Here is a 60,948-nt window from a genome sequence, read left to right on the forward strand (position 1 = left end):
TATTCTTTTATCTAAACATGTTAAAGCTGAATCCTATCCTGTCCTTATTTTTAAATTACATTTCTGAGGTTTCCCAAAATCTTCATAAGCAAATAATTTCAGGTGGTTGAAGCAGCCTTGCATTCTCGAATACAGCGATTGGAGCATAGACTAATGGATTTAGAACCACGTGTGAGTATGGAGACACTGTGAGTACATTGATTTATTTGCATTTTGAACAATTTGATGATAGATTGACTATGGAATGGAAGAATTGGGATTTATGGTAAAATTGGTCACTAGAACAGACCCTAGTCTTCTGGTACCACTCCAGCATTATGCTTTTGTGGACCACAAGTTTACTTAAACATTGGAGACATTTATCATGTATATATTGGTTTTGGCATAATATTGAAAGAAGTAGAGAGTTGTCCTTGTTTCAATTAGATTAATTATCTTTGAAAACCATGGTCTTGCGCATCATGCTTTCCACTGTGCGATATGAATTCTGATCCTTGTGTCTTACTTTACTGGCTCACAAACATATGCTGCCACTTCCTGTAGGTCCAATCTTTACTGGAGGTTTTGCCAAACCGATTAACTGCTGATATGTTGGAGCAACTTCGTATTAGCAAGCATACATTGGTATACAGTTAGTTTATGCCTTTGCTCAAGATATATTAAGATGTTTTCTGAGAAGTGATTTTCTGAAATAATTTAGTTGATGTGACTCTTTTCATGAAAGGTTGAACTGGGTTCAAGGGCTGGGGCTCTCAAGCAAATGCTTCTTGATATTCTTGAGGATACTCCAGAAATAAGACGTATATGCATCATGGGAAGAAATTGCACCCTTAACAAAGAAAATAGTGAAATGGAATGTTCTGTTCCTCTGGAGAAACAGATCGCTGAAGGTGAGGAACATATTGATTTGTCTATGGTGCTTCCATGTTCAGGATGACATACTTTTGGCAAGACGAAATGGGCTATTTGATCTTATCATCTGCTATTTCTTGCTTGTTTCTCGTTTGCAGAGGAGGAGGAAGAAATTGAGATGCTTTTGGAAAACTATCTGCAACGGTCAGTTCTCATGCTCATTTTTCTCCATGTCAAGCGCTGAAATCTAATTTTTCCATTCACTCATATCAAACACAAGCAGAGCCAGAGATGCTCCCTTCAGACCACTTTGAGTCCTGATATTACGGAAACATTGTCATGGATGTTTTCATAAGGCTAAAACCAAATTGCAAGATGTCTTGTAGATAATATGAGGATTTGTATTCCTATCAATCTGTAATTTATTGGGGATTTGTAATAGCTTGCAATTTTCACTGATATTTGAATTTCACCCGAAGGAGAGGTTGTGAACTAGAATTTCCTAGTATGTCAGCATTTAGGCACAATTAATTTTGCGAACCTCACCTCTTAACCATTGCATTAGTGACTTTTGCGCAAGTGGAAAGATAGTTAGCAGGCCATTGGCTGTGGGTAGATATTGATTTGGGAAGATGCATGAGATTATACTATAGGGTATGCTTGTCTCTATTGATTTCTTCTAGGAGTGTATTTTGTGCATGGAAATTTATCCTGTTAACTGTTCCTGCTTGAAACTGGTTTGGTGTGTCCTGAACTTTCACAGCATTTGAATGAAGAAGTTGAAAATACCTGGTCAATTAAGTCAAAAGAGGTGCACCAGGGAAAAGTGATCCCAGTTGTTGCTTTGTTTCAAGGTTCATTATCAGTACAAGAAAAGCCTTCTTTTATGATCTGAACATTATAAGCCGGCTATAATGTAGTCCTGAAAATTGATCCTGTAGTGGTTTCATTCTTTGAATATTTGTTCAAGATAATAGCAGCTGATGAAGTACTGCAGTCTCTCTCCATGGTGGTGTTTTCTACTATGTTGATTGGTGTCAAGAAGATTCTTTATAAATATCTTGCCATATGTGTTAATTCATCATGTATTTCTGGAGTTCCTTACTTTCTTCCACTTTATGTTTGTCAATTTTCTCTGCCTCCCTAGAAAAGGCTATTAAAAGATGCCCACTGACCTGCATTTGCTGCAGCAAAAATTATCGATGCATATTTTCTTTTTCTTTTTTTTTTTTTACAAATGCATTTATTAGGAGTTGTCTTGTTCCTTTTTTTTTCCTTTTTTGGATTTTGGGATATGTTAATCTTAATTACTTCTTTCTACTGTAGATGTGAATCTTGTGATGGTCAAGCCGAGAGGCTTCTTGACTCTGCAAAAGAAATGGAAGACTCAATTGCTGTTAACCTAAGGTTAGTGTATTTCTCCAGTGTTCCTTAGTTTCATTTGTTTCGGGATAAATATTCAAAGAATTAGATCTTTCACTTTGTAGAGACTCCAATAAAAATAAAAGGATGAATGAGACCTGAAAGAGAAGATGTCAGGATGCAAATTAAGGATGAAGGCTTGAAAGTGATTAAAACTAATAACTGCGGTTTTGCAAGCAATATATTCTGCAAATTACTAAACATGACCAGCAAAGAAGCACTGTTCATGCTGGTGAAACAACATGGGAATCCAGCAGCTTGTGTATTGTAAACTGCTTACCTGCAAATAATAGTAATTAGTGGCTTGCATATTGCTGCATGCTGTGAAGTTTGAGCTGAGTTTACTTAGTTGAAGTCATCTTCAACTATTGCAAGTTTTGCAACTGAAGTAGCTTGTACGCATAAATTTTGTGTGCTGCTGGTGTTACTAGGATGCTCTAACAATAAATACAGTGAAATCTAATTGTCGTATGAAAGAACTTAACACTGAAATTACAAGTTGTATAGAGCAGACGTTGGCTACTGGGAGCAGTCGCTAGTGCCTTAAATCTGTAAATATTGATGCACAACTAATTTGGTAGAGTTTTCATACTTAAACTTTGAAGTAAATCAAAATGATAAAAATAGTAACAAGAGATTACTTGAAAATGATGTCAGATCTCATTCTTGGTGATGCGGTCTTAACCAAGTACAAGCAAAAGCATAGATGCAGTGCATAATTGCAATAATATTTTCAGAGACACAAAAATGCAGACAATAAGGATAAAACAATGGGCATAGGGAACCATTAGTCTTGTACGTGTGTTACCATCCCCAGAATAGTAAAATGCATAGGTAATTATGGTTTATCTGTCAATGTTATGGATGCAAGGCACAAAAGGCAATAAAGATAGTAGCATAATCTTTTATCTTTAAGTGATAGTACTCTTCATTGAAGCTAGGAATTTCGCCAGTTGTCAATGGTTTTATTGGTATAATGTCTCTTTTCTTATTTAGCTCCCGGAGGCTTGAGGTGAGCAGAGTCGAGCTTCTTCTTCAGGTTGGCGCATTCTGTGTTGCAGTTGGTGCTCTAGTTGCTGGTATTTAGTCCTTAACTATGTTTGCTTTTATTTGGACAATCTGTATGTTCTTTACTTGCACTGTTTTCTTCTCAATCATCGAGTGTTAGAGATCAATTTAAAGTTCTTCCCATTTACATCACATTAGATTAGGTATTATCAGTTGATCATTTTTGTCCAAATGAAGTGATGTGTTTCCCCAAATTGTGAGCGAAATCTAGGAGATCCTATGCATATGTATGTCTCACATGCATCTACTTTTTCTGAAAATGAAATATTTGAAAGATATCTCAAAGTGGTAATCTGCATATGAATCACAAAATGTAGAGCATAGGTATATTGTCCATATAAAAGTACGTATGAGAAAGACACCTTCTTTCTTGATCTGAAATATGAAGTGCAATTAGTGTAAAGTTGTTGCATCTGGTCTTGAGTGATACAACTTAAGATGTGCTTGAAATTTTTTTAGCTTGACTCTCACACATGTGAACACCCAGCTAGAGACATGTTAAACAGGGGCTCTAAAGAGGGAGGGATACAGTATATACATTGTTTCTTGTTTTTTTAAAATAATTATTTTTATCAGAGTCAAGACATGATAATTGCTATTAAGGCATTACAAATCCTTGTCTTTCATTATCATGCATTCGCTTTTCAAGAGCCTGTTCTGGAATAGCACATTTGGTTTTTTCACTTTTCAGTCTTGTAGGACATAAGCATATCTTTCTAGTTTTGATTTTGTTAATTATTAGATTCCTACTTGACATCTAAGCTTCTGATTAGCACTTTCAGGTAGCTTATGTTGATATAAAATTGGTTGAAACTGTGAAAGCCAAAAGCAAGGAGAAATTAGGTTCTAGTTCTGATGTCAGATATATTAGCTAATTATGTTTCTAATAGTGGCTAAAACCTTCACAGGCTTAAACTAGGTTTCTTTTTCTTTTTTTTTTTTGGCAGTGGGTTTTCTGTGGGTTGGTTTTTTGTTTTTTTGTTGTTGTTGGGGGGGGGGGGGGGTTGCAAATGGGAAGATCCATGATCCATGCTGCCTGACTCACCTAAAAATTTTATTAAAACAAACTTGGACCATTTTCATTTTATATTAGCTCTTACTGTTGTCTAGTGCACGATTTAGTTCGTTCGTTTACTAAACCGGCTTTTGGCAGTATCCATTTGAGCACTTTTAGAAGAGAGTAATCACATGTGCAAGGATTGTTGGGTAAGCATACATGGTAGAAAGTTGGATTCAGGAGATTCAAGTGTTGTACCATGTTGTGGAAACTCTTATCATAGGTGCATTGGTGCTGTGTGTGCACTTTGCATGAAGGAAGATTTCAGAGAAGCCAAAGTGTTTATTGCCATGACTCTGTCAAATTGAGTTTTATAAGCTATAAGAGCTTGATTTCCCTGCTAGAAATATTTGGATGCCACGGATACATATGGGTTAAGATTATGATTTTAACATCCTACTTTGCATTGATAATATTCTGACTGGAGGGTGGGTTTTTTTTGGTTTCTTTTTTTCTTTTTCTTTTGTTGGGGGGAGGGGATGGGGAGGCTGATAATCTCAGTTTTATGCAAGGAACTTGCATCCATCCAGACTAAAAGATAAGAGTACTGTTTATGCTGTTACCCTTTCTTCACAAAGGATTTCCGAATCATTTAGTAGTCTATATACACCTCCAACGCATTACAGATAAGCTTTCTGCAGACTGAGTAAGAATTAATAGAAAATTATTGGAGTGAATTTACTGCATATTGAGAACAGAAGTGTTCTTATGACTAAAATTGCAAATATGAATTTTTGAGTTTCCAATTTATTGGTGTGTCATTAGTGAATTTTAAAAACTCAATCTGAGGTCACCCTTGTGCCTTAGTTCTTTCATTTTCTTCAGAATGAAGACTATTTCCAGCATGAGCTGCTCATTTGCTCATGTTTTTTACAGGTATATTTGGCATGAACTTGAAATCGTATCTTGAAGAGCATGTGGTATAGCTTCTTTGTCCACTATGTACTAGCTTCCGTCTTTGTATCTGTATTGATATACTGTCATTCACAACTTATTCTGTATGTTCATCTTCTTTCGAATCGTGCAGTTTGCATTTTGGCTAACAACAGCTGGGATCATATTTGGCGCTGTTTTGGGCTTTTTCCTCACGTATTGGTATCTAAGGGCAAGGAAAATCCTGTAGACATTAAAGTAAGTTTAACTCTCTTCCCTTGCTGGTGATGAAGTTTCTATAACTGTATTGTTTCTCAGATCATGTTTTCAGTAAGTTGATAAAACAAAAATGAATTCATCAGGAAAGCAAAAGGCCCCAAAGGCAGAGAAAAATCTCTCTTTACTGGTTTTCAAAGTTACTATAGTAGTCGTTTTTAGGATAATGGTTTCTGTAAAGTAAAAACTAGTCATGGCAGGCCTTTGGCTTCGTATTGCCGATGCTTTGCGAAAGCCTAAACTGTCTCAAGTGAAATTTATTGCTTCCTGTTATCTAGGGTGCTTCAAGACAATTTATCACCTGCTACCTAATGAAAATGAGATCCACAGGTTTTTCTTATGTCAAGCAATCGAGTATGAAAGTCAACTCTGAAAGATAAAATGCTTTGTGCTACTACGATAAGTTATAAGACCACTGTGGAGATTGGTTTGTACTTGTGATGCATACAAAGTTGCAAACCAAGTGCGAAGTATGAGAGTGGACGAGAAGGCTGCATTGCAGTATAGCATTGTTCGACACTTCCAACTGTTTCCAGACAAATTGTCAAACTAATGGAGGTGGATTTCCATAAAGACTTGAAGTTAGGGTTATGGATGAAAAGAATTCAGCTTCAGCAATCATACTTGCAATAGTCATAGATTCTAGTAATATTTTGACAAAAACATTTGTACAGATAATTCGTTCATGGATCTGTCTTCCCTTCTAACGTAGCTGAATTATATTCTTTGTCGGGTTGGCTCCAATTAAGTTGCATTTGGAAAACTAATTATTAGGAAGGTTTGTTCGACATTATGGCTTAAACATGCTTTTTCTAATCACCTTTTTCTTATTTTTCTAACCACTACTTTTTATCTCATTTATATCATATCATAAAAAATGCTACATTGAATAGCATAAAATGGTTTTCAAAATAATCTTCAATTGCAATGACCAGATTTGTGTTTGTTTTCACGTAGAAAAACATTATTAATGTTTTTTACACTGACATTTTAACAACACATGTAATATTTAGTTTGAATGCGCTATCAATATGTTAAAGACTGATTCATATTTTTATCTTGTTCAATTTTTTTTGGAACTTTATTCAAGAGAATGCATAATGTAGTTCTATATAAAGTATTAGCACACAACAACAAATTGAAAACAAAAATCAGTAGAGCCCAACTTTATTGTTATCTAAGATTCGTTAGGCTACTTAACAAATGTCAATGTGAGCTCGTCAAAAATCACATTCAAAGCGGGATCTTCGTCCTCAAGCTCAAAGTATTCATTAAATTCTCCGGTGGTTTACAACCTTTCAGATTAATTGCGCACAGCCACAGAGAAAACCATGGTTCCCAATAGAGCAACAGATAGTGCCACAAGCAAAATTACCCTTATACTTTTGATACACAGAAACAATCACTAGCAATATAACCATCCCCAATAGAACAACGCGTTTATGTGCTGGCTCTATCAAAAAGAACTTGTACTAACTGATGGGCTGGATACTCGAATGCACAAAGAAATAAATTGCTATCCTCTAACAGCTTAAACTTTTTGATGATTAATGAGCAAACATTTTAATTTACTAAACTTTGTGAACCACAAAAGGGTCAACGGCAACATAAAACAAAGCAATACCAGAATAAATTAACTATCACTGTTTTGGTAGGTTTACATTTGATGGAGAATCTTTAACTTGCTTTGATTTACCATCAATGTTCATATTCCCAACTCTAACTTCCATCGCCTCCCTCTCATCCTTATCTCTCTTCTTTTCAGCACTGCCATTTTCAATTGCCTGCATTGGAGGATTACAAGAAGATGGCACAAGCCGCCTGGGGCCTGTACTGATCCATGAATGACTAAGACATTGTGCTGCAGTAGGTCTTTTCTCAGGCACAAAATCAAGTATCGGTATCAAGAAATCTGCCAGATCAGTTGCATCTTGCTCACTAAACTCGTATTTTTCCATTAGCACCTTGTTAAGGGGCCAGAATCTTAATCGACGAATATGCCTTAGATCTCCAAATCTGTTAAAGAATTCCCGTGAATAGCGGCCACCCAAAGCAATCTGCAAGATGCATCTAATGAGCTCAAAAATTGTAGCCTTAGGCAACTATACTAAATTTAAGTTCAAAAAGACATTTACAAAAGATTGTTCATTTAACATAATAACAGGCGGGGGTAATGTATTCTTTTCACATGCTTCAGCGCAGCATAAAAAATCCCCTCACCTTACGTGGCATCATCCCAAGAAGCTCCATCATCAAGGCCAAGTGATCCTGCAAAAATTAGATATACGTAAGGTTCTATGATAGACTAGACCACAATCACCAATATTGCATCTAATTGAATCCTTTGCCAGGATTAAAGGACTGGTTTCACTTAACAGATAGATAGCTGGAATTAAATAGGTACTTAAAAGAGGTAAAAATAGATCTTGAAATGCCAACAAAAACTTGAATGAGTCACAACTTGGCAAGGATATCAGTTTTAAAGGTCACAATCAAAGTACCTAAAAGATAATCAGATGCAGATGATAAAATTAAAGAACCAAAGGCAGAGAAAAACCATACATTTGGCAAGACGATCCCTGTTAATGTAGGGGTATTTACAGTTTTGGAATTGATGGATTATAATGCTCATTTTAGTAATACATACCTCATCCCTGTCATAGCTGTCGCCACTGTGAGGATCAAAGAGAACATCTCCAGTGGCCAGCTCAAAGCATATGCAAGCAAATGACCATAGATCAGCGGATGTTGAGTACTTAGATCCAAGAATGACCTCCGGACACCTGTACTGCCTCGTCTGAATATCACTTGTAAACTGTTTATATGTCCAACATGCATTTCCAAAATCTACTAATTTACACTTAAGATCAACCTCACCGAGCAGTTTCTGCCTAATAGAACGGCTACCTCTTTTACTCCCCTGATGTCCATCCTTTGTTCCTTCACCTAGTGGTGACTTATCTTTGGCAGCCGAAGAGTTGGATTGCTCTTCAGCAAAGTCCACATTGGTTTTCTCATCATGGCAAGATTCTTCAGCACTTGTTGCCTCATTATCTTGCTCAATGTCCTCTGCAGCTTCCTTCCCTGCACACCTTTGTGCAGCTCGTTTAGCTTTTCTACGAATTTTCTTTTTCTGATTCTTTGTTAGGTCACCGTTCAAAGTCTTGGCATCTTTAGAGGACCCAGCCTCAGTTAAAGCCCTACTCTTACTCAAAGGAAGAATGAGCGGTGCACCTGATTGCCTTGGATCTTTAGATGGATCAATCATTGACAATAGTAGTATATTTTCTGGCTTCAAATCTGTGTGTATTATAGAAAGCTGGCGATGCAGGTAGTCCAAACCGACCAAAACATGAAAGCAAATTTCTTTGACCATGTGAAGCGGGATCCCTCGGTAGTCGGAGTACTTAATAAGGGTCAGAAGATTGTCACCCAGATACTCAAAAACCATACATACATGCTGCCCATTAGGCCCTGAATGCTTAAAGTGATCCAATAACTTCACCACACACTTGTTATCCTCTGGGTCTCCCTCAGCAATCTGCTTCAATATTGTAATCTCATCCATTGCAGCTTCAGTGTAATGTTGTGCACTCTTCTGAACCTTTAAAGCAACATACCTCTAACCCCCAAAAGCAGCAACAGAAATATTATCACATTGTCAGTTACCGGCACAATACAACAAGTTCATGATATAGGCATCAATGGCCCAGAAAATCATGCATTTTCTAGTTACTCTGTCACTGTGCCTCCTAAATCTAACCACCACCACCCCCTCCCTGGCACCCTAACCCAGGCCAAAAAAAGAGAAAAGGAAAGAAAAAAGACCAAATGCAAGTAATTGCTAGAAACAGAAGAATAAAACGACCCGTAAGCTCAAGTTACAATTCAAACCAATGCGAATCAAAAGCTATCCCATTATATACTTCTCTTGCATCAAGAAAGCATTGCCACAACAAATTCAACTAAATCAGTCCAGATTTTAGGTCAGTTATACAGAAAAGAACCAGTAATTTCATAGATATGCTTAATTCCTAAACAACATAATCTCCTCACGTACGCATCCAAACACACACGCATCATTCTTTACACATGAATTAAATTAGCATCAGCAAAATGTGTAGACAAACATATGCATTTTTCTATAGAGATTGGGAAACAAAATTACAGATTTTTGAGAATCCCAAGCAAGCCAAACTGTGGAAAAATGGCCCCAACCAAGCTTGCTCTGCACCACATATCGACCGTGCTTGAAGGAATCGCCGATTCGGACAGCGTGGTAGCCTCCGCGCCTGTAATCCTCGGTCCCTTCATCCTCCGACGTGTAATCGTAATCGCTCGTCTCACTCCGATCGTCTCCATTCCTTTCCTCCCGGACGTTAGCCACCTCCGCCATCACCAAATCACCGGCTATCGAAGCCCCGGAAAATGATTTAACCCGCCGCAATCCAAATCTACGGTCGAATCTGAAACCCCAGCTCGCTCGCTCGCTCTTGGAATCTCTAGATACTTCTTACTATGTGTGCGTGTGTATGTGGGAAAGGGGGAGACAACAGGGAAAATTTAGGGTTTCTACTGTTCTTTTTTTTTTTATATTTAGCGATATTATTTATTTTTAGTTCAAGTGGGAGAGAGGAGGGAGGTGTGTGAGTGCGTGTTTTTTTTTTTCACTACAGCATTAAATTGTTTTTTATTTTAGTTTTAGTAAATTAGTTTTGCTTATTTTCCTTTTTTTATTTTTCTTATTGAATTTGTTTTGGATTGAAATGATTTCAAATAAAATAATTTACTTCATAAATTTCAATTATCTTTTTATCTTTTCAATCACTTTTTTATTTCACATGCATCACATTATAAAATATACTACAGTAATTATCTCAAATAAACTCCTATCCAAACAAACCCTTTTTTTCTGGGTTCAGGGGATTATTATTTATTACTTATTTGCAGCAGAGTGTTTCCTTTTTTTTAAGGGAAAAAAAAAGGAAGATAAGAAATAAAATGGTTATAGCAATAAAGATGCGGGGGAGGGGTCTGCCTTGCCGGGAAATTAAAGCAATGAAGTAATGATTGATAGTGACGGTTTAGTTCTCAGTGCCATTGTGTATGGAAGTGGTATATGCCGCTCCACTCTGTAATGGATCACTGATTTGTACAACTCCACAAGTATACGTGATTTGGGGGGAAATTTTGAACACGTGAAAAAGTCTGCTATTTTCTGAATTGAAGTGCATATAATTCGGGAGTTTGTTTTTTAATTTAACTCTGAACTTTTTATAGTATTCCTGACTTAATTCAGGAGTTATTGAATTTTCCATGTATGCCATGTATGATTAAGAGTAACCAAGTGGTTATGAATTGTAAAAGAAGATTTATGTTATGTGCATGTAAATCTGCTGAAGATTAAGCATGTTTAGATGCAAAATTATTTGAAAAAGTTATAATAATTAATATAACACATTTTCTAATGTGATATGTTTGAAATCAAAAGATAGTACAATAGATAAGAAGATCAGAAAATGTGTTTATTGATGTAAATAAATTTTTTTCCCAAATAGTCACACATCCAAACACACTAATTGGTCTTTTAAACTAGGGAAAATTGCAGAAACCTCCCCTGAAATTTCTAACACTAGCAGTCACTTTCCCTATAGTTTAAGAAATAGCACTAACCTCTCTTGAACTTACTGATTCTGTTGCATATTCAATCCAAGCTAGAAAAAGTGCAATTAAAATATTGTTTTAAGGAATGAAATGAGAAATTTGTGTCGGATTTGTCCTTTGTGTTGCATGCTAAGTAGTATTGGCAGATGAATGATAAAGCACTACAAACCAATTAACAATTAATAAACTTCAAGAGGTATAGTTTATGGGCAAATGGGCATTACCTATTCAAAGTATCAACTCTTTATAGGTATTTTACTATCAAACATTTAATTTATGATAAATACATAAATGTTTGCAAGTAAAATTCAAAAGTGTTACAGTAATATTCTTACAAAAAGGAAACTGGTAGGTTATCTATTTAACATAAATTAAATATTTTTTAAAAAAGAAATTGCCCATAACATACTAACTCTTTATTGGTTTCCTCAATTACATGAATAAAGTACTAGCTATTTATGGACATTTTACTCTGAATCATTTAATTTATGTTAAATACATAAACGTTTGTAAGTAAAATTCAAAAAGTGTGACACTAATATTTTTGCGAAAGGGAAACTGGTAGGTTTTGTATTTAACATAAATTAAATATGTGAAAGTAAAATAAAATAAAAAGAAATTGCCCATAACATACCAGCTCTTTATTGGTTTCCTCCATTACATGAATAAAGTACTAGCTATTTATGGATATTTTATTTTGAATCATTTAATTTATGTTAAATACATAAATGTTTATAAGTAAAATTCAAAAAGTGTGACACTAATATTTTTACGAAAGGAAAACCGGTAGGTTTTGTATTTAACATAAATTAAATATGTGAAAGTAACACTCATTGGTAGTTTAATTAGTTACTTAATTTGTTGACAAGAAACAAGGTTTCTTTTGCAAAATTCGTTCATTGGGTTTCTCCAAATAATTACGGTATAAAGGTAAATTTTCACAATCTTTTGTTAGCAATAGGGCCCAATTTCCTCTTAGGGGAGGTCAGTGTTATTTCTTAAACTATAGAGGAGGTGAGTGCTAGTGTCAGAAACCTTAGGGGAGGTTTCTACAATTATCCCTTTAAACTATTTGTCTATTTTCTTTTATGAGTAAATCCTTTTCTCTTTTATTTCCATAATAAGGATAATTTCAGAAATCTTTCTAGCATTTTTCATAATATCATTTAGCGCCCTTGGAGTTTTAAAATCTCACCTACCTCCCTTGGATTAACATTTTTTTGTGACATTTTAACCTTTTTAGAGGAAATGCAAGAAAGATAAAATTTTTTGATCCAATACTACCCTTATGCCATCCTACTTATGAAACTTACAACAACAATAAAAAATAAAATGAGGTTAAAAATAAAAAAATGAAAATATGAGCAGTTATAAATATAATAACAAGTAATTTTGTAGATATACAACAACTATTACCTAATATAATGAATGATGTTTAACAAAAAAAAAGAGGATATTCCTAGATATATATTTGGCCATTAGATCATGTTTTATTAATTTTTAAAATTTTGGCTTAGTTATAAACTTTTCTATAAGTAGGATTTATATTACGAACCACACGTATGATGAGGTTATTTGAATTTTCAAAACAGCTTAAATTATATGATGCATTAAAACATGTTTCCTAAAAGAATTTATTAACTTCCTTATAATTTTTCCACAAAATTTTATAAGATGTTAATTGCTTACCAAAATCTTTCTAAGTAATTGACTTTGAGTAGATTTAACTTATCCACATCTTTTGTTATCCTACCACCACCTTGATACAAAAAAATATAGATCAATATTGGATAGTGATTTGTTTTTTTAATCTACCTTTTTTATTTAAATTTCTCTTTTTGTTTTGACTGTTTAGTTGAATAGTTATTAAGAGTGAAAGGATAATGTTGTTAATTTGTGATATTTAATCGAGACATTTGGTCTTGTCAAACTAATAAGGAAGGTAAGTGAGAACTTATAAACCTCAAGAGAGTCGAGTTGAGTGATATTATGAGAAACGTCAATGCAGGTTTTCCAAATTATCCCTACTTATTACCCATGCAAGAACTTTGGTTTCCGGCCGCATCAATCATTTCTTAGTATTGTTTTCAAGAGAGTTGGTAAGGACAAGTATGGAATCAAGAGCCTCAGCAAAATATTAAATACGCCTTTCCATTTTGCTACTCAATTTATTCTTTTTGATTCATGGTCCTCCTTACTAATTAAGATTATACAGCGATCAGAATTGAATGGCCTAAGACCCTTTACTTTAAGCATCCATTATATCTCATTCATGTGTTTAATCAGCACCAATCCTTGTAACATCAATCAAAACTTGGCTCGAGAGACTTGCATTGGCGAAGAAATAAGAAATTATTATACAGTTAAACACCTACTACCTACTAATTTAACTCTATTCGTGTCGTCTTCAACAAACGTGGACGGGATAGCGTCCACATGAGAGTTGCTAATTAGTTATTATACATGTATCATGAAGGAATTATCATAACAATTTTAACTAGTTCAGCAGCATCTACTTGAAAGTTGATTTTGTGGTCCAACTTAGGCATAACGAGGACTTGCTAAATCGATCAAATTCAGGGGAAATCACTAAAATTTCCTGCTGAATATACAGCATAAGTATACATGGATCATCTGTTAACATGAAATTTTACTGGGATTTATGATCTCAAGTTACATTTCTATCCATAGAAGAAATGGTTCAATATGTCCTTTGAACCTTGCTTCGTCAGTAGCAATATACAATTTGATTAAATCAACCAATAAAAAAAAGTTAAAAAACTCAATGGACTTGGTATCACCGGAAGCATCAGCCGATCAGGTCAGGGGAGGCATTTCTAAATTCTAAGGGTAACAGGTTCACTCCATGCTCCATAGGCAATTCCCCGACTTTTGCCAATGTGCCATGAACGTCATGAAGAATTCCCTTTTGATTTATCGTATTCTATGGCTGTCATATCCAGCCAGAACACAATGAATTGATTACAAAGTATGCGAAATACATATGATTATTCTAAATTTTGTAATTTTGACTTGGAAGAAATTATGTTTTGGGTTTGGCCCAATTCTTCTTAGGCAAATGATAAAAGTAGTCCCTAAATTATTCATCAAAAATTGAAATAGTCTTTGAACTTTAATTATAGCCAATTTAATTCCTCAACTATATATGCTCGTAACCAATTTAGTCCTTTTTTAGTTTGACCACCAATCATACAAGGCTTTGCACTAAAGACTAGGTGAGCAGAGGGGCAAAAAAGGAAACTCACATTTCAGGATTTTCAAATAACATATTATTTTCGCTAAAATAGGAACGAAAATAGATTTTGGAGACCTACACCCCAAATTTCAAGTCCAATTGATTGTTAGATGTTAATGGGACTTGAAATTTGTGATTTAGGGTTTGCTTCAAAAATCTATTTTTGCCCCCAAATTTCAAGTCCTTCACATTTGAGTCAACACAATAATTGATTTGTTATATTTATCCTTTCAATTTGGAGCACGTAACGGTCCCCGGCACATTCTGATTAAAATTGTTTAGACAAGTTGTCGGAGTACAAAAAATGATCACTTTTTATGTGGTAGGTACTAAAACCGCTCATTTCCATTTTGAGAAGCTAGCTTTTATCATACTCGATATGTGAGGGACAATTTGTGCAATTTTTTTTCAGAATAAAAGTTAATTTACACTTAGAATGAGAACAAAAATAGAATGGGTGTTGTTTCTTTCTTCGTGGTAAAAAGTTTCTTTTTCTAATTCTTTGAAAAAGGTCGAGGACAACCTGCACATTTCCCAATCAATTTCCGATTTTCAAAGCATTGCAATCAGGTATATCTTTTGCAGGTCGAGACAAGAGCAATTGTAGTTCAGTCTAGGGTGGTTGGGATGCAATTAGCTTTATCTTCAACCAATGTTTTTAAACTCGGACGGCCAGTGAACCGGAGAGGTGGCCGGTTCGCGGTTCGACCGGTCCGACCGGTCCAACCGCCGGTTCAAAGGTTCACTGTTTTTTTTTTTTTTTAGTGTTAAGTACTAAGCAGGTTTCATTCTACACTTGAACTTTACCAACATAACTTAATTTAAGTTATGATAATAATAAATTTTCTAAAAGTTATACACAAAACATGGAATGATAAATATAATTAAAATATCATAATTCACCACAAATTTTCATAAATTCATTATAAACATAAAGAGATACAATCCAAATGTGCACCAATTATCACAAATAAAAACACAAAAAATAAATAAATTAAATATTGAAATTCTTTTACAACCCTTAAAAAAATCCATAAAAGAGTTCAAGTTAAGACAAACTATTTGAATAGCAAACTTTTATCAGTGGCATGATAAGCAACCACACCACCTTCACAATTTCATCAACTTAAGCTGAAAAAGTTAAAATTTTATTATAAAAATATAAATCTAATTGCTCAAACTAAAAATAACTAAAAAATTTTGAAAAACAAATATACAGTTAAACACATAAAAAATTAATTGCTACTAAACATTACTAATTAACATGTTATATTAAATTCAATGATCCTATACCATTAATTATTTTAAATTCAATTATCAATAGCTTCGATTATGTGCCAACTACCATATTTTGACCCCCAATGTTATTATTTGTAATTCCTACCAATTCCTACACGGATGTGCACTACTTTTGCAAAAATTTCATCCTTAATTAATCGAATAAAAATAAAAACAAAAATGAGGGAAACATATGAAAATTGAGGGGAAAAAGAAGAAAATGCAAAAAATCAACTAAAGATAATAAAATAGAAAAAAACCTTGAAAAGAAAAAAATTAAACTTACTAAAATGTTGGAAAACAAGAAAAGTTGAAATTTTCAACTTTTTACAATCTGCTAAAGATAATAACCTGATAATAATGGTGAAGACTTGAGAAAATCTTGTTGTGGATATTTGGGTTAAAAATGGTTAAGAAGAAAAATTGAAAAAAAAAATAAGAGAAAGAACTTGATGTTTTAATATATTTTTTAGTCAAGTAGAATTCTCAACAAACTTAAGTACAGTCTAGCGGTAAGATTGTCATATTTAAACTTGGAGACCCAGGTTCGAATCTTAGCTACACCATTCTTGATATTTTGTTGAAGAATTTAAAAAACCGCCGGTTTACGGTTCTTAACGGTTCGCACGGTTCGTCCGGTTCGTCCGGGTTTCAACGGTTCTCCATGAACTTCCGGCTTTAACATTAGACCGGACCGGTGACATTGCCAGTTCGCGGTCCAACCGGTCGAACCGGCCGGTCCGGTCCGGTTCTGAAAACATTGTCTTCAACAAGAATGACTATTTTATGGAACGTAGAAAACGATTTATAGGCACGCGTGATAATGCGGGAGACACAAAGATGGATTTGGGCATGATGGACAATGATTAATTCTGTCAAGCACAAAAGCTTTAAAGAGGGTCTAGATTGATTTAAGCATATCTATCCAGTGGAAACAATTCACGGACTATGAAGAAGAGATTTACGAGCTTTTAAGAACTGGATTTATTTGCTAGCTAGCAATAATACATAGGTTGCCATAAGTATATATTCTAACTTCTGAGGTATGAGAGTTAATCATTAGGAAATAGTAGTATTTAAACAGGGTAGGGTAGAAGATGTGTAAAAGAGGGAGCTTCAACTTCAAGTCCTTCATACATGTAAATTAAAGCTGATCTGAGGAAAAATACTCAAAGCCTGTTAGGTGAAGTCTCTAAAGTTTCTCCAAACTCAGTCCAAGTAGACATTTCCATTTTCGCTTCTAAGAGTGCTCAAGTTTCTGATACGGTGCCAACAACCAATGCATTTTGTATTCATGTGCTTAACAGTCTACTTTTTGTTCTAAGGGAGCTTTCTACAGATTCCGTCTGCTTTTGTTTTATTCTGCTGTTTATTTACCAATTCCTTTCCTTTCTTGATTTTTGGCCTTTGGGGTTGTGGCTACGAGCCATCATCAAGCAGATCTTTCGCTCTCTTTTAAAAAGCCGTTTGCATTGATATTTTTGAGAGATTTTATAAAAAGTGTACTGTAAAAGCTTAATGTACATAAGGTAAATATATGATCAAACAAAATGATCGGAGATGATGGTTCACACTTCACACTTCCACGGACAAATCCCTTATTAGGTTAATCCTACTAATAAATACACCTAAGAAACAAATGGCTTCAACTTATGTTGGCATATGAGTGTTGACATATATATATATTTTTTCGAAACGATAACTGTTGTATAACCTATTCTATCCTATATTAAGGGCAGGGGGAGGACCTAAAGAGGTCCAAGGATAACACGGAGGAAATTGAACCATCACCGGAGCAAATGGGTGCATTACGTATTTGTCTGAAATTTTAAGCAAAGTTATTTAATGTGGCAATTGGTGGAAGGCAAGGTTTGAACTCTTAACTTCCCATCCCACTAAACTTTGATGCTTTGGTGGTGGCCACGAGCCTTTGTGGTTGAGTGTTGACATATATGAAAACCTCCAAATGATGTTTACTGACATCACTGATTACTGACATGGATGCTTATTGACCATGATACTACGAAGAACAATTTTCTGTGAGTAGAAAACCAACAAGCAAGCGGGAACAAGGCAATACCCTTTACTTAGCAAGTCTTATTCTTGGACTCGCTTTCGAGATCTATTAGATTATAAACCTGGTGTGACAAGAAGAAATGAACTTGTCAAAACTATTGACACATAACTTAGCAAGTTAATTTTACTTGTCATAATCAAGCCCAAGTCATCTCGTACGTTGTACATACCTTGAGAACAAGCAGAATAGTAGTAGTTAAATTTTCAGCAAAGTAGCTTTGAAAATTTTGTGATTTCTTAATTTTCTGTTGGTCTTGTTTCTTATGTTCACTTGAGAAGAGTGTTCATTTGGCTTAAAGGTGGAGAAAAAGGGAAAAGATAGAGAAAAACAGGTTAAATACTAAAAAGCCCCTTGTAGTTTGCCAACTCCTTATAGTTCGGAAACTTACATTTTAGCATCTCATGGCTTTAACTAAATTGAACTTGAACAGAAATTGTCTAAAATAACGGGGGTAAGACCAAAAAACTCCCTATGGTGTGCCAAATGTTCAATTTAACTCCTTTTGATTTGGAAACATACACTATAGGTTCTTGTAATTTCGACTAAATTGAAAATTGGATGGAAAGCATCCAATCTAATGATTGTACTTGAATTGTCAATATTCCTCTTGCAATACATGAAATATTTTTCGTTCAATTTTTAATTTAGTTGAAATTGCAGGAATCTATAGTTTAGATTTTCAAATTAGAGAGAGTTAAATTGAACATTCGGCAAACCATAGTGAGTTCATTTATGCAAAGGCAACATTGACATTTCATGTACTACTGTTAGATTGGATACTTTTCGTCCAATCTTTAATTTAGTTGAAATCATAGAGAGCTATAGTGTAAATTTTCAAATCAAATGGAGTTAAATGAAATATTTAGCAAACCACAGGAAGTTTTTAGTATTTTACCCAAACTAACAATTGTATGTGAAATCTCAAAATTGTCCTTTATAAATAATATGATTAAATACCCAAAAGCCCCTTGTAGTTTTCTGAATCAGGAGGAGTTAAGTTGAACATTCAACAAATTATAAAGGGCTTTTTGGTATTTAATCATATTATTTATAAAGGAAATTCTAACATTTCACATACAATAGTTAGTTTAGACGTTTCTGTTTAAGTTTCAATTTAGTTAAAACTATAAGGTACTAAAATGTAGATTTTTGAATTATATGGAAATAAGTTGAACATTCGACAAACTATGAACATTCGACAAACTATAAGGGGCTTTTTAATATTAAACCCAAAGAAAATGAAATAACTAGAGTTGTAGCTTGTATTAGTTGGGGAGGAGGAGGAGGAATGGTTGCAAGAAGCAATTGTTCCTAAAAGTTCATGGCCAAGATTTGGCCAAAAAAATATATAATGTTCAAATTGTATCTTGTACATCGTTTTTTCACACTATGTTTGGAACTCACAAAATTTTGTTCTATAGTTACATGTTATTGAAAGTAAGGTACACCGTGTACAATGCAAGTTACATCTTGTACAAAATCGGCCCGAACGGTTTCCTGACAACCGTTCAGGCCGGTGTCCAGTTCTAACTTCCACAAGTTCAACTTCCACAAGCAAGCATGAGTAAATGAGTAATGGAATTCTATAGGTCTACCACTGCTCATGAGTCACAAGCGCTTCTAAAGTTGCTCACAAGATGCCTTTCGGCCGCAATTGTTGAGGCGATGGGATCCAGTTCATGTAGAGCCCATCTCCATTTTCGCTTCTAAAGGTGCTCAAGTTTCTGATATGATGCTAACAGCCAATATCATCAGTTTTACAGTTTATTCCGTTTATTTTTTACTCCCTTTTAGGGAGCCTGCTTTTGTATAAATTTTCTAGATTTTTGGCCCTTATGTTTGTGGCAATCGGCTACCATCAAACACCATCATTCGCCCTGTTCTATATTTGAGATAAGACATCTAGGCCTAATCATACACCTAACTGTCCAAGTCATCAAGCTCCAACTATGATTGGAAATGGTTCACACATCCACCAATGAATCTACTATTAGGTTCACCTAGACAAAAAATGAAATCATATTGATTAATGACTAATAAGAATTAAAATTAATTTTATAAATAAAGTATATATATTAATGGGTCTAGATGCATGTCACATGTGTGAAATCAATCTATAAGAATAATACTCAGCATATTACTTGGACTTAAATTTAGTCACTTAATAATACTCACATGTCTTACAAGTTGAGTTTTATCCAACTAAAACTAGATAATACGATTCTTATAACTTTCGGTGTAAATTAGCGTAATTTGGGTGCGAACTTGAATTTATCAACTCATACAAGTAAGCTGATTATGCCAAAAAATTGTACAATTTTGTAGCAAATGTAGTCAAAATTTCGCGAATCATAAATTGGATATGACTCAACTTGTGAGACCACTGATCCGCATTATTTTAATCACAATGAAGATTTCATAGCTTCTAAAGTCTTTTGAATTTTTTTTAAAAATAATCTCCTCAGGTCCATGTCCAAAGAAGATATTGGGGGTGAAAGGTCCACTCTATTATTTACTTGAATCATACCATTTTTCTTGCCGTTTTATATCATGATGACACAAATTCATATACATAACAATGTTCCAGACCCGGGTGGATAAGATTCACACAATCGACCATCCAAGTTTCAATTGACCTGTAGTATCGGCCTGAGTTAGCTTTTTACTATGAAATGCAAGTACAAAAATTACACGAATCACGAAATTAGAGGAGCTGCGGTCTTCCTAAGTGATGTAACATTGAGAACAAAAACATATTCATTTTTTTTTTTTTGGTAAATAAAGATGCATTAAAAATAAATCAAGTCAACAGAGTGCAAATTAAGGTACAGTCATCCGTGGGGTGGAAACCCCCTTTAAGTCTTGCAAAAGTAAGGGAAGTACAAAATTAGGACATAATTCAAAAAAAGTGAAGTCTTGAGTGTTGCTTCTTCCCCAGTTGGCAAGGATGTCTGCACATTTGTTTGCTTCTCTATAATTATGGTGAAAACATACTTTCTGGAATGTAGTCAATAGCTCCCTGCAATCAAGAATAATAGGTGCAAGTTCATGAGAAATAAGATTATTTGACTTACACAAGGAGAATATAAAGGCAGAGTCCATCTCCACTTCGAGAGAGTGGATGTTGAGTTTTTTTGCAAGTTGTAAGCCTTCTCTAAGAGCCCAACATTCAGCAGAAGGAACTGAACAGAAGCCTAAATTTCTTGCAAAGCCCGCAATCCATATCCCATTTGAGTCACGAATTATGCCGCCAGCTCCTGCCTGGTTTGTTGGTCCAGAGACTGAACCATCAGTGTTGAGCTTGGCGAAACCTATAGCAGGGGGGATCCATCTGATGAATTTTTCTTGTCTAGGGGATTTGGAGATGTGAGAACCAGGCCCTAGTAGGTAAAATTCATGAGCATGGTGTAGACAAAACTTGATAGGATCATCAATTTTGTTTTTTTGAAAGATCATGGCATTGCGAGCTTGCCAGAGGCTCCAACAACCAAAGCTAAACAAAAACATATTCATTGTTCTCCTGAAGGCGGGTCAATTACGTTGATAATTCATGACCCAACAAATGCCAAAGACATCATAAATTGTCAAATTTTCATATTTGCAACTGCCAAAAATCGAACAAATAAATAGCAGAAGCCTATTTTGTCACCACGCGATTATCTATAAAAACTCACGAGGGAGGAATTGTCTAGGGGAATTTTACGTGTCAATGTTTAATTCCATATTGAAGAATTTCTGTCAACTACTAGGCCGACCGAACAAACCAAACACGAAATTTACAGCCAAAATTTAGTTCTTAAAGTCCAAAATTTTTGCTCGGATTGGTTAGGTTGGAAAGAAGAAAAATTTTCAAGGTAGTATGTGCACCTACCTCCTCATTGGCCATTCTGATTTATCCTCAATCAGCGACATCTAGTGCAGAGAATAATGCAGAGTATATAGTTTGATGTTACAGGATGACTACTCAAACAGCAATAAAGCGAATCTCAGTTATGCTTTCAGGTGTGAACGTGGGGCATTGGTAACTTGGTTTGAAGAAACAAATTATGGTTGGTGTTGACTCTCATGTTTGACTGGATAAATTAAAGTTTTTGCTGATCTTAGTGGATTATCAAGTCCATCAGCCGGGTGTCTAATTTCCTTTCTTTGTTGCATACTGACGATATAATTATATGATCTCATAAGGTAAGTAAGTAAGACATGAAAATTTAATAATCTTTAATTTATTTGCTTTTACTTACAAAAAAAAAAAAAAGTGTTTTTGACGTCGCAGCTCACTGATATTTCATCTTTTATAACACGCATGTGTTATACTATGAATAGTATAAAATGCTACGTGATCAACCTCGATCGATTTCCAAATCAGGTAAGTTTTCCAATTTCCAAGCTTTCAATCTAATTAAAGTCGATGTTTCTGGTATATATGGTAACATTACAGTATTAATACTTTATGTGTTACTTAATTCGAATTTAATTAAGGCCACTGATCGAGTGATAAAAAGTTGAAAATGTGTATGTAGGCGCCACCAACTCATATTGGCTTCATGCATGCGACTTGCTCCACCAGATAGAGAACAAATGCCGGAGTTCAACTTATCAAATTATTCCAGTATGATGTTACAAATAGGAAAGAAGCTCCGTCGAGAAATAAAAAAATATTGTAGAACAAGCAATAACATATTATAGCGAAGAGGTGATGAGCATGAACTAAATGCATTTCTTGTCCCAGTATGCCCACTCGTATTCAAGGTTTATTCTCCCATTCCTCTTCTTTCCTATGACGTCTTTAACCAAAAAAAAAAAAAAAAAAACAAGCAGGGAACGACATTATCCCTTCTTTCCTATTCCAATTCATAGCAAATCAGCTTGAAGGCTGCCAAATGGTCTTCAAATAGTGCAATAACAGCATCAATGCTTCCATCACCAATAAAAGACGGTAGAAGCAAAATGGTGCCCTCTAGAGGGTAATAAGATGGCATGAAAACATAAGGGGACCCTCCTCCAAGATCCAGGTCATAAAACGGAAACCTTAGCCAGCTGCTAACGTCCAAATTAGGGCATTCTATTACAGATTGGCCCATGTCAACAACTGGCACGAGGTTCTCTTCTTTCACCTTGTGGCTTGCAAAGTCGATGAATGATCTAAAGTAGTTGTCGTTCACATTTGCAACTGTGTCATGAATGAGTTTGGCTCCGTATGGCACTGGCTCACGCAACAAGTCCTTGACTTTTGCAGTGGGAAGTGCCCATAGAACCAAATTGCCAAAATATTCATTTGGAATTCTTGGATCCATCCTCATGCGACCATTGACTGAAATTCTCACGCTTGTTGTTTGGTATGCACTCAGTCCACGAGCTTTCGTCACAGCTTTCCACAAATGTGCCACCAAGCTCTCAAATGTGCTATAGGACTTGTCATTACCATTCCTAGAGGAAGCCTTTGCTTTGAGCTTGGCTAGAAAGCCTAATGAGAAGTGGAATTGATCCACTGCAACACCGTCGACGTCTTCATCTAGGAGAGGGTGGAATTGTTCGAGTTTTGGGTTCTTAAACTCGACCCCTCGATGCTCAAATTCTATACAAGGGGGATCCCGTGGCTTGAAAATTCCCCGATCATGCAGAGGAAGGGGATGGATTTCGAGCCCTCGACAAGCTTGCCCCCAAGCAACTAAAAAGTTGCTTGTGGCTTGCCCATCAGCCACAGTGTGGTGAGCTGTGAAGCCAACCACGATTGAGCCGCAAGTGAATCTTGTGATTTGAACTTGCACCAACTCTTGAATATTTCCTTGTATACTCGGGTGAAGGCTTAAACAGAATGCCGATGGTTTGAGAGGCATTACTTGATCAAGCTCGATATCCATCGATGCCTCGACAAATCTCACCCCGGCATCATTGAGAAGAATGATTGGTTCACCATCATTATCTTTGCTCAATCTTCCGGCCCATTCTCGATAGACAGATAATGCCTTTCGAAGCCCCGTCTCTAAGGTAGCATTTGGAGGATTTGGTGGATGATAGGCATATATTATGGCCATGTGGGCATCAAATGTTACCTTATCAAAAACACTTAGGGGAATATGATTTGTTGTTGTGGGGATGCCTTCATGCAAGGGCTTAATGATTCTTGAGCTCTCTAGTCTGACCCTCATTTTTCTTTTTGAGTGGGTTTGGTGACTAATGCTGGGAGGAAAATTGAAGGGAAATGGCGACTTTGTTTTGTGTTTCACGCTAGAAGTGCAGGGTTTATATAGAACCTAGAGTAACACCAATTCAAAGTTGGCTAAGACATTTTTGCAATGTACAGAAAACCATAGTGCGGCAATGCCATTTAATAACACATTAATTAAAAACCTGCGTCTAAAAAGTCGTGGCATGTCTGAAATTAGTTACAGCTGTGCTTGGTGGTTGATTTCAATTTGATTAATGTTTTGACTTCTGTGTGTGGAATTTGTCTTGAACTCCACTGATGCAGCGTTTATGATGAAGATCACATTCTCCACGTTAATGTAGACATTGTATCCGTAAATTAGATATTGATGTAAATAGTATATCCACCAATTAGATGACTGACTTGGACATCGCTTCTATATTAACCCTCCAGAAAATGACATGGTTTGGTAATTAAGGGAGTTACAATTTCGTCAACTTTTTTTTTTTTTTTGGGCCTTTGTCCAACTAGCAATTGAGGTATCTATTTTGGATACTTCTTCGTTTGGATCGAGGAAATATGATGAAGTATTTGAAATCTACTCAGATCGTTTTAGTTGTTTGGATTGCTTAATAGACATTTAAGTTTATAATGCACTAACTATTAAAATATACTTTAAATACTAAAATAATTTACAAATATAAATACCTCCTAAAAAATGTAAACAACTAGAGAATTTGAAAGGATTTCATATTTCCCTCAATCCAAATGCAGCCAAATAGTCCGAACATGGGATTTTAACAAAATAGAGCTTTTGTACGGGGATTCCTAATGCTCCACAAAATCAACAGAAACATTCAGTTTGGTTAGAGCACAAGTTGATGGCCTAAACCTGTAAAGCTTAGAGAGGACAACATTGAACCGCCTTCAAAAAGGAAATTCCGTGTAACCATCCCTAAATCATTTGGCCATTTGAAGCTGGTGATAGATGGCTTATTAGGCCATTTGACCAGTGCTTGCAGTCGATATCAAAATCCTTTTTTTTTTTTTTCCTTTTGTTGCAGGTTAACCTGGACAGGCTAGGTCCTGGGAAGCAGGAACCGGTTGGTTATTAAATAGTTTCCGTCGCTAGAAGAAACAAGATCAGAGTATCCATCTATAGTATATAATCAATATGAAGAATGCTTAATAATCTCTTTGGAACAACAATGTCAACTAAATGCAGCCCTATCAGCTGCGAACCTTGTCAACTTGACCTGAAGAACTACTTCTAAATGTGTCGGCACTGGAAATGATCTTGCTCTTGCTGATTATTCCAACAGTTCAAAAGAATGTGATCTTCCCTCTTGGTTGGTTCACGGGTTGATATGCTTCAAATATAAGCAACATGGAATTACTTCTCTGGCACAAATCATAGTACTGCTCATCATCTGAATGTAACCAATTCTTGATATCGTCTTAGTCCTTGATCTCGTCTTTCCCACAAGGCTTCTGCATAAATAATTCTAGTTGGCATATCAAATAGGTATGGAGTTTGTTGCAACCACAACTATGATCATAGTCATAACCCTGATTTCATGATTGAGGGATTAAAGGATAAAGCCTGGTCATCTGGTATTTTGACAGTGGTCAAATAGTAGTATTTCAGTAAATAGACTAAAGATTACTGAAAATTACCATAAACTTTCTGTTGCAAAACTAGAAGCCTCGTTACCCTTATGGCCATTCTGACAAGCCATTGATGTTTATGGCAATCCGTCACGGCCGTTGGAAGACATGTGAAGGTAAGAAAGAGTTTTCCCTACAATTCTGATCTGATCAAATTAATTCTAAAATACGAAGCATCACTCCATTGATTAAATTTCTTTCTCATCTCTGGATTTTTCTAACTGCTGTCCAGGGAGTACTCAACAACACATTTAGATTATCATTTGAAACCCCGTGTCCAAACTCCAAACTTGTCTTCTTTTGCCCTGAACATTTTTCGATCTCTTAATCTTCAATCAATTGAGCATACGGGCAATATCAGTCCGTCAATTTTATTTTTTTGGTGCATCAAAAATTATCGGGTACTTTTGGAAAGGGGGCTGTGACCTCTCTTTTTCAATTGAACTTTTTTAAAGATGATTTCTACACTTCATCCATGGTAAACTATGTATTGGGTACTTCATGGCGAACATATATCCTACAATTTCAAACTTTTAAAAGGTACATAAGGAATAGCAGCATTTCATGGCCACACGTAATTTTAGGTGTAAATGACGCCCATAATCTGTTTGGACGGCAATTTCATAGTTGTGTCAATCATTGAGTATTTTACGTAAGCTCTCAAGTCAAATGGGCATGTACTATCTTGACGGCAACTGAATGAATTTGGTGGTTGTTTTGGAAATGTTTGTCTATATTCTAAAGATTATAAAGTGCATCGACGCAAAAAAAAATAAAAATACAAAGGATTATAAAGTCAAATCTAAAAGTTCAAGAACCAAAATCAACTCGCTCAAAGGTTCAGCTTCTGACAGTAGTTAGCCCTAATTATATATTTGTTAGATAGAATTTAGCCATAGATAGCTCATTTGACCAATATTGGCAGAAGATAAAAATTGATTATCCATTTGTGGGTTTTGCCTGGATAGTTTAATTGGTGAATATAGAGGCTATCAATCTATCAGAAAGAAGATAATATACCAATGAGTTTGAGGAATGCTTAACTTTTTTTTTTGGTTATTTACATTCCAAAATTATATTAGATGTCTCATATCTTATCATTGTCGTGTCTTTGAATATCTTCTTAATTCTTTACTCGTGCAGTTGGGAAATTTTCAACTGTTAAAATTAATGTGATCTTCCTTTTGTATTCTTCCCTTTTAGTAAGTTAAAGATTTATCCTTTCATTCTTCCAAAAAAACAAAAAAAAAAGATTTATCCTTCCAAAAGCCAAATTTAAGTTTCGTATGGGTCATGCGTCGACCAAGGAAGTTTAATTGTGTTATACATTAAATCGTGACAATCAACAAACTCGGGAAAATCAATTATTGGATGTTTGTAAAATGTGGCAGACAATTTTCATTCCATTCATACGCATAAACATATTGCTTCACAATCCTAGAACCAAAAACTAATTCATCAAGTAGTCAAGGTTACCAATTACTCTGAGAGAGAGAGAGAGAGAAGGACAACAAAAAGGGATTCTTCTTTCTGACCTAATCATTTACGTATGCAATGATGCTTGCAAATTGGGATTGATTTCTTTGATAAGAGAGATCATAATTTCATTAAAATCTGTACTAATGTCAAATGTTGTATCATCAAACATACACAGAAATCAAAACATTGATTTGAAAAATGGATACTACATATCATCTAAAGAACAAATAAAAATTACATTGTAAAGTTTCAAAAAAATATTTTAAAAAATGAGATAAAATAATTGTAATCCCATTAACAACTATACATGTTTCCAATTGCTAGATCTAGTGATTAATTGTTTCAAGTTCAGATATTATAATGAAATCTGTCGGGTAGACCCAAGAAATTATAAATCTGATAATCAAAATCTGAAAAAAAAAACTCGAAATAGAAAAATATCTAAAACTCTTACAAGAAATATCTTAAGAGAGAAGAAAACTCTCACTAGAAATATTTAAGAGGAAAAAATACTCTTACTAGACAAAATTAACTTTCATTAGAAAACCTTAGGGAAGGCTTAATTCACACAAATGAAAAAAAATTAGAGAGAGGGCTCCGAATCACAACAACCACAAAATAATAGTTGATTTTACCAACTCGGGATTGATTAAATAGACGTTAATTACATTCACGCCATTGATTGGGTGCTTAATTTGAAGACATGCAAAGGGCTAATTCAGGCTGAAATTAAAAGTCTTCTTAATGGACTACGAAGTCAAGGCATAGATGAGGACGTGCAAGGCGGCAACTGGGCACAGACAAAGTACTGATCCTACCTAATTCTTGCAAGTTTTCACTATCCTTGGAATAAAAAAAGGATCATATAACTGCATTTAGTCTCGCACAACCCCCTATTAGTCGACTTTCTTTTACCGTCCTTAATTTTTACCCCAAACTATGGGCTCATCTTTGGCTCCTACCGTCCAATCAGACAAGGACCTCAGACCTCCATTCTCTCCACGCACCCTTTTTTATACTACTTCACTTCGAATTCTGTTCACTTACTCTTGCCACACATGAACTTCTATAACTAGTGACCGACTCTTGTTTCTTTTCACGAAAATCAAGAATTGCGGCGAGAGTGATCTTCAATTCATGGCAACTTGTGGAATATGCCCATCAAACTTTCACATATTTGTTCAACATAAACACTTGACAAGTCTCTGTTGTAGCCTCCCCTAAAATCTCTCTCAGGCCACTATTTATTTGGAGCAATTAATTACTAGTGGATAAAGATTAAAGTACTAAGCAAAAAAAATATTCAAAGTCTTTCACTCAATTTCGCTACGAGATATGTTGTATTCCATTTTCATCAATTTGTTACTACTTTAAAGTTTAAAGGTGATTAACTCCAAAGTAAAAAAATAATCAGATGAAAGAGTGAAACTGTCCCTTCTGTTTTCGGCATCCAATCTGCAAGTTTCTTGGCCATTCTTTCTCATCCTCACCCCTTAAATAATTTGCCTTATCAGGAATAGTACTTATTTTGCCTAATCATTATTCTTTTTTTTCCTATTGGTCCAAAGATGACCTAAAGCCTATATGAGGTCATTCAAATCAATGCTGATAGCAGGAATGAGGTCATTCAATAAATTAGTCAAGACTCGAGACATTACAAGAACGGGGTTTTTTCCTCACTTATCCATCATTTTCTAGTGGTTAGTTACCTTCTGCGGCCACCCAACTCCTCTTGCAAGATTGAAGAACCAAATAAGCCAATTTATGGATCACTGTGCAAATATATATCTCGCAAAATGTTTATCTGGCAAATGCTGGTGCTTGGTGTTGATAAATGATATTAACCGATCGACAAAGGGCTTATTCTCGGTTAATTATTTTTACTGATTATAAATTCTAATTTTGGATAATTGATTTAGATTTTTTAATGATCGAAAACGTTAAAATCTATAATCTTTCAAATAGGAACTTTTACTCATTGCGATTATTCTCTATAATCAATTTTTATAATAAAATTTTGTAAAATCAAAAGCAACTGAAAACAAGGCCAAAAAGGCAATACGTCGTTACTCAAGAGGTATGCTATCACCTAAGCAAACTGTCACGTGGCTTTAGCCTTTATAAATGGTAGGTAAGAGTTGTATTTTCGTATTTGCCTCGTGACATGGTTGTGACATTATAATGGGGAATGATTGAAAACGAGATTTAGAATCAAATAGGTGTAATTCAACTGTATCAGTTTCCAAATAACTCCAAACTCAATACAAGAAGCTGAAAGAATCGTTATCTACAATTTGTGGTGAGGAATAAGAATTAAAATTACAAAAATCTACTACGTCCACCATGGTCAAAACTTCAGTCTTACCAACCAAAATTTGTTAGGTGAAACATGATTTTCTTGAGATAATGGAACTCATACACAAGCATCAACGTGATTATGAGGAAAATTCAAGCGAAAAGGAGGAAACTAAGAAATAGCAGTCCCCAAACAAACGCTGTCCATTTACCACAGGTAGTATTTTCCTGATGCTTTTGGGAAAAAAGTCTGATTAGTAGTCTAAGTGCTAGAAAAAATGCTTTTTGTCCTCGTCCATTTCTGGGACGCAAATCACGGGCCAAATCTGTACTGATAAACCCAAGCAATGTTGTTAAGACCGTGAAAAACCCAAGCAATGTTGTTAAGACCCTCCAAAACGAGTTAAGAGGATTTGATCGGTATTGAAATTTGAATTAGAAAACGAAAAACATTGAATCAATCCAATCCATGTAACGATCAAAAGCTGGATTTTGATAAACTTATACAATGTACAAGTCCTTAAGATTAGTCTCTCATGGAGGAAAAAATAAAAAAGGTTGTCTTTCGTGAGTTGGCTTGCTTTTTCTTTTTGATTAACGAGATATAATTATATGATTGAAGATTAACTTTTGTTACGCTATTCTGCGACAACCAGGACGTGTATTTTAGTGTAGTGGCATTGACATTTCAAGATACAAGACAATCTTGGCTAAAAAAATTGGGTTGACAATTCGACACGCACAAGACCAAGATTATGTAGTAATATACTAGTGTACATTCTCCCCGTGAATGAGATGCAATAGCGTTGTATAAAATGAATGTCTTGAAAGAACGAAAGTTGGTTCACATAGTTGCTTTCCTCCAGCTAGAAAGTCCTAAAACTTAAGGAAAATGTCCAAGCTAGAAAGAAAGGAAAGCCATGCCAATTTTCGCAGATAAACAAATAAACACACGACTGTACATTTATGTATATGCAGTGGAATTGATATCGATTTATCAAAGTTTGTGTATGCAAGACGTAATTCTTTAGCAGGATCAAACGCTGTTTGTGAATAAAAATTGTTCTTAACGCGTTAAAGGTAGTTAACAGTGTGAAATTCAGATTCTTGTTCGATTTCTTGGCTTTCACTCTCAGAAAGGTGAAGGCTATATTCATGAACCAATTGTTCCCAAGAATTCGTTGACTACGTGGGGTCTTGAACATCTAAGTACATTCTCTCTATTTTTAACACACCGAGTATGATTTAGGTCAATATGATCGAATTCTCAAAGTGGCGTCGAGTTTACTTGTAATTGGATATTGTTTCTTCCATGTTTGCTTGGATACATGGTCAATTAACAATGGAATTGATTTGCCTAGCATTACAAAGTAATAGAATTACAGTTTTAGCCTGGAAAAGTTTGATAATAAATGTTTGTGCTAAGTAGAGCCTCTTTCTTGCTTTTAGCAAAAATTCATGTGATATATATGGGGGCACAATGTCACGACTCGGATCCAAGAGCTAATCCAATTAATTTTTGGACCAATTCATTGATCCAAAATGGTTAACTTATATTACTACGTAACCCAAGCATTGAAGTCCTTTTTTCTTTTTTTGAAAGAAAAGCATTCAAGTCCTTAAACCATTCTTTTCCTCTTCATTCCATCGATGTGGAATACTACATCCTCCTCACCTTTAGAACTTTGCGTTCTAGCAAAGGACGTCAGAATTCCAACTGTCTACTTGGTAAAGTGTCCACTTAATCATACTCGAATTCTAGAGGTGGCTCCCGCTCGACGTGGCACTTAACTCCTTGCACTTCTTTGCGTAGTTAGAACCATAATCCGCTGACCCAAACTCACCTCACGCAGAGATCACACGAGATTTACTCTGATACCAACCATCATGACTCGAGTCCAAAGGCTGGCCCAAATACGCTCGACGTGGCACTTAACTCCTTGCACTTCTTTGCGTAGTTAGAACCATAATCCGCTGACCCAAACTCACCTCACGCAGAGATCACACGAGATTTACTCTGATACCAACCATCATGACTCGAGTCCAAAGGCTGGCCCAAATAATATTTGGACCGAAATCCACTGACTCAAAATGGTTACGCAAATTACTATGTAGTCTAAATATCCAAGTTCTTAAATCATTCTTTTCTCTACATTCCCTGATGTTGGATACTACAAAAAAATGCCAATCTTTTTCATTTTTACAAGGAAAAATCGTTCAAAACATTCTTCACATTTTGTAAAATGACTTTTTTCGTCCATCACTTTTAAAAGTGCAATTGTACGTCCCTTACAAATTCACATTCATCAAATTTGATCCCTATTTAGGTTTTCGACTAATTTTTTATCGAAATCTACCACATACCTTGCACGTAATCATTTTTTAAGAGCAAAATTGTCAAATCAAATTTACATAATCCGATGTTTCGTCTCTCACATTTCATAAAATAAATTGTTTCATCCCTCACATTTTACAAAATGAATCTTTTCATCCCTCATTGATCATGTGTACGAATAATTTTTTTTAAAAAACTCATGTATATATCTATTTAATTTCACTTGAACAATACAAATAGCATGTAATATATTTCTATTTGATTTCGTTTGAACATACTGCTCAGGTGAAATTAAATAGATATATACAGAAATTTTAAAAACTTGTTAATTTTTTGCTCGTGTTTATTTATTTTTACTTGAAAATTGAAAATAAATAAGACATTTAATTCTAAATATTATCAAGTGTTTATATCGAATTAAATTTGAACAAAAAATAAATAAATAAAAAGTATAACAAAAAGAAGTAAGTGATTGACACTTTCAAATTTTAAAACAATCACAAAACAAGTAATTCAATTATTAGTCTTAAAAGTAGTGAGTAGAAATTTCAGATTTAAATTACAATTTATTAGCATGACTATAGAATTCGAATTAGGACCAATTAATTAGATGGCCTTATTACACAATTCAATAAATGAATTATTACTAAAAGAAAAAAGACCACAAATATTGAATAGGTTCACATAGTGAAATCAAATATATATGTGTGTGTGTGTGGGATTTAAAACAAAATTGTTAGTTTTAAACTCATGTATATATATTGAATAGTATATGTACGATTACAATTAGTCTGTTTAGATGAAATTAAATAGAGATATATTACATGCTATTCATACTGTTCAGGTGAAATCAAATAGAAATATATATGAATTTAAAAAAAAAATTTATTCGTACACATGATTAATAAAAGATGAAAAAGTCATTTTGTGAAATATGAGAAATGAAAAAAATTTATTTTGTGAAATGTGAGAGACGAAACAATTCATTTTGTAAAATGTAAGGGACTATAGATTGGATTATATAAAATTTGATTTGATAATTTTACCCCTAAAAATGATCACATGCAAGACATGTAGTGAATTCCGACCAAAAACTAGTCGAAAATCTAGGTAGGAATCAAATTTGACGAAAGTGAATTTATAAGGTACGTAAAATTACACTTTTAAAAGTAATTGATGGAAACAATCATTTTACAAAATGTGAGAAATATTTTAAACGATTTTTCCTTTTTACAATAAGCATTTCGTATCGATAGGAGTGTTCTCTATCGGTAAAATATCTATTTTAAACTATCTCTATATCAACGTAGTAGTGGAAAGACTACCACGCTGCATCTAAACTTCAAACAGTTAAGTCTTGACTCGTACGGTTTGTACTTCACAATTTTCTTGGAGTGGAAAAATAAATAAATAACAATCTTTTGAAACGTGCATTGCTGCTCTCTGAACGTTAAACCTATATTCTCTTTTAAATTGAAGGTTTTGGTGACCCTCATATGATATGTTCCTACGCATATTTTCTATTTCCGCTGTACATGTTTGGCCAGCGAAGAGAAAATTATAGAACGTATTTTTCTGTGCAAAATGTCAACTATTGGAAGCACACGAAAAGTGGAGAAAGCCTGAGCGTTGGTTGTATCAAATGGGAGAGGGAAGGGGGACCTCAAGCCCCACCTCAAACAAAAAAAAAAAAAAAAAAAAAGTGGAAGTCATTTTTTTTTCTTGGCTACAATTTGTGTTCCCTCCAATTGAAAAAATGAGGGTGTTCGGACTAGGGGTGCAAACAAGTCGAGCCGAGTTTTAGCCTAATCGAGCCGAGCCTGTAGTTAATTTTGTGAAGCTCGAACTCGAACTCGAGCTCGACGAGCTCAAAGTGTCAAGCTCGAGCTCGAGCTCGACTCAAATTCGAGTCGAGCTTGAGCTTAAAAGATAAAAAAATAAAAATAAATAAATAAATTTATTTTTAAAAAATAAAAAATAAATATTTATTTTTAAAAATGAATAAAATAATAATTTTTTAATAAATAATAAAATATTATGGATATATGTATAATTTTACTATTAAAATAAAAAATATATAATAAAAAAAATATATAATTGAGCTCGCAAGCCAACGAGTTTTATGTTTTTTAGCTCGAGTTCGACTTAATAAACTCGAGCTCGGCTCGAGCTCGATATTGACCGAGTTCGAGTCGAGTTAGCGGCTCAATTCGTGAACACCCCTAGTTCGGACTTTGAGTTTTTACGGAAAAAATTTTGGAATATTCTCCTAACATATTTCTTAAACATCCTTTTTATCTCACATATTGATCATTACAATCTAATATTTAACAAAAAATTTAAAGAATTGCAATGCAAAAGGTGGATCTTAGTTAGATCAACACTCTTGTGATGACACATTACTTAACTCAGCATTTTAAGTGTTTTACCACGATCTACCCTCTAAGGATAAGAGACCTTAAAAGTTAAAACCTCAAGAATTAAAGCTCCAGGGTTCAAGAGACTTTAAAACCTCGAGAATTAAAGGTCCTTTCAGGTTCAAATCCATCTCCCCCTTCGCTTATGAAATCCTACGATAAGTATTTTATGACTTTGAGGTGGGTTCCACCGACATCAGGCATAGTACAAAAGTTCTCTGACCCAGAGATTCTATCCATTCCGGGCAAGCGGGCACTTTCTGAAATGAGAAAGAATGAAAAATGTTGCAACTTAAAAACCCCACCAGTTAATTGGTTCAGCTACAAGTCCACAACCCAGCACGAGATTGGGTCCAATTAACTTTTGTATTAGCGAGATAAATGGGCCGAAAACCTGAGATCCTCAGCTGATCCAAAAGGTCCTTCTTTTCCCCCCAAATTGTTGTCAACATTTGAAGGGTCTACTGTTTATAAGAAAATGGAAAAAAAAAAAAATGAACTCCCAAACACTTTTCTTATCTTATATATGTGATAAAATCTCATTAAATTGTATGAAATCAGGATAAAACTAATGAAAATATACTCAACCATGTGACATAAATTCCAGTACAATTGTGTCCTAGATGGAAAATATGAATATGTGAAATTTTGAGTGACCAGAAACTCAGCAAAAGAACATCAACAAATTAATCATAAGCCATAATATTACTATTCCTTCCTCTCTTTCTTTTTTTTTTTAATTAAACACAATAGTCAGCCTAACCTACTCCTACTCTTGCGAGGAGGGGGGAGAGGTCCAACGGATCTAAACCACCATTAGACTAGACGGGTGCACTACGCACCCATACCTGTATGAATTTAGAAGAATCACGTATAATAGCACATTGATAAGAGATAAGGTTTGAATTTTTGACTTCCTATCCTACAAAAATTTAAAATTTTTGATGGTAACCAACGCCTAAAAAGCCATTTGGTTTTATTCCTTCCTCGTATTCTAAACCTACTCCCAAAGAAAAGAGGGGAACACATACTTAAGGACGAAGAACTAAGGGTACATCTTTAAGCGGCGCTTTAATTGTCCGTACGGACACAGAATAAAGGCCCTCAGCTTACTGTTAAAGTTACAGATTCTTTCTTCCTTTGTTCCTTTCACACATAAAAGTTAATGGGTACGTCCGACTCTAAAAAAAAAAAAAAAATTCCTTTTGCCCTTTTTAAGGATGTTTTACCACTTTCTTCGGAAAAGCTTGCCGAAATCGCAGTGGCAATTGAGACTTTGAAGTGGGCTACCCTCAAAAAAATGTAAGACTTTTCGGTGGGCCTGAAAAGGAGTCAAACGGCGTTGTCACAACCCCGGCGGGCCAGCTCTCTTATTAATTTATTTATTTACTTTTTTTTTGGGTAAATCCAGCCAGCTCTTCACTTAATTGGAGTCTTAATATTTTTTTTTTTTTACACTGTTAATGTTACATTCTAACGAGTTGATACTCACCAGCCCGTCTACTCTTCTCTGTTTTCGAATACACTCGAAGGCCATCCTTTTGTTAGCTGCCCAACTAATCCAAAAAATGCATGCCACGTTATTGCTAGTTTGAAAAGGAAAGAATTTTAGACTTTTAGCAACTTACAAAATTGGTATGATGTTAGCAAAGCGCAAATGGGCTATCGGTTTTATCATAGCTTGTAAAATGTATTATTCTCTAGTTTAATTGGGTATGTAGATTGCTTCCAACAATTTGTGTGTTCTGAAAAATTGAAACGAAAAAAATGCAAACTGTGTGTTTTGAAAAATTGAAAAAAAAAATTATCAATAATATGATAATATCTCTAGATTTTGAAATATAAAAAGACAATTTAGCCCAATTCTGACCAAATTCTTTTGTCGTCTTCAGTATAATTGATGATTCAAGTAACAATTTTTTGCTCTTACAGATGGAGAGGAAATTCCTAATTAGTTAATTGGGATTGGTCCTTTAGTTGTCCGATATAACTTGTAATTTTTTCTAATCTAATGCACTACTTTGTATCAATAAATTTTTTTTGATAAAATATCATAATTTCATTAAAATATGTATTGATAGCATAAATTACATCATCAAACATACACAGATATAAAAGAATATATCTAAAAAATTATACTACAAATCTGAAGAATAATAAAATTACATCACAAAACTCCAAATTTAAAAATAATGTAAAATAATTGTAACTCCACGGGACATCTGTACATGATTCCAATTGCTATATCTGCTAATTAAGTGTTTAAAATCCGGATATTATGGTGAGATTTGCCAAATAGGTCTAAGAAATTTCAGATTTGATAATCAAAATCTAACAAAAACTCAGTTCTAATAAAAGAAAATTGAAAAATTTTATCAAAAACTCTCGCTATGAATCCTTATGAGAGAATAAAACTCTCACTAAAAAATTTAGAAGAGAAGAAAACTCTCATTAGATAATTCTAAGGAGAAAAGAAACTCTTATTAGAAAATTTTAGAAGAGATTTTATTCACCAAAATGAAAATAAACTATAAAGAGGGTTCTTCCCATAGGAAAAGATAAAAAATTCTGATCTTTTTCCGTAGGAGAGTTGGGGGAACTTTTGGTTAGAGCGTTTTTTCTTCTAAAGAGAAGAAAAAGAGAAGAAAAAGGGAAGGAGAAACAATTTCCCTTCATAATCTGCTCGAATTTCCCTTCGCTTTACCGATTGCCATCAGATTTTGACTATAAGAATAATAAAAGCCAGACTTGAAGACTATGGTCACGATCCCCAACCCTCAAGAATTTCTTAGAGGGGAATTCCAGTTATTCCTTCCTCAAAATAACCCAACCACCCCCCTTCCCCTGAAAAGTTTAAAAAATAATAATAATTATGACTCATTTTAGATTAATTGTTTTTGAAATATTTTGCTATAATAGTGTATATGAAAAAAGTTTTTTACTGTAAATGTTTTTTGTGATGTTTTTAGAGGAGCTTTTAGAATATATTTAGAATATTTTTAAAGTTAAAATTTTTTGTAGTCATTTCTAAAAATTACCACCGCCACCACCACCCCTTCCCTCTCTTCCCTCTCTTTCTTCCTCCTCCTCCCCTTCTCCTCCATCTCTTTACTTCTCACATCTTCCTCCTCCCTTTCTTTCCTCCGTATCTTCCATTCCCTCTTTCCCCGCCACGCCTCACCCCTCTTCTTTCTCCCTCGATCTAGCTGAGAAGGGGAGGAGAAAAAAATGAGGGGAAGGAAAGAGGAGAAAGGATTGGATGGTGGTGAGTGATAGTGATAAATGGAAGAAGGAAATGGTGTGGATTTTTATTTTAATTTTTTTATATGTTTGGAGTTATTTTTGATATTGTATGAATATGATGTTTTTGGAGTTATTTTTTTTGTGTATTATTGTAACATTGCATATGAAAAACTTATTTTTCAAAAATCCTGTAGCTTCCACGATAAGCTTTGGTATTTGTCATCCCTTTTCTTTTTTGAGGATAATACAGTTTAGATATATATTCAGTTATAGTCACCATCACGGATTAAAACATACTTTTAAAACTAAATCAAATTTATAGGAATTTTTATGCATAGTCTATTAACACAACTCTTGTGTTAGCAATAAGATTCTCGATCAAGGTTTTGAAAAAAATAATTTGCCTCACAAATTCCAATCACCTTTTTATCCTCCCAATCACATTTTTATCTCACATACATCACATCACAAACAGTGTTATAGTAATTATTTCAAATAAATCATCAAAATAAACTATTATCCAAACAAACTCAAATTGTTCTTTGGTATTTGTCATCTTTTTTTTTTTTCTGAGAAAAAAGTTAGATATGTTCAATTTTACTCATTATCACGAATTAAAACATACTTTTAAAACTATATAAAACTTTCAAAAATTCTTACGAATTGCCCATTAATACAATTCTTGCTTTAGCATCGAAATTCAATCAGATGATTTTTAATAAAAAAATAGTTGATTCTTATCAATTGAATTAATTTGCATTGGCTAAAGGTCAGGTACAGGCCTCCGGCTGTTCCGTTGGCCCACTCTTCCGTTCTGAAACTTTGAGGTTTCTTTCCCCCTTTTCCACTCTTCCATTCATCCCGGTTCTCTAACATATCAGAAGATGGGACCATATTCCTTCGGCTGCACTAAATGCTACGACTTTTGGGCCCACAACCGAATCAATCTCATCTGGGAAGTGGGATCCCAAAAATTCAAAGAAAGGTACACCATATATTGAACAGGGTACAACACCGTGACGCTTTTTCATTTTTTATCAAGCATTGACTTTTCTTCGGCCTAAGGCAACTCCAGTACTGGGCCTACTGCGATAAAGATTATGAAGCGCGTCGTTTTTTATCTCAACGGTGTCGTGTGGGGTAGCCGCCTGGCACGAATCCCACACCCAAACCCCCGCTGCCACGAATCCGCCGTAAAATCACTGTTGGATTAAATTCTGCAGCACGCTTTCTTTCCCTATGAGGTTATCATTCCTTATGTTGGAAGACGTACTACGCTAACCAAGATTCTATCCGGGTGAAATGATTTCAATGTTCAAATCTCCATACCTCATTTGACAAATATACCCTTTATTTGGCGGCATGCACAGGCATTCAACAAACAAACCAAAATTTCTTTTGCTTCTTTTTTTGGAAAGTAATATATAATTAAATCGTGGGGAAATGTAACGACTGAAGAATAATTACTTAATTTGCTCTTTTTTCCTTTACTTACCCGTTTGAATTGCATTTTCCGTCATTTTTTATGAAAAAATTACTGTAGCAATTTGATGTATATGAGGGAAAAAGGTAATAGAGAAATGTGATCACGGAAAACGACGTAATTTTTTCGACGGAAAACGGCAATCCAAACAAGGTTAAGTGTTGAACATTTTCTTGATTTAATTCAGATCTTTTATTGTTTACGAGTTTTAATTAGTACTATATCCAATTAGTGATTTGATCACCTTAATATATAGTACCATTTGCGTTCAATTAATAGCATTTACCATGAAATTCATAAAACAAAAGCATCCAAAAAATACACCAACAAAAGAATTAATGGTTCATTTGCCTTTTCACTCTATACTAGTACTGAAATACATAACATTTCCTTGTTTCACATAGGATTATTAATCAAGTAGCATAGGAATACAGTGCCAAAAATGCAGCTTAGATTGCTCTTCTTGCTTTTTTATTTTGCCCCTTTTTTCTTTTTCTTTTTACCTTTATTAGCTGTGTTTTTCTTCACATTTCCTAGACATTGTCCCAATTGGCTTTGTATTGCTGTGATAAAAATAAAGAAAGTGAAATGAGAAAATTGAAAGCTAGAGAATTACAGGTGTGAACTCATCATGAAAGTTCTTATATTTACATTACAAATAAATCGTATACAGTTTTGTATAAATAATTATAAAACGAAATGCTACAATGCTGTTTTTGAAAAACAACCCAAAAAACAGCTAATCCAAACGTAGCCTATAAATCTATATAAAAAGCTGATATTATACTCATATATTATCTGGGGGCTTGGCCCTTGTCGGGGTTTCAATCCCACATCGCCTATCTGGGGGAAAAGGATGGGTAGTTAATTCCCCTGGACGCCTTCAAAAGTTGCCGGCTTTTGAAAGTTACTCGGGGATCTAGGTTTAATTGTCGCCCTTCTTACTTTGGTAAGAAAATGTCAGGATACTCGTATATTATCTTTATCCTGATGGCACAAATTTTCAAATAAATTAAGTAAGAAATATATTGAATCTGAGGGTAAAATTGTCGCACTGAAAACAATCCTGCTTTCTAGAATAGGACTACTGTTTTCCTTCCAGCCAATTAGCCATGCACTACCTGGACGTACCCAGTGTTTTGAAAATCGGACCGGACCGGCCGGTTCGACCGGTTGAACCACGAACCGGCCATTGCACCGGTCCGGTTCTATGCTTGTGTTGACTTTGCCAGAAACCCGGTCAAACCCGGTAAAAACCGTGTGAACCGTATCGAACCGGATTGAACCGGTTTTCAAGTTTTTTTTTCTTTTTTCTTTTTTTTTTTTTTTACTTTTTGCAAAATGCTTCTATCAAGATTCGAACTCAAGACTTTTGCAATAGAAAACCAATGTAGTAACCATTGCACCATCACATCTTATTTGCTTCATTTGATAACTTATTTATATAAAACAAACATCTATATTTCATTTTTCCATTTTTCTTACAAAATTCCATCCTCTCATGACTCTTTCTTTTTAATCTTCAACTCTCTCTTTCTCTCTCATCTTTTCTTTTGTCACTTCCTTTTTAATCAAACCTCTTTAGTTTTAATATATTGATGTTTTCTTCTATCTTTTAATTTTGTTTTTATCCATTAAATTGAAAAAGTTAAAAAAGAATTATTTTTCTTTAACCCAAATTATTTAATGCCACAACCGCTCACTTTTATCTCATTTTTTGTTTCTTATCAAGTTTGCATTTCTATTTTCGATTCTCTTGACTTCTTTCGAACTCCAAACTTCCTTTTTTAAATTACAATCTTTAAATCTCAAAGACGTAAATTAAAATTTAAGTTCACAATGTCAAATTCTCATAGACGTGAATTTTGTATAATTTCAAAATATTGTGATATTTTTTGGTTGGATTTAAGATTTTTTTGGTAGATATAATTGAAATTAAGATGAAATTTATTTGTTTTAACTTATAATTTAAAAAATTTATTTTTGAAAATCCAAATTATTCAAAAATAGTGAACTTTTCATCATATAAAGTTTTAAATTAGTCCATTGCATGTCTTATTTTGTGCATATATATATTTATATAAAATATTTTTAAAAAAATTCATTGAACCGAGGTTGAACCGGTCCGACCGGTTGAACCTCGACCATTTCACCTCACCGGTTCAATTGACGGTCCGGGTTTTAAAACATTGGACGTACCTCAATTTTTTTTTGTCTTCCATCTCTTGATCAATTTTGGATTGCTATTTTTAGATTTATTTTTGTAGAAAAATATATTGTAATAATTTGATGTATATGAAATAAAAAGGGTGATTGGGAAACGTGTTTATGAAAAATATAAAAATTTTTCTGTTAAAAATCACAATTCAAACAAAATTCTTGAATTCCTAACAGGACGTGTGATTTTGCCATTCAAAAAATTCTAGTTAAATTAATGCTTATCTCACAAGTTGTCAAACTCAACAACTGTAGGCTAATGAAAACTCACCCGTTTTCTGCCCCTTTTGATTCGCACAGCAATTCTTCTGGGTTCACACTTTTAGACCCAACTCTCACGTTCTATGTTCTTACTTCTTAGGCAACTACGTTATGTTTTCCTCCTTTTACGTTAGTTGAATTTTTCCTTTTCTATGAAACAAATGGTTATTGAAAGGTCAGATTCGACAATTTCATCCTCCCCGATCCCGTCTATTAACATTTAATAAAGAACCGTCCCAACCAGCTTTATATTATTAGTATTATATGTTACTATAAAAATATATTTTTGAAAAAAAAAAGTACTATTATTCCAAAAAATTATTTGAAATAATTACTGTAGTATTTTTTTTGTGATGTGATGTATGTGAGATAAAAAGGTGGTTGAAAGTATAAAAAAATAGATTAAAAAATATATTTATGATGGAAGTGAAAATTTTTTTATCCAAACATAGCCACGCAAAAAAACTATATCCGTCTCTATATAATGCATGAACAACTGGTTTGGTGTTAAAAAAAACCTGTCATTACAGTCCTGAGTGTGTTGATATAACTACTTCTACCACATTACTCACATGTTTACATAACTGCTTCTGCCACACATATATATTATCGCCATATTTATCCCAAGTCTTTTTACCAATTTCAATAATAAAAATAAAAAAATGTCATAATTAATTTCTTTGCTACAACTAATTTATTATTGTATATTTTTTCATTATTCATTTTCTTCCTAAAATATGCACAAATATAACACATAGAGTGCGCCACACCGACTAATTCCATCATGTCTGATGTATCCCAGTCCAATGGTTACTTGAAATCATATGAAGTCAAGTAAAGGTACGAATTTGCATTTGAGGAGAAATCGGGGGTTGGCTACAACATATTAATGTGGCATTAATTGGACTTCTTTTCTTTTCTCATTAAATAACGGAATCATCTAATCAATTATTGGCAATGCAAGAAGGTCCCATAAATTTTCCATTCTGACCAATTATAATAACCCGTTGTCTTTAACGGAGTTTTAATTTTCATTAACGGTCCCCCGCCCCATGGCCCCCTAGTCTCCTTAATGACTCTCGAGGAAGCTACTAAGCTCTCCCTGGGAAATACTCAAGTAAGCCACAGTAAATCGATCAACCATAAATCCTGCGGTTAAATTCAATCACATCAGCCTGTTACTCAGTTTCACAGAGAACGGGAATCCATGTTAAATTACGTGGCTTAACCTCGATTAACTTGGTTTATGACTTCCCGTAGACCAGACACACCCAAATAATTCCACCCTCTTGCTCCACTGTTTCGGTCTTTCCACTACCCGCCTTCGCCGATCCCATGTCCTTTCAAGTCTCCTTATAAAGCAGGACAGAAGTTTTCCATTGTCACGCAAACCACATCCATTTCTTCCACTCGCTCGCTCTTCTTTACTTCTCCAAATCTCTCTTATGTTTCCATTTATATAAAAAAATATATAGAAATATTTAAAATTCCACACATAATTAGAAATCTCATCTAGATAATGTCCGGAAGAGGACGCGGACGTGGCGGTGGAGGTCCCGGCAGCGGCGGCGGTGGTCGAGGCTCATACTCGCCGGCTTTTGGACGGCCGTGGCCGTGGACGCGATGGTGGACGGGGATCATCGTCCGGCTACAATGCACCACCACCGCAGCCTGCTGGTGCTTCGGCAGCCGGGTCGTCGTCGTCGGCTTCGACGATAAGCCGGGAGTTGGAGCAAAAGTTGACCTTTCAGGCTTCGTCCTCCGGGAGTGAAGTTCCCGTACAGAGGCCAGAGGAACAGGCTGTGACGGAGGAGAGGAAACTGCCGCCAGCGTCGTCGAAGGCTACAAGGTTTCCGCAGAGGCCGGGCTTTGGAACTGTGGGTCAGAAATGTGTGGTTAGGGCTAACCATTTTCTCGTTGGAGTGGCTGATAGGGATCTACATCACTATGATGTAAGTCTACTGCTTTTGCTTTTCATCTGCTTGCTTTAGCATATTCGCGTGTGTATACTTTTGCCTGTTCATGTACATGTTTGAAAAATCCAATGGCCTGTTCGAGTATGTTTTGCATTTTTTTCGTTTGTTAAAAAATGTCTTGGTTTTTATTTTTACGGAGAGTAGCACTAGATCTTTTCTGTTTGACGGAAATAATTGTTTTTCGTACATTGGATTACTATTTAATGCACTGATACGTCGTTGCTTCACAAGAAGGCAAAGTGTCTACTTGGATGATATCTTTTTTTTTTTCGTGTTCTAAACTGTAAAACGTGTTCCTAATTTTCTCTTGGATTTCGTGCTGGATTGTTCAGTTTCTGGTAGTTTATGGGTTTAATAACTGACGGCTGATTTAAACATTAGCTTGGTCGGTATTGTTCTTCAGTTCTTTTGTTGTTTTCTCTGGTCGTCCTCCAATTTTATTTTTGAATTTCTGCTAAAACTTTACATGATTTGATTTCAATGTGGTAAATAGCTGTTTTTAATTGTTGAATATCTTGTTTCTTGTGACATTCTACGACTTTTGCATTTTAACCATCTCCAATTTCCTATCTGTCATGGAAAAGTTTTACTGTATACTTATGTAGGTATCAATTACTCCGGAAGTGTCATCGAAGAAAGTATGCAGAGATGTCATGAGGGAGCTTGTCAAAAGCCACAAGCTATCACACTTGGGTAACCGAGCGCTGGCTTATGATGGAAAGAAAAATGTCTATGCTGCTGGCCCGCTGCCTTTTTCTTCGAAGGAGTTCATTATCAAGCTTTCTGACAAAGGTGATGGACCAAAGTAAGCGGATAACATTTTTCTTCATATAAGTTCTTATGGAATTAGCTGAAACAATTTTTAATACTCTTTTTCAATTGTAGGAGGGAAAGGGAGTTTAAGGTCTCTATTAAGTTTGCTAGCAAGGCTGACCTTCATCATCTTCAACAGTTTTTGAGAAGCGAACAGCTTGATGTACCGCAGGAAACCATACAAGCACTTGATGTGGTTCTGAGAGAAAGCCCATCTAACAAGTGACCTCTTGCTCGTATCTTTGTGTTTTACTTTAATCACTTGTATCTTGAGATGTTTTAGGTTGCAACTTGTCATGTAAGATATGTAGCAGTTCTCCTAAAGCAGTGAGATTTGTACTTGCAGTTATACTGTTGTGGGAAGGTCATTCTTCCATCCAACTTTGGGTGGTAGAGGTGAACTTGGTGATGGAGTGGAGTATTGGAAGGGATTTTACCAGAGCCTTCGTCCAACTCAGATGGGCCTCTCACTCAATATTGGTAGAATACTATCACTTGAGAATTGGTTCTTTCTTGCTTAAATGCATGTGGCTTCTTGTTCCGGAACTTGACTTGTCTATCAGGGATCCTTTTTCTTTTCTGTTCTCGTTTAATTTCTGTGGACTCTTTCTTGCTTTATTGATCTCTATTCTGTCTGCAGATGTGTCAGCTACGGCATTTTATGAACCCATTTCAGTTCTGGATTTCATTGCCAAGTACTTGAACATCAGAGACCTAACCCGTCTATCTGATCAAGATTGTATCAAGGTATTCCAGCGATTATTTCCATCGTTCTTATTATTATCTTTGTACATGCAAGAATGTTGTCTTTTTAATTGATTATGGGGGCAAAAGTTGGCTTGCTTTTTGGGTTGGAGATGGTATGCTCTCTTCGAGGTTCTGGATGCGAGTTAGCTAATTGATGTTTTTGCATTCTTCAGTTCTGGATCTATCATGTTAACTGTGTTCTGTGTTTTAGGTGAAAAAGGCTCTCACACGTCTTAGGGTGCAACATACTTATCTGGGGCACGTGAGACGCTACAGAATCTCAGGCATTTCAGATAAACCCACAAACAAGTTAACGTGAGCTCATACCTTCTCATTAGTGGATCCTTCTGCAAATTGACTTTATTTTGTTTAGTTGTGTCCAAATGAATGTGCAGAACTGTTGTATGAGTGTAGGAATTAAGGTTAAACAAACACAGTTGGATGATTTTCTTATATTTTACAAACCTTTCAACTACGATGCAGATTTGTCCGTGATGGAATTGACGTTTCTGTTGTTCAATACTTTGCTGAGAAGTACAAAATTGTACTTAGACATGCAACGTTGCCTGCATTGCAATCTGGAAGTGCATATCTGCCAATGGAGGTTTGCTGCTGAGCCTTCCCCATCCCCTCCCCCCTCCCTTTTCTTGTGAACTGAGCTGAGATTGGCTACACGTGAATTACAGGTTTGTACAATTGTTGAGGGGCAAAAATATTCAAAAAAGTTAAATGACAGACAGGTTACAGCTTTGCTAAGGGCTACATGTCAAAGACCAAGGGAGAGAGAACAAAGCATCAGGGATGTAAGTATAGTATATATTTTGCTTTATGTATGCCTCTGGTTTTTCGTTTTCTTTTTTGCTTGGTCATTGGGATTTTCTATTTGTTTCTCTTCTCTGTACTGCTTTGTACTAAGCTTCTGCCGTTAATTTTCAGATGGTTATGCGTAACAATTACAACAATGATCAGCTTGTACACCAGGAATTTGGGATTCAAGTGAAGCCTGAGCTTACTTCTGTTGAAGCTCGGGTTCTTCCACCTCCTACGGTAATCATTTAGTTCATTATTTAATGAACTGTACAGTCTTCAATCTGGTTTTTAAATTCTACTGTGCTTGGTTGTCCAGCTCAAGTATCATGCGACTGGGGGAGAACCAAGGGTAAATCCAAGGGTTGGACAATGGAATATGATCAACAAGGTGTGTATGTTATATTGTTACTGAAATAACGGGTTACTAAATATTCATATGCTGTGACTGATAAAGATATTCTGCTTATGGAAAAGCCATTTTTCTGTGACAACAATTGATTTGTTTATCTCTGAAAATATACCTTTTTTTCAAATTTGATTTTGGAAGAATTTAGAGAGTTGTTCTTATTTTATTTCTTTGACATGATAGAGGATTTTATTATTCTGCTAAACAAATTTTCATGAGCTTTGCGCTTACATGTATATGTTCATTTGGTCTATCATAATTTATTAGAAAATGGTGAATGGCGGGAAGGTGGACTCATGGGCTTGTGTCAGCTTCTCGCGGAATCTTGATGCAAGCAGGTTCTGTCAGGACTTGATTCGTATGTGCTCGAGCAAAGGAATGGTATGATCAATCCCTCCATATGATAGCCATTCGTGATGATTGTTCTATCACCTGAAGAACGTTTATAGATGTCTTTTGCATAATCAGGTATTTGCCTCAGGGCCAGTGCTTCCCATTCAATCAGCCCATCCTGGTCAAATTGAGAAGACTCTGTTTGATATTCATGCCAATTCTACTGCTAGACTTAGAGATTGTGCAGTGAAATACCTGCAGTTGTTAATTATAATTCTACCAGATCTCAGTGGATCTTACCGTGAGTAAAAGTATCTGAAATCTAACATGGATTTAGTGATTTGATTGCTTGCTTAATGCCAAAATTTTTGTACTCCCAGCAAAGATCAAGCGAGTGTGTGAAACAGAGTTGGGAATTGTTTCACAGTGTTGTCAGCCTAAGCACGTGCGAAAACCTAATAACCAATATCTTGAAAATGTTGCTCTTAAGATCAATGTCAAGGTTTGTAGTCTTCTTGTTAGTTTCCTTAGTTATTATCTCTCAAGGATACAACAGGTTTCATTTTGCTTTTGTCTGTTGAACCAGGTTGGTGGAACGAATGCGGTTCTAGAGCAAGCTGTTCAAAAGAAAATACCGTTTCTGACTGACCGTCCAACAATTATTTTTGGTGCTGATGTTACACACCCTCAACCAGGGGAGGATTCTAGCCCCTCTATTGCAGCGGTATGTTCTGGCTCAGTTAAACGATTTTGTTGTGCATGCCTATGTTAACTCTCTCTCTCTCTCTCGTTGAATGTTTGTCAACAGGTGGTTGCTTCAATGGATTGGCCAGAGGCTACAAAATATAGAGGGCTAGTTTCTGCTCAGCATCACAGGGTGGAGATAATCCAGGATCTCTACAATTGTTATGAGGACCCAAAAAGGGGCATGGTGCATGGGGGGATGATAAGGTCAGTTGCAAGATTACTTGGTGGATATGGTTGCCTATTTCTATCTTCCTCAAACCATTCATTTGGACATTACAGGGAGCTGCTGCGTGCTTTCTGGAGCTCAACTCGACTTAAGCCTGAAAGAATCATTTTCTACAGGTGCTCTTGTGCTCCCTTTCCCCAAATCCAGCTTTATAGAGCAAAAATTTGACATTAGTTGTATTTGTAGAGATGGAGTAAGTGAAGGTCAATTTAACCAAGTTTTATTGGAAGAAATGGATGCCATCCGAAAGGTATATGAATTAATTTTTTTGAGGTTCCTTGGCTCTCCTCACAATCTTTTCTTCAGAATGCCCTCTTATTGGTGAAGTTGTTTTGTCCAGGCTTGTGCTTCACTACAGCAAGATTATTTGCCACGAGTAACCTTTGTGGTGGTGCAGAAGAGACACCATACACGTCTCTTCCCTGCTAATCATGGAGATAGAAATTTAACTGACAGGAGTGGCAATATTTTGCCAGGTTCTGGTTTCCCATGAATAACCCTTTCTCTAATTGGCATAGCACTTCTTGTTTCTGCAATCACTTCTTCCATTAACTCTCCTCCTTTTATTTATTCAATCAGGTACTGTTGTTGAAACCAAGATTTGCCACCCAACTGAGTTTGACTTCTATCTTTGCAGCCATGCTGGGATTCAGGTAATTAGTGTTTCACCTGTGCCCTAACTGCATCATTGTGTGCTCATTTACCATTTCTAGTGTTGGAGCAGATGGCTATAATTGTCATCTGGTTCTTTATTTAACTCAGGGAACAAGCCGTCCGACCCATTACCATGTGCTTTATGATGAGAACGGATTCACTGCAGATGCTTTGCAAACGTTGACAAACAATTTATGTTACACGTAAGAATCTCTTGCTGTCTAGGATTACCTCTAGTTTCTAAAGTGCTTGTGGTATTGTTGGTTATGGTCAAATTATGGTTTCATCACTAAGTATCCTCACATGCATTCCTCTCTCCTTTTTAAGGTATGCAAGGTGTACTAAATCAGTTTCCATTGGTTAGTTTGCTAACTTTACGCTGTTATTGCAAATCTCGTTTAATAATAATCTGTTTCCATTTTCTGATCAAATGCCTAAAATGATTCTGCAGTGCCACCTGCTTATTATGCTCATTTAGCTGCATTCCGAGCTCGCTATTACATGGAAGGTGAATACTCGGATGGTGGTTCTAGCAGCGGGGGTAGGGCTACAAGAGAACAGAGGGCAGAGCTCCGGCAGCTACCAGCCATCAAAGATAACGTCAAGGATGTTATGTTCTATTGCTGAAGAGTTTCTCCTTCATGGTTCTTTTGTTGCGTATGGTGTCATTACCTGTTAATCCTTTTTGGTCAAATTATCGTTGAGAGATTTCTGGGTTCACTTGGTGTACCCTTAGATTAGATGTTGCTGACTTGCAACGTAGTAGCCGAAAAGACTTCCATTTTGTTCAGAACGGCCTTAAATTGTTTTGACTGATGTGTTTTTCTCGATCAAGATATCAAAGCCTATAGTACTCTTGCTAAGTTGAGTGGCTCTGCTGGTGCTATCCGAATGTTGAGCGTATAAGAAGGAAGTTGGCTTCACAAACGCTGTCAAATTTCAATTATTAAATTTGCGCTTAAAACATCTCCAATTTCAGGGGTCATAATTAAAATCTTGCTTAAAACGTCACCAACTTCATAACAAAGCTTCATGGCAAGCTATTTGTTCCAAATTTAGATTGGGGGGTATTCGAGTTGAATTTGAACTGGATGCATTTAGCACTATTTGAGCTCGAGTTTGAACTTGAGTTTAAAGAGGTTTGGTCTTTTAAGTTAACGGTGGTTTAGGGCTTTGAGAGAGAGACATGGGTGTTTGGATTGAGAGATAGCAATAAGGGGGAAGATAGACGAGTGGAGAGAAATGAAAAGGGATTTTTGGATTATTTAGGCAGGGTTTTGAATTGAATTTTTTTGGGGTGCCGTATTTACTAATCAATCCATGGGAATTATTATTTTTAATAATAACATTGTAGTAAATTTTTAACAAGTCCGTGTCTGTATATGTAATTTCATTCTAATATAACAATCAAATGTATTACTCAATTAAAGTCATTGAACATTCAAGTATAGCATTATAATACTCGAACTCGACTAATTTAAGTAGAGTATGGTTGAATTTGGCTCGAGTTCGATCAACTCCAAATTGAGTTGGACAATTGATTGAACTACTTATGACTTGCTTGCGAGTAGCTTAGTTTGATTGCAACCCTATTTTTGAGAGTCTGAAATTTAGTTGAATACCTTAATAACTATGCACACACCAGTTATGGCTAGATTATGAAACAGAAGAATGGAACCTCTCTCAGACCTCAATATAGGGCCACGGACCCACTACAAATTTTAGATAGGGAAAATTCATCAATTTGGTCCTTGAATTTTTCACTAAAACCAATTTCATCCTTAATAGTTCTTTTTAACCAATTTACTTCTTGAATTATGTTTTCCATTTCAATATAGTCCTTCTACGGCAGTGCCACCACATTTTAACTCTTTTCCACGACCAACCAAGGGCATTTTTGGCTAAGAAAAGGTTTGTTTCTGCATGCAAGTCAACTCTTCTATAAAAAAATGAGAAAAAATAAGAACATTAAACTAAGTAGTGGAGAAAAAATAAGAACATTAAACTAAGTAGTGGAGAAAAACTAATTTTTGACTAAAGTGGGGTGAAAATTAAAAATTTACAAATACAAATCACCAAATCACTCACATCAATCTCCTTCACTAGCATGCTTCGTCAACGCATATAGTTACCACTCTAAAAAGAAGAAGCATCGGCACCTGTACTCAAGTACAACCTACCAAGAAAATGTGGAAGGAAGGCCATTTTGCTTTTGGCTTGAGTAAGATTGGAATTTAGCAGAAAAAGTGGAGTTTTGGGAGAAATTAAGTGCAGAGGAAAATTAGAAAGCTTTAAAATTGCACTTCTGGAAGAAATTTGTCATCTTTGCTTGGATAGTAGGTTAATTTGCATTTCATCGTAAACACATTTATTACCCATCTTTTAATCTTGTATGCATCATATAAAAAAAGTATTATAATATTTTTTCAAAAAATTATCTCGAAAAATCTAGGATCCAAATATACTCAGATCTCAACTCCAAATCCACCATCGGCTTTTAACTTTACTGAGATTCTCTCCAAATTTCTCATTTGAAAAAAAAAAGCGGATAATAGGATGAAGAGCACATCAACACTGAGCCGACCATTGTATTACTACACCATCAAAACCAAGCTCGATATGGCTCTCTAAAGTAATTCCTATATCTTTCTTGCCTCACATCTTGTTTTAGACTTCAAGACAAATAGTTTTGGAACTAAGTCCTTTTTTTGTCCCTTTGTAAATATGCTATCATGGGAGAAAGAATTGGATTAAAACATTTGGCCTAAGTTGGATTATACACCAATTGCTCAAAAGGAAGAGTAATGTCAATTAATGCCCTCCAACTGCTTGTGTAAATGCCAGGATGTAACAATAAAAATGAATATGTGATTATGTGTATGTGATATGTGTTTGCATAAGAAGAGAAACTGTTATCTATTGTGGATTTTACTGGTCGCAGAAACTAACATCAAGTGGGTTGTAAGGAAAATATATCTATTTTCCTTCAAAATCTATTTCCTTTATTTCTTATTGTTTTAAGTTTTAAACAGAACTTGGATGCATATATTGTTTCTGTGTTCTGAGATGTGAGAGAGTGGGAAAATTCCGGCGAGTCTACTAGCTGGAAAGGGAGAACAATCGGAAGAAGAAGAACAGCTGCAACGATGCCTTAATTTGGGGGGAGAAAAGAACTAGTTTCTATTTTTTATCCCAGTTTCTCTCTGCAACAAATAAAACTTGAAGGACTACATTCATGAAAAAAAAACTATTAAGGACAAAATTGATTTTAATAAAAAAAGTTTGGGACGAAAATGATGAATTTTTTTTCGAGATGATAACTGTTATATAACCTATTTTATCTTATATTAAAAGGAGGAGGAGGAGAGACCTAAAAATAATTCGAAGGGGACTGAATCACCATCAAACCAGACGAGTGCACCACGCACCTGTCTAAATTTTCTTAAGTAAAGCCACTTAACGTGGCAATTGATGGGACGAAAATTTTGCCTTCTAGATTGTGGATGCAACCATTTTGTCAATTGCAATTCAATTGACAATGTAGGGACCCACTATCATCGCAGTACCGCGTCACATTGTATGACAAACTTGCTTTTGTTTTCCGCATTAATTTACGGAAAATATGGATGCAACCATTTTGTCACTTAAAGAAAAGGAATATGCACATGAAATCATAAGCCAAAGAATTGTGTGGACGGCCATGATGCGGTCACATTTAGGCCGCTATATTTAGAAGTTTTTGTAGAAAAATGTGCTGTAACGATTTGATGTACGTGAGATAAAAAAGAGATTGAAAAATATGTTCATTGAAAAAGTAAGAAATTTTTTAATCAAAACAAAGGAAGAAATGAAGTTAATTCATCTCAATTAACAGAAGTGAAAGGGAAAGTTAAATTCACATTCATCCATCTTAGATTTGCACATAGATAATACAAGTTATCAATCCCCATAATACAAGTCATTAATGCAATAGGATTATAAATCTTAGCTCATCCCAAAGAGGAATGGCATCAAGAACATAACAGATAATCTGCTGCTAGTGTTGATTCTTTGTAGTTTGTGATGTATAGACATAGTGTCGCACTAACTAATCCTAAGACTGGACATTTGTTTAATCAACTTGTCTATATCAAAGGGATTTGAAATTCCTCTGGGAGATTTAAAATTCCTTTTTGAGCTTTAGGTCGAGGGTTCAAACTTCCTAAGATATGCTTTCCTCTTCACAATGACATGCAAATTACTAACCACAGGCATCTCATACTTGTAGAGAGAAGAAGTATAAACTCAACATTCTCTTTAAAACAAACAGATGAGAATCTCTGTATTAATGAGGTGTGAATTCAAGAATCTGGTTCGTGTCTAATGTACAACAGGGCCTTGTGAGGCCAGTCATTCTACATCTGCTGGTAAATGAGTGGCCAAAAACAGAACAAGGCCAAAGTAATAATACAAACATACCAGCCTGTCCAAAACTATAACAATGTATCCTGCCAATTGCTATAAATTAAATACCAGCTAGAAGCTATACAAAGAGATAGAATTCCAGTCCAAAAATTTCCCTATTGATGTCACAAAACTGAGAATTCTCCATATACTAACGCGTACAAGAAGAAAACCAGGATGGTGACTAATATCCGACTGTGAAGATCATCACGGGATGAACTGTTATTATCAATCTGCCCAGCATTTACATATTCACTTTTCCCTGTACTTGGGGTTGCTGAGACATTTACTGGCGAGGAACCTGATTAGACATAGTTAGAAGTTTGTTAGGATAAATTACTGTTATAACCGTGATGGGAGATGGACTTTTCTTTACATGGTACAGAGAAACTTTATATGCTCAAGTTTTTAGCTCAACTGTCTACTAATGAATGAGCCGAATTGTACCCCAGCTGCATGACCACCATCTCATATCAAAATTATTGACACATAATAATACTGTGTGAAAGCATAATAATAATCTTCTCAATATCAAGAACCCCATAAGACAATATGTGATTATCGAGCCGCTCAAGTTATACTCGCGTAAAGCATTGAAGCAAGCTTAACATTCAGCTTCAGATCCCGAGTGGCTCAAGATTACATCCAATTTTCGCAAAAGGATACATGATATTAAGTCTTACCTAATGACCATAAATGCTCAATTACTTCCATGCCTAGGTCTAAAGTATGACCATATATTTAAGCTTTAGATATACAGAGAAATCCATATCCGATTTATTCAGTGAGAAAAATAAACTAGTGTCTTCTTTCAGCTATTTACACTTCATAAAAAGAATAGACAAACCCCAAATTCTGTGAATCTTGAACTAAAAACTGAATTTCAAATGTATCTGTATCAGAGAAAACACTCACACTTTTAATCCAAGTTTCCCCTTTTAATCCAATCAGATAAATGATGAATAGAAGGCACTGTAAAAATCAAGTCAACGGCTGGAAAATGCTCTTGATATGGGAACTTACAGTCATAGTTAGCCCATCCAATCCTTTGGCCAGCCAAATCATAAACAACAATCTTGTCTTTCAGAACAAGGTCTGCATGAAAGGAAACAAATAATGAAGAAAAATAGGAAACAAATTCCAGTTTCATTCAGACATTTTCATGACAAAACAAGAGGACAAACCAGAAATACTGAACATGTATCTCTGGCATCACATTGAAGGCTCATACTAAATGATCAATCAGAGATGAATCCTTAACAAGGTTTCAGACATTGAAAAATCAAAGAAAAATTGTATTAGATAAAATTGTTGAAAGCCGGTTAGAAATGGCCCATCATGTGTATGACAAAAGACCGAAAGGCAAATAACAAGGATAAATCAGGAAAAATGTTCGACACAAGACAAGTGGCTAGCACACCTGGATGTGAACATTGCACCATAAGTTTGGATCTCCTCTGGAGTTAATCCAAAATATAGGGCCCATTTTGCTCATATAGTAATTTTTCATTTACCAATTTACAAGTCATATCTGCCCAATGGGGACTGAACCTGTCAAGGACTCACCTCCAAGAATTGTCAACCCTTGACCCTGAATTTTCTGAAAGCCGATGCACCAGACTGCTGCACCATTCTGCCAAAAATGAGCTGGCAAATCAATTTTATATGTACATGTGCAAGAACAAGTTTTCCAAGAACCGTTCCTTTGTGAACATCAGGGAGATGGGAGCCTATCAAATTTGCACTAAATTCCTCATTCTCAACCAAAATATTGAAAATAATCAAATTTGAAACTTTAAGGGGCCAAATGAGGTACTCCAAAACAATTTCTGAAAACTTAGATCACAAATAAGTCAATTTTTATCAAGAGAAAAATATTTGGCAACTAACTTGGAACTGATGATCTGTAGGACCGCCATTTCACAAGCAATTTACATCAACAAGATCAATTTGAGTCAGAAAATGACAAAGTAAGGGTCTTTAGGGGTAAATTGTTAAATATGGGGAAGGACAGCATTCCAACTTCAAACCAGGTTAACTGAAAACTCTATCAATATTCACTTCAATATAAATTTCTACTCACAATGGAGTTCTGCTGTAAAAGGTAGTCCTGAGGATTTAACACCATTGACGCACCACCAGCGAAGTTTAAACTAACTTTGGGAAATATGTCAGAGACACTAAACAGAAAAAGAATACATTCGTCAGTTTTTAAGTATTATTATACTCCGTAATAGATAACAAAGGAATACTCAACAACATGGAAAAGTGGTTCACAAATCATTAATAATAACCTGGAGGTGGAGGTGACTAAATAACACTGACTTCCCCGAGAAACAAAAGCACGTACTGATTGTAGAACAATTTGATTAATCTGCAATGAAAACCATATTTTGAGTAAACTATTGATGCATGACACTCTCACAGATGTGCTACCCTGTGCACGCCAATATTCATCTAGTGCAAAAACAACTAAGAAATGTCGCCCAACTCAAATGAGTCAAGCATCCGACAGGTTCCATAAAAACCTACAGCATCAACAAAAGGATCATAAGCCTCCTCTGCAAGGTATGCCAGAGTAGTTCCAGAATCAACAATAGTTCCTCGGGTGCTTGAAGTTGTAAATACTTGTGAATCAATAGGCACTGACTGCCCATTCACAGCAATGCTCTGAAGATTCAGATTGTAATGTGGCCTGAAAGAAAGAGAGAGTGTGAACCTGACTCCAATTCCAGTGTTCCAAAAAATCCAAAAAAACCACAATATAAAGATAAGAATTTTAGTATAGATTGAGAAAAATGGGGAGTGGGCAGTGAGAAAAATGAAGTACTAAACTAGCCTCATCTAGAATTCCATTTTCTTTTTTTTTATAACTCTAAGCTTGTAAACAGATTCAATACAAAAAACACAAGAGAAGAGAAGCAGGTGGCTGTCAATGGTTATCCAGCACAAATGCTTAAACTTAAGTTTGAATTTCTGTTAATTTATCTACATGGTTATCTACAAATGTATTTCATTAGTAGCCAGGGTTTTCTATTCTTACCACTATGTTTGGAAAAGATAATCCTGAATTTATTCGATTAGACACAGTAATTGTGTCTGACTTTTTATCGGTCAAAAGAATTACCCATGAAAAGTTATTGGCTCCATATTTCAAAATAGACACCTATCTTAAGTTTAAAAAATTTGAACGCATAATCAGAGCTCAACTGATCACTAAAAAAAGGTCCCTTTTACAAATAACAAATGGCTAAATTACTTTCCATGAACCATTACTACATGTCCAAATTGTCCAAAGAAATACCTCTTGATATTCAGTAATCTCACTTTTTCTACCCCAGGGATAGAAGGTGTTAGAAATTTGGGGAGTTTAGGTCACTGGGATTTGGTAAACCAATGCTCTCTAAGAGTAACAAACCCACAGGCCAAATTTCTGACATCTCAATTTCTAACCTTGACTTCCTTTCTCAATTAGAACTTAAATTCACACGCCAAAGCGGCTACTGCATTCCATTTTATCTGCCAAATTACATTTAAAATCCTTTATGAGAAGGATTCACACTGGCAGGCCATAAAGTATAGATATGGTTCTGGGTCTGCAACTCTGGACTAACAATTAACCACACAGCATAGGACACCATGCAATTTAATCCAATGGCTGCTCAACCAACAAAGCTGTAATTCCTATTTCTGCTAACTGTTGACATAAGCGCAAGCCAGACAATATTGGCTTCTATGAGGTCCATTGGACATCAATATCAACGAGAAGCTGTAGACATGAACAAGAAAGGATGCTGAACCTAATAAAAAAGCAAGACCTGAATGTTCCAATGCAGGATAGAAAATACATACTGTGACTGGACAAGGGGAGTGTAAACAATATTCGGGTGGATGACCTGACCAAGAACCAGGATACCTCCACCACCGTTACCTCCTTTCAAGCAATGAGAGAATGCGTTTGGTATCGCTCCTTGTGAAGCAAGTTGTGCAATCACAGACATACCTTGCTGCCCAAACCCAAAAATTCCATCAACTGCTCTATCAGACTTTGTCAAGTCACCAGTCTGTGATGTGCTACAACTGTCCACCAAATGTCAAGTGTACAACAGAGATGGTCAAGACAAATCTGCAAAACTCAAAACAATCTATAATTCAAATAATTCAGCTTTAGCTTACCCAAAGGCAACTTTAGCTGAAGAATTTGACGTCACAGAGTTACCAGCAATGGTATCAAAATGCATCAAGTCTGACACATAATACCCTGATGTCCCACTACCGTCTCCATACTGGAAAGTGTAACTGCATTGATTACCATTAGAACACTCCGAGTCAGAAGACTGAATTCCAAGCGCACATTTCTGGTCAGAACATGAAATCGGTGAAGCTGTCGGTGAACCTGACGGATCAAAGAACTCAAGCTGGATCTGTTAATAGAAACAAACTTTCACTGTCCAGAAGAATACTTCATGACAAAATCCAAAACAGGCAGTAAAAATTGAACACTTTTAAGGCAGAATTTGTGTAATTACCTGGAGTCCACTAGATGTAGGGCAACCATTGCAGGATGCGCAACTAACCCACAAAACATCACTTCCAGTATCAATCTGTACATAGAATTCTTTCGGTGGTGAACCTAGTAGAACTCTTGTAAAGTACAGCCTAAAAACCAAAAAATAATCATAAATACCATTAAGTTTTATTAATCTAACAACAAAATACTCCGTCTATCAATCACAAAGAGAAAAGCCAAAATCCCCACTAATTCTCACAGTTCAAAGAACTAAACATGCAAGATAGAGACAAACACCGCCAAAGCTCATTAAGTCTTCAATAGAAATGTCAAGCAAACAACTGTTGACCGAAGAAAAGGTAAAAAATTAATAAAAGTAACAAAAGTAAAGAACATATATTCACCAAATAATAAAGCGTAATTTGCTTAAATCTATAAAACAATTAAGCCAAGAAACCATCAAGAACATTACTTTAAGACACAAAGATACCTTAAATCTACACTGAAATATAAAACAACTAACAGAAACTGGAAAAAAAAAAGAGAGAGAGAAAGAGCGGCCATAATTCACATAATTATCAATAATTATAGAATTAATAAAGAACTATACCCAACAACAAAAGGGTCATAGGTGCCTTCAACAGGGAAATCAACAACTCCACCAAGAGAAGATTGCTGCAAGAACCGGCCGTGTCTGGACCGATCACGTGCCCGGAGTTCACCAAGTGGGACACCATGACTCGTCGGAAAGGCCCTCTCCAGCTGGAAGGTCAACCCCATTTCTCCACACAACACGATAGCCGCCGGAAAGACCACCCAGGCCAAAACCACCACCAACCCATATCTTCCGGCTGCCGCCACTACCATTTTTCCCCTATATTGGTTTCCCACTTCTTCCTATCAACTTTTTCTCTATTACAGTTAATAAAAATCAAGTCTTGGAAATTCAAATCTTGAAAAGTTCGATCCTGAGCCAACGGTTAAATAGGTGAATCGGGTCAATTGGGAGTTGGATATATGCGGGTATTTAGGTGTGTGGGTAGGTGTGATGTTTTGAAAAAGGAAGAATAAAATGAGGAAGCAAAGATTGAGGGAAGCTGCTGTTTATGAAGGTTATCTTCCTGTTCAGTCTTTTCTGGGAAAGAGAGGAGAGAAGAAAGTCCGGGAGCCAACAACCAGATAACAGAAGAAGATTCAAATCATTTTGATTACGTTGCATTTATATGAGATAAATACTTTTTATTTTTCTTTTTATATATTGTATATATGAAAAAGTTTTACCTTAGCAAGGAAGTAATTATATATTTCCTCAAAAAAAAGAAGAAAAGAACTATCACTGCCAACCCAAAAAAAAAAAGGAAAAAAAAAGTATATGTTTCCTCAAAAAGGAAAAGTGAAAAGAAAGAGGCAATACGCTACTAATGAGAATTTTTAGCAATTTGATTGCTGTCAAATATCATTATCAAAGATCTTTAATTTCGATGTGTTGGCTCTTAGAAGAGTTGATATCATATGTTGACAACTGGCTACAGAAGCTTCTAAGTTTTGACGTACATCTGGATGGATGAGTCAACAGTAGAATAATAAGGCAAGAAGAAGGCATAGTCAATCTTCATTCCATCTTTATCAAAACCAAAACACAAAACCAAACAAAAAAAAGAAAAAGAAAGAGGGACTCAGATACATGGGAATCTCTTGTTTTACTTTGGGGCAAACACCATTATTTTTTTTTTTGTTAAAAAAAAAATAAAAACTTTAATAAACAACTTGGGTTTCTCATGAAATATTAACCATTAACACAAAGGGAAAAAAAATGGGAAAAATCAAAAGTTTCTTTGGACAAAGTTACTAGCAGACTGAATGTCGGTCGAACTTTTCGATTACGATCATGTCAAGAAAATAATTCAGCATTGTTTAGAAAAGCAATTGTGATGGAAGAATGGTCAAAGCCATGTTGTGATTATCGTGTGTAATGACTACAAGGGATTAATATCATCGTGTTTTTTAGGCTTATACACTACTAACGCATGCAAAAGTGTCAACGCAGGGCAAAAAAGAAAATTGTTATGAATAGTAAGTAGTACAGCCCTCACTGTATCTAGAAAACTTTCTTGAAGGCCGGCAATTAGATGGTTAAGTACTCGTAATTATCATGTACTTGGTGAAAAACCAAGTACAAAACTATTGCCTCAAAATGATTAAGACAATCAAAGAGGCAAGGGGCCCGACTAATGAGAAAGATTTAGCTTTCTTTTCAGAAAAAAAAAGTACTTACTGTTCAATTTACGGCTATATATTGAACTCGAACTTGTGTGATATTGACTATTACTAAATTACAGTTGCTCCCTCTCTCTCTCTCTTTTTCGTATGCTGTTTGAATTAATCATTTGAATTAATTTTTAATTTCGTCGGAAATCCTTTTAGCAAAAGTGCATTCTAGCTTTTCTTTTCTTTATCATTTTCTCTCTACATTGACTGCAATAATTTTCACTTCACTTTTAAGTTGGTGGGCTTTCCCTAGAATTGGTAGAAAGTGAGTTTATTGGCATTCAAATAACTGTTGTGTGCTGCATCTTTTTGAGATACTAAAGGAGGCACGAAACTTCTTGATGGATGGTATCCTACTTTTTAGAGTTTGAATCACAATTATTCTTGATGTTGGGAGTCTAACTTTGCACTTTAACAAAAAACCAAGTGCTCATTTATATTTAATAAGTTTTACTTGCATAGTTGCATGGTCGGTCTTTTTCCAAAGAAGAATAAACAATGGCCACTTACATTTGATTTTTTGCTTTTGCTTTCTTTTGCTTTTGTAATTGTGAGATCAACTTTTAATGCTCAATCTCATTCTTGTCCAAATACTTGTTTCATCAAAGACAAAAAAAAAAAAAAAAAAAAATGCCGTCTACGATATGTTCTATGCCGCCTGTTTTCTCATTGATTGTTTTTGTACCATTAAAACCTGTGCTTTACATGGTCGCATATGTCGTACTCTTTTTAAAGCAAAAAATTATTAAAAGGTGATTGCTTTACTTTAATAAAGGCCACCTTGTAGTGGAGGTTTCTTAATTAATTAATTTGGTGTGAATACAACAATTTTAAGAGAGACATTTGGAAAGAAAAGGCAGAAGAAATAATACCACTTTTAACATTGGTTTTGGATGTTGCATGCCAACAACACACAAACTTTCATTCAGATTTAGATAAGCTATTAGCCATCTTTTCTTTGCCTCGATCACAAGGGTGCACAAAGAAGTTTGGATAGAGTATTATTTGAAATATTATTTGGAATAATTGCTGTAGCACTTTTTATTATATGATGTATATGAGATAAAAAGGTAATTGGGAATATAAAAAGGTGGGTCGGGAAATGTGTTTATGATGCAAGCGAAATATTATTTGAGATATTTGTGCTATCCAAACACTTTGGCATTGAAATCTCGACCTCAAATATATCCACATATTTTTTTTTCTTTTTGAGATTTAAATTGTATATAAGTTTCATATTTATGTATTTGTATCATGTTTGATCGATGTACTTACTGTTATTACTACAGATATTGACATGAAATTATCATTTTTTTTTATATAAAAAGATTAGTTTTCAAGTATGTTTGTGACAAGTGCAGGGCATGGTGAAACGGAACCTTTCATACTTACAATTACAAAATCATACAATTTCGAAGCCTTGAAATGAAATATTCCTACCTCTGTTTCCTTTATTTTTCCCGGGCTAGGGCTAGTGACGCAAGGAGGAGTGATGCAGTTTAGAATTCAATTAGCACCCTAAAATACTTGCATTATTTGATCATCTTCTTTGCTCTCCTTAATACTTTCTGTTTATTTATTTCTAGTCTCCCTTGCCAAGTAAAACCGCAAGACAAGTGTCCCAGTCCAATTTGAAACATTCAGCT

At 35.2% G+C, this 60,948-nt stretch overlaps 5 protein-coding genes across 6 annotated transcripts in view; 2 read left to right on the forward strand and 3 right to left on the reverse strand.

Moving 5' to 3' along the window:
* The window catches only part of LOC113761286 (magnesium transporter MRS2-11, chloroplastic), a 9,311-nt gene extending 2,947 nt beyond the window's left edge, over nucleotides 1–6,364 (forward strand). Inside the window, exons 6-14 of one of the 2 annotated variants that reach the window (XM_027304206.1) lie at nucleotides 103–171; nucleotides 544–624; nucleotides 725–890; nucleotides 1,011–1,056; nucleotides 2,179–2,259; nucleotides 3,271–3,353; nucleotides 5,276–5,319; nucleotides 5,427–5,530; nucleotides 5,879–6,364. In XM_027304206.1, coding sequence (XP_027160007.1) covers nucleotides 103–171; nucleotides 544–624; nucleotides 725–890; nucleotides 1,011–1,056; nucleotides 2,179–2,259; nucleotides 3,271–3,353; nucleotides 5,276–5,319; nucleotides 5,427–5,522 — 666 coding nt within the window. In that variant the 3' untranslated portion in view covers nucleotides 5,523–5,530; nucleotides 5,879–6,364. The remainder of the gene's footprint in view (nucleotides 1–102; nucleotides 172–543; nucleotides 625–724; nucleotides 891–1,010; nucleotides 1,057–2,178; nucleotides 2,260–3,270; nucleotides 3,354–5,275; nucleotides 5,320–5,426; nucleotides 5,531–5,878) is intronic. The other variant, XM_027304216.1, reaches the window with a different exon arrangement.
* A 701-nt stretch (nucleotides 6,365–7,065) lies between these two features.
* Nucleotides 7,066–10,131, reverse strand: LOC113782866 (SRSF protein kinase 2-like). The gene is made up of 4 exons (XM_027328809.1): nucleotides 9,717–10,131; nucleotides 8,196–9,170; nucleotides 7,769–7,816; nucleotides 7,066–7,605 (listed from the first exon to the last, which is right to left on the reverse strand). Exons 1-4 carry the CDS (start codon nucleotides 9,942–9,944, stop codon nucleotides 7,189–7,191), a joined length of 1,668 nt encoding a protein of 555 aa, XP_027184610.1. The 5' UTR covers nucleotides 9,945–10,131; the 3' UTR covers nucleotides 7,066–7,188.
* A 12,280-nt stretch (nucleotides 10,132–22,411) lies between these two features.
* On the reverse strand, nucleotides 22,412–24,024 carry LOC113781606 (agmatine coumaroyltransferase-2-like). Its single transcript, XM_027327571.1, has one exon. The coding sequence runs from the start codon at nucleotides 23,970–23,972 to the stop codon at nucleotides 22,665–22,667; it is 1,308 nt and encodes a 435-aa protein (XP_027183372.1). The 5' UTR covers nucleotides 23,973–24,024; the 3' UTR covers nucleotides 22,412–22,664.
* Nucleotides 24,025–42,441: 18,417 nt separating this feature from the next.
* LOC113773087 (protein argonaute 5) lies at nucleotides 42,442–48,973 on the forward strand. Its single transcript, XM_027317624.1, has 23 exons — nucleotides 42,442–42,486; nucleotides 42,902–43,321; nucleotides 43,951–44,150; nucleotides 44,231–44,380; nucleotides 44,505–44,638; nucleotides 44,799–44,905; nucleotides 45,117–45,220; nucleotides 45,389–45,509; nucleotides 45,592–45,708; nucleotides 45,842–45,952; nucleotides 46,032–46,103; nucleotides 46,389–46,502; nucleotides 46,590–46,755; nucleotides 46,835–46,956; nucleotides 47,041–47,178; nucleotides 47,263–47,405; nucleotides 47,481–47,543; nucleotides 47,614–47,677; nucleotides 47,768–47,903; nucleotides 48,007–48,080; nucleotides 48,190–48,284; nucleotides 48,409–48,440; nucleotides 48,533–48,973. Exons 1-23 carry the CDS (start codon nucleotides 42,442–42,444, stop codon nucleotides 48,706–48,708), a joined length of 2,904 nt encoding a protein of 967 aa, XP_027173425.1. The 3' UTR covers nucleotides 48,709–48,973.
* Nucleotides 48,974–52,376: 3,403 nt separating this feature from the next.
* LOC113777453 (aspartic proteinase-like protein 2) lies at nucleotides 52,377–58,210 on the reverse strand. Its single transcript, XM_027322544.1, has 10 exons — nucleotides 57,645–58,210; nucleotides 57,054–57,183; nucleotides 56,701–56,948; nucleotides 56,377–56,604; nucleotides 55,057–55,219; nucleotides 54,819–54,898; nucleotides 54,608–54,704; nucleotides 54,091–54,157; nucleotides 53,548–53,619; nucleotides 52,377–52,825 (listed from the first exon to the last, which is right to left on the reverse strand). The coding sequence occupies exons 1-10, from the start codon at nucleotides 57,899–57,901 to the stop codon at nucleotides 52,650–52,652; spliced, it is 1,518 nt and encodes a 505-aa protein (XP_027178345.1). The 5' UTR covers nucleotides 57,902–58,210; the 3' UTR covers nucleotides 52,377–52,649.
* Between the last annotated feature and the right edge of the window lie 2,738 nt (nucleotides 58,211–60,948).

Source organism: Coffea eugenioides, chromosome 1, assembly GCF_003713205.1.
Source record: "Coffea eugenioides isolate CCC68of chromosome 1, Ceug_1.0, whole genome shotgun sequence".
NCBI classification, from domain to species: domain Eukaryota; kingdom Viridiplantae; phylum Streptophyta; class Magnoliopsida; order Gentianales; family Rubiaceae; genus Coffea; species Coffea eugenioides.

What these genes read in the sequence shown, in the direction of transcription:
- LOC113782866 (XM_027328809.1), bottom strand. Translation starts at nt 9,944, where the DNA reads ATGGCGGAGGTGGCTAACGTCCGGGAGGAAAGGAATGGAGACGATCGG. An exon ending in ACAGCTATGACAGGGATGAG is followed by an intron (nt 7,817 to 8,195) that starts GTATGTATTACT and finishes TAATTTTTGCAG; the next exon opens with GATCACTTGGCCTTGATGAT. An exon ending in TTGGGATGATGCCACGTAAG is followed by an intron (nt 7,606 to 7,768) that starts GTGAGGGGATTT and finishes TGCATCTTGCAG; the next exon opens with ATTGCTTTGGGTGGCCGCTA.
- LOC113781606 (XM_027327571.1), bottom strand. Translation starts at nt 23,972, where the DNA reads ATGAGGGTCAGACTAGAGAGCTCAAGAATCATTAAGCCCTTGCATGAA.
- LOC113773087 (XM_027317624.1), top strand. Translation starts at nt 42,442, where the DNA reads ATGACTCTCGAGGAAGCTACTAAGCTCTCCCTGGGAAATACTCAA. An exon ending in GACAAAGGTGATGGACCAAA is followed by an intron (nt 44,151 to 44,230) that starts GTAAGCGGATAA and finishes TTTCAATTGTAG; the next exon opens with GAGGGAAAGGGAGTTTAAGG. An exon ending in TACTAAATCAGTTTCCATTG is followed by an intron (nt 48,441 to 48,532) that starts GTTAGTTTGCTA and finishes ATGATTCTGCAG; the next exon opens with TGCCACCTGCTTATTATGCT.
- LOC113777453 (XM_027322544.1), bottom strand. Translation starts at nt 57,901, where the DNA reads ATGGTAGTGGCGGCAGCCGGAAGATATGGGTTGGTGGTGGTTTTGGCC. An exon ending in TTAGTCACCTCCACCTCCAG is followed by an intron (nt 54,705 to 54,818) that starts GTTATTATTAAT and finishes TTTTCTGTTTAG; the next exon opens with TGTCTCTGACATATTTCCCA. An exon ending in TTTTACAGCAGAACTCCATT is followed by an intron (nt 54,158 to 54,607) that starts GTGAGTAGAAAT and finishes CATTTTTGGCAG; the next exon opens with AATGGTGCAGCAGTCTGGTG.